We start from the raw sequence: 72,089 nt of genomic DNA, 5'->3' as shown, positions 1-72,089 counted from the left end.
CAACTTCACTCTTACCCCCACCAAGTTCCATGTTCCATAACCCAAATGTGTGATTTTATAAATATTGCTGTCAGGCAAGGAAAACCTTCGGGAGAGAGCGGATAAGAAACCTCGCTTACGCTTGGTTTCTTACTCCCTGTATTCATCGCTTTGAGGAAATCTTGTACTATATAGACAGGCATTTAAGAGTCTCATTTTTTTATTATTTTTTCTCACGCAACATTTATCTTAGTTTTAAATGTTAATCTATTAAAAAACCTCTGTATTTGTTTTTAAGAACAAATTGCATGATGCAATTAAATTTCAGTTTGTTAATATTTGATATGTTACGTTGTAATTGTAGTGCTTTGAAATCGGCGGAAATTTTGCTTAAGTAAACGCCGTTACAGGTCAACCAATTCTAGCCTAAAATAACAGTTAAAGGGAATTCCTATAGTTTTTAATGCGCATCGTTCTGCGCAGCCGACACTTTCTATGGAAAACTGAAGTGAAGTCAACATTTTGTTAAAACATGTGACAGACAATCTTAAATATGAAGAATCTTGAATGAAATTACATTTTTGATAAGTTTTCACAGTAATGAAATGTTGATACTGGATTATGTTGTATTGACAAGTATCAAAAAAACAAAGACAAGTATCAAACAGGGAATGTCACGCACCAAAAACGCAGCCTCCCCAAAACGAAACCCACAGCACGCAAACGAGCACACCACAAACACACACACGCACACCCGCGCGCGCGCACACACACACAAAGCCAACACATGGGGACAAAACCCAGTGGGGCACCGCCTTGGAACGGTCAGTGGCAAAAACACCACTGGGGAGCTTAAACCGGTTTATGGTGCGCACCCTACCTCACTCTTAGCCCCACCATGTTCCAAAGACACGGGACAGTGTAAATAAAAGTAATCCCCTCCGGGTGAATCTCTAACACACGTAATGGAAACAAAAAGGCATGGCATGTAAAACACAAAAATGCCCGTGTATGAATACATAAAAAGCAAACCATAAGAACCAAAAACGTATGTACTCAATGCCTTTTCAGAAGACAGAGCAACAAGAGAAACACCCTTAAGGGCCCGACGAAACAGGCCAGAAGACAGATATCAAAACAGTTCAGTCCTGGTAGGATTTAAAAACTGCTTATCATAGAGTCCCCCCACCCCTCTTCCGTCAGACACAATCAAAGAGGGAAGCGTAGTGTCCAACTGTAAACGGGTTGAACACTAAACATGCGGTATGTCTCAAAACAGTTGGGTCGTAACCTCTTTTAATAAAACGTTTTATATTTTACCAGATACATTTGGAAAATTACCATGACCCAAGATCTTACGAAGTTTGTAAACCACATCCCCATAAAAACGGGTTTAGAAATACCTTATCGCAGAAGTGTCTTTAAATTAATATTGAATTTTAAATCTAAATCAGAATTGCGATAGTAAAATTTAGCAAAATATTTACGCAATTTGTAATAACGGTAGCCTTGCTGAAGAAGTTTACTTGTAATATATTAATATGTCAAGCCTGACAGGTATTTTGCTATTTTTGCGGTTGTGTTTTCACATCGCATTTGAGTACAAATACAGTGTTGTTCATATGTAAGACAATTGACTTAGTACTAATAAGAAAATATCACCTTTCAGATTATGTAGTATTCAGTTATAGAAAGAATTAAGATTTTTTAAAACTTTTTTTTAACTTCTAGCAGATATACATGTAAACAATTTGGTCAAGTTCAGTCCATTTTCTCGTCTAAATGGGTGTTGTGTTCAAGCGGTCGTATCGTAAGATTTAGCCTGGTGACCCATAATTTTTTTGCCATTTTTATTTTCACAATACGATTGTTTATACATAGGGAAAATAGGAAAAAAATCTATGAAACAGTTTTTTCAAAATTTAAAAAAATATTCTTTACTACGAGTATTTTTCATGGAAAAAAGTTCACAAAAACGAACATGAAACCAGATATTTTTCACATTTGTACGCATCATTATAATGATTTGGTATTACAAACATGACTGTTATATGAAATAAGTATATAATAGGGTTATTATAACAGTAGCTTGATCTGGGATGCAGTATTCGGCTCGAATGGATTTTGCCAGATCGGGAAAACCGAAAGTTAAAGTAAATTCTAACTTCTTACCAGTAAATTTGTTATCTGATGATTTCAACATGTAAGAAGAATGTCCTGCTACAGGCAGGACTTTCTGTTCAGGAAGGTATCCTGGACAACGCTGTCGAACTGGAAAAAATAGTTTAAAATAAATTACTGTTAGAGTAACTTCATAGGAGTTTAAAACAATAAATGTTGTACAATTTACAGAGAAAATAACTTGCGTATAAATTTATGTAAAGGAAGTAAAGTGTAAATTTAAAAAAAAAATCTTTAAGCCCATTCCAATATGATTGGGTAATAGACCATGGCTCGCTACTGCAATTCATGGATTAACAAAGCATCTGTCACTCATTTTTGCATAAGCACTGAAAAAAATGAATTTATTTCAAAAGTGATCAAACAAATAAATTAGAACACATGTTTACCTGTCAAATGATAGTTAAATATCAAGAAGCAGGATGATGTATTTGGCAAGTGATATCTCCCTTTGTTGCGACATATAATTGGTATTAAAGTGATTGTGAGCAATATTATGCGAATCAAAAACCATTCAGAACAGCAAAAATCTAATTTTCACAGTATCAAATGTATATTAGACTTAACATTAAATTATTTCTTAACTTTATAATTAAGTGGCAGAGAATTTGAATGAAATACAAATGTTCGTTAGGTTAGCGACTGACATGTCACCCACCTTTGAACGTAAAACAGTATTTTCCAAAGAGCAAGAATGAATATGTAATAGAATTGAAAATGTGCAAAGACTTAATTTGTCATAGTGTTGCAATATAATGAATGTCTGTATGTATATGTATGCGTCAGTGACAATATAAATGTTCATTAGTTAGAGACTGACATGTCACCCACCTTTGAACATAATATTTAATCATCAGCATTTGAATACGTAACCTGCTCACGTCCTGGCGCAAAGTGAAAAGAGAAAAATGAATTGTAACATGGCTCGATTTGATTTCCAGTTAAACAAAGAAGGAGATCAAGCTCTGTATAATTTGCGAAAAACAACGGTTGACGCGCAGACCGGTAAGAGAGCATTATGACGTCAAAGTGCCACATGACGTCCGATAGATTACTCCTCGGGTAGATAAAGTCCAGCATGATATTTATTAAAATACGTCAATCAATGCCTTTTTGTAATTTATCATCTATTCTAACACGATCCGATTCATTTTCCTATTAAACAAAAAAGGCTGAAAACAGTGGATGATTATACAACAATTCACTGTTCTGACGTCACAATCTTTATGTCATGGCGTCAAACGGCATAGCACAGCGCTCAGAAAGAAACCAATTGAAAACGGGCAAATATTTAATGAATGCCGTCAAGGATATATGCTTTAAAGTCGCTGGTAACGAGTAAAAATCGAAATAATATATCTCATTTAGTGATTTGCTCTTATTTGAATAAAATCAATGTTTGTCTTTCAGATGCGTATTATTATCACTCGGGCTGCGCCCTCGTGATATAATTCCTTTGCAACTGAACTCCAAACAATGATTTATCCAGCGACAAATCACTAAATGAGATATATTATTTCTTAAATTTACCACAGTTCATTGTTCAGATGTTCAGTATTAAACCACTCTGGCTAACGCCCTCATGGTTCAATCCGTAAGCATAAGACTGAACTCTGAACTGTGGTAACCACTCGGAGGCCTTAAGGCTTCATTATTTGTTCAATATAAATGATTTCAATTTTATATGATTGCGTGACAATCACGACAACAAATCACTCGAAAGGCTTGATTATTTGTTAAATATAAAATATTTTCGCGACCGAGAAGAAGATAAAATATTCAAAATGTGACTAGATATTAATGTTTCTTATGTTTGTTCCAGGTTTCATTTTCTGATTCTGATTCAGACTCTGATAGGTTTTCATACTGCAGAGAATGTTGTTTTTGCATGGACTTGAAAAGAAATGAGTACCACTTTTGTTTCAGTTGAAAGTTTGGGTGTACACCATCATACAGATTTTTGTAGTCAGTTTTTGTAATTGTAACTTTTCTTTTGTTTGTGCCACGCTTTTTTTGCTTGGAAACAGTCAAGTCACGGTCCCACCTAAGTGAAAGTGTTTTAAAAGTTTCATTTTTCCTTGATATGATTTGATTGATTTCTTGTATGTCTTGCTCTAACCTACTTTGCTGCTGTTTTATTTGTTCTGGGCTATATTTACTCTCTATTAATTTCTGTTTGCTGATGTTAAATTGTTGATATTATAAAAGTGAAACAGGTGGGATATGAGCAATTTTGCCTTTACAGTTGACAGTATTGAAATTGACATAAAACTGATCAATGTCTGACATAAGATTATTTTTATTTGTTTCTGATGTATATGTTACTTCAGTGCCAAATTCATGTTTCTTTTTTGTTGTTAAACTGCATATTCCAGCAGCAGCAATGATGTCAAAATTTGAGTGTTTGTTGTTCTAGTGATGTGTTCAATTTGTTTATGAATTTCACTTTCCAGTATTTTGAGTGTAGCTCCAGGTTTAGTAAGAGTATGGATTTCTTGGTTTGTATATTTCAGATGTTGATGTCTTTCAATATATTGATGTAATCCTGCTCCACGAGAGTCTGTGGCAATAATCATATGGTACATCCTACAATAAAAATATTACACAATTTAAGTGATATTGTGTGTATGTAATAAACAATTAAGTGTACAGTATATACACAGACAGCTAGAATACTCACTTGTGTTGAAAATGAAATTATAATTATTATATTGTCTTATCAAAGACACCAGGGGCATTACTTTTCCCCAAAATTGGAAAATTGTTAAATTGTTTATTAAAACAGTAAAAGTTTTTTTTTATTTTTGTGTTGTTGTTTTTTTAAAGTTTTATTTGTTTGGGTTTTTTTTTCGGAGTAAAATCAGTGATCTCCCTCTACATACAGAAAAGAAGCACGACTTCTGATCAATGAATGTTAAGTAATAACAGTGATAGCACTTTCATAAAGTATGCAGGTATTCACTTATGACTTACATACAATTGAAAATATTATGGGGTGAGGCGTGTAGGGCATTTATTAGGCGAGGGGGAGTGGGGGGGGGGGGGGGGGGGGGGGGGGGGGCATTAAACAGAGAATGTACAGTACATTCTATTTTATAAGAATTTGCACCTAAAAACACTGAATGATTTTTAATATACAGGTATAAAAATGTAACAGATATATCTTTAAGTGATTTTTTTCTTAGTTTTGGAAAAAAATCTTATTTTCATATGAAACTGCTTTATAAAAAATAATTGTTTGTTAGTAGCTGACATGCCACACAACAAGAACAACTTATTCTTCTACAGCAGATGATTTTATAAAAATGGTGTTGATAATGTCTTCAAAAATGGCAGATGGATAGAGGTGACTGAATGTCTGTTCTGTTTTGCTGGCAAGGTAATGAAGCCTTTTAATTTCTTCATTTCTTGCTCTTGTGGAAGGTGTATTAACTTTTAAGCATAATCTATCCTCATTCACTAGCATGTCTAGGTTCCAGGCAAAATCTGGAAGTTCTTTTTCTCCTCCTGCTGTTTTTGCTCTAGACAATGCAACAAACAGGTCTCCAGGATTCTGACTTTCAAATCTGTTTGATCGAGGATGTATGACTATGTATCTATTAAGATGTCCCTTTCCTATGGTCATCCCTTGACAACGATGAATAGTTGTGCCCCATCCTAACCTTCGAGGGACTTGCTTTCGCTTACGTAAAAAGCAGAAACAGTCTATTTTCCTTTCAATTGGTACTACTGGAACAATAGTTGGTTGATCAGGTAAAAATGGTGGCCCATTGTATTTTGAGAATGAGACCATTATAACATTAGACAAGGAGTTTTGGGGACATCGGCCATCTAGATAAATGATGTCTTGGACAACACCCATGGAACCATTGTAAAGGCCATATTGAACACATATGTTGCTTGTTAAAATGACTTTTGAACCCACACATACAAAAAGGGTATCAAGCAATCCTCCGGCCTTCTCTGCTTGTGTAGACTTTGCTTGAGGACCTGTATTGATGGCACAGACTTTGGCAACAGGTGCATATTCATTGGCTTTTAACAGTTGTTTCAAATTATGAGTCATTTCAAGGGTATGGGTAGGAAAAACAAAAAGGCCATTTTCTGCCATTTCTTTAATAAAATTTTCTCCAAACTTTAACTTAATATTATCCCACTGAAATTGCTGAAGCCAAATAGCATTATCGGGTTGAAGTTGATACTGACGAAGTGACATTAAAACATGTTTAAGTCTTTCTTGATCCTTGTTTTAGCGTTCGATTGTTACTAGTTCAACAACATTATTGAATTCTTTCCACACAAGGGCACCATGTATACCAGCTGGACTGCTGGATTTTGGTAGATAAACAGGTGAATCGCAAACAGGTGGCAGCTGAACATCATCTCCAAGAAATATAACAACGGGGAGGCCACCCCAAAATTTATTAAGAAATGTCATGCCTACTTTTGTATGAAATTCCATCCAACCCAAGGTTTTACATCCAACAAGTGACCTTTCATCTATAATAAGTGCTTTGAGTTCACAGCAGTTTTCCTGAAGGGTTTGTGCAATTGTTCCATCTGGCACAACCATTTCCTTTGTTGATTTGCGACCAGTTGGAATTTTCAAAAACTCATGGATGGTTCTTCCTTGGATAAGATTAGCACTGTTGCCAGTTGGACAAAGGACTTGAGCAACATTTGTGTTGTTGTATAATTTTCTAATGGCAAACACAAGGCACTTTATTAGGAAAGACTTTCCAGAACCTGCAGTGCCTGATATATCCAAGCGTAGTGGTTCCATTGAAGAGGGGTCTTCTTGATATTTTATCAATTTTGATAAAACAAGATTAAAAGCAAATCTTTGTTGAGCATTTAAACTTTTCAAGGTATGAACATCAACCTGAGAAACATCACTTTTTTTTCCTTGTGTTCAGATAGTGATTCCAACCATTTAAGACCATACCCTATAGTATACTCTTTGTTGGCCACACTGCAGTAATGGTGAGAACCACCATCATCCAATTGTGGTTCATCAGTATCATCTTTAAAATTTGGACGAGGTTGTATTAGTTCCTTTCTCGTCGGAATCATCTGATTCCTCCCCATTGTTTATTTCAGGATTGATGTTTCTTTTGGCACGTTCAACGTCTGCTTTAACAAAGGTTGGGCACATTTCAGAAGTAACAAATTGCTGAAAAGCCTCAAGCCAAGTTTCATTACCTTTGATGTCTGTAAGACATCTCCAATTAGGCCAGTGTTGTAGTAACATGGACCTACAATATTCTTCATTTAATGGCCAGGTTGCCCTTACACAAGCACCACTGACAACTGGAACTTTGTTTTGATTACAGATATACTGGTACTATGAGCAAACCTGGTCCTTTGGTCTTGACATATATTTTAGATAGTATAAGTGATATATCACCATTGGCACGCCATCCTTGTGTGTAGAATCTTGAGTGTTGGACTAACATTGGATGATCTCGTTCCATTTCAAGTCTTAATGATTGGGTTTTTGTCATGAACAATTGCAGGTGAATCTCTGATTAGTTTTCCAGGGTTTGCTTCAGATCCAAATTCCATGCGGCAGGTTTTTTCCCCTTATTTTATCTCGAGCAGTATGCAGAGCAGCGATGTATATTGATTCTATTTGTAAGGAGAATGTGGTCCTTTAACAAGGTCTCTTGAAGGAGCTTCAGTAAGCAAGCCCCAAAATACATGACTTTTTGTGCAACTGAATTGTCTCCTCTTTAAAGCATATCTTTAAGTTATTTTAAAGTGATTGGTTCTTCACCCAAGTGTTGTTTTACAACATAGGAACTTTGTTCAAGTGTTCGTTTGCGCATAATAATGTCATGGACACTGAATTTAAAATATGGGTGTTGCGCAAATCGACCATCACCGTACCACATTAAATGTTCTGCCCACTCTGTCATAGATGTTATTGTGCGAGGACGATTTATGTGAAAGTCACCTTTACTATATGGAAAAAGCCATGGAAATGCCATAGAGAAAAAATATCTTGTTGTAAATTCAGATAGAGGTGTATCACTTTGAGTTGGCCATGGAATACATACATATTTCCGTCCAACCGTTACTTTACCATGTTCAGTTCCTACAACTTCGTTCACAACCTGTTCAATTTGATGTTTAATGTTAACATTCCGATCAGGTAGGCCAACACAGGAGTTAGTTTCTCCTTGCACCTCACCTGGATCATTTTGCTCTTTAGCTGGACCTTTATCTGATTTTTTAATGTCATGTGTGGTCTCTATAGTCTTTATTTGAATAGGTCCATTCTGTGGGAGTTGTGTAAGTCTGTCTTGACTGATTGTTATGTCTGAAAATGCAGGGTTGTTAGACTTAAGCCAGTGTAATGCGTTTTCAATTTGAGCTCTCCTTACGGTATATTCCTTGAAAGAGTCGTCTGACCCACATTTACGAATACGAATAATTTTGATTTCCTCAAGTAAAAGCAGTAAAATTTGCGCAGGTTCATTGATACATTGGGGAAAAGTAACGCAGTGTGCACTTGCTGCAATTCCGCCATGCTTTAGTAAATGAACATTGATAACTGGTGATATTCGTGATATTAACTGTTGTTCAATTAATGTCAGATTGCGCAACTCTTCAGGTACTTCTAAAGGGTCCATAAAATTTTTGTATGAAAACATTTTTACTGTGCCTTTGTCATTATGACAACGTAGACACTCATTTTCTGATGACATTTTCATTTCAACGCGGCGTTCATTGCATATAAGACAATAACGGATACTGTATGACATTTGCTCCAGTTCAAACGACCAAATACAATCCATAGCGGCATTGAAGTGTATGTCATTAGAAAGTGGAGGTGCAGCAGGAACAAGATCCACATCAACTCTATATTTCCTTTTAGCCGCCTTAATTCTATTTGTGTTTAATTTTTGACGAGCATTTTTATGTTGTACAGATTCACCTGTTTGTGGTAAAAGAAAAAGAATGCCCATTTTTCTACATTTTTGATATGTATCAGCTTCACGATGTATTAAATAAGATTTTTGTTTATGACTGTTTATGTATAAGTGTTTGTAAATAATCTTTTCTTTAGGTTTTGATTGAGAATTAGTCTCATTTTCAAGTTTAGTGGTATGGGATTTTTCTTTCTTTTTTTTTTTTTTTTTTTGTTTGGACTGTTTTGGAGTCACTTTGTTTCTTCCGCTTTAATTGGTTTTGACCTGTTATTTCGTGTTGTGTACCTTGGTCAGTTAAACTGATTTTTTCTTTTAAACGGTATTGACTTGTAATTGTTTCATTTTGTATTATATCCTTTGAAAGAACAGTGAAATGAGAATTTGATAACAGCAAGTCAAATGTTTTGATAGCATTTTGATCACTGTATGTTTGCAAAGTATAGTGATCTTGAAATGTACGAGTACTTTTATTAAATCGTAACCCACGTAGACAAACGGATATGTTTATTTGTAAAACGTACATGCAACTTGTATTTCTGTAGCGGTTGCATAACCATTATTTTTCAGCATGTGAGTGGTATAAGCTGCCCGTGAGTTAATACCTACCTCATGGGTTAGTGAAACTGCATCAGCCCATAATTCCCAATTTTTGTAAGATATAGCCGCAAATGTCTTTCCTGTATTGCGGTCCCTTAGACAAATCACCATTTAGTGATAAACTGAGAGAGTGAAAAAACAAACAATTTCCATCTCCAGGAACAAAGAATGGCTTTTTACGTTCACCGTTAATATTTACCACTGTATATGGATCAACATATGCTTTTTTTTGTCAAAAAGTGAATTCCTTGATAAAACCTCATTATTTGTTTTATAAGATTTGTCATCAGAATGTTCATTTGTTATCAGCTGTTCACTTACTAATGGTTCTGAGATTGAATTTGTACTTCGACAAGAATTTTTGCTTACGGAACATTTTTTACAGCATTTTTCATTTAATTTTAGACAGAAATTGTATGAGTGTTCGCTTACTTCTGCTGATCTTTGTGGAACGCAGTATGAGTGTTCACTTACAAATTCTTCAACATTTGTATTTTTGTCATCATTTTCACTCTTGTGACATGAACTGTTTATTTCATATGATGTGTTATGAAAGTGTTCGTCTGATTTTGGCCGGACACAGTAAGAGTGTTCTAAATCTATGTTTTTGTCTTTGTTTTCTGTCTGACACTGACAAGAATGTTTGGTTACATAAGATGTGTGATGACTTTTTATATCTGATCTTGACCGAATACTATATGAGTGTTCATTTAATAATGCATGTGCGATTGAATTTGTATTTTTGGTTTCATAAGATGTGTGGTGATCTTTTTCATCAGATTTTTGCCGGATACTATAACTGGAGAGTACCCTTTTTTCGGAAAGGTGCGTTGAAGTTAAGTCATTGTAACAAAACCCAATTTCTTTATGTGTTTCAATCAGCCGTGGTTTTTTAATGATTAAATTATCAAGATAGTTTGTCTTAAAAAGAAGTTTTTAAATCAGAAATGGATTTATTTGTGTCGTTTGTGAATATGAATTAAAAACAATTTCGGTTCTTTCAGCGTATGATTCTTTTCGTTTTTTTTTCAGTAAGCGTGACGTCACTTGCCCTAAATTCTAATCTGACCTCGTATTGACAAACTGAGAAACAAAGCAAACAAAGTGACGTTTTTCAATTTTATTTAAAAATGTCTTTTTTGTTAATGGGAAACCAGTGTTGCAAGATTCTTTGTGATAAATTTAACTCAATAGAATGCCGACCGGTACTTCACCGCGGCGCAGCAGGTCCGACAGAATTATGGGATAGAACAACAACAACAAAACCGGTGAAGGTATAGAACATATTCCCAAGTTGAACGGTGTATAGGTTTACTTTTGACATATAATCACGTACACAATATCTATTATTAATGAAAATAGTCCAGCAGCATACAATACGGAAGATACTATACGGAATTTAAAAGGTACAATACGGAATTTTTGTCTGTGTGTTCATATTTTATTGTGAATTCAAGCCGATTTTTTACAGAATTTATATAGGTATATAATAAAATAAAATCTGTAAAAGGAATACACCTTATTGTGCTGTCTTATGCATAACTTTGGTTGGTATTTATAAAAAAGCAGAAAATTTGAAAAATCGGTTTCAGCAACAGTGGGTGTGTTCAAAATAATTTTTCACAAAAACAAGCCTGGTGACCCATTGTTTTGATTTGTTCATTGTTTTCAGAACAAATTTTCCTATCATATATGTGAATTTGAAAAAAATCTATTCAAGGAAAAGAACTATAGGAATTCTCTGTAGTATCACTTCACTGAATGATCTATGATAAGGCAAGTTATTGACTAAAATCCGCCTACTTCAATGGGACAGTGTAGTCTATCTACTATTAAGCACAATTATTACTGCTACGTTATTGATTATGTTTGCTTTTATTAGCTCAACTATGCGAAGAAAAGTAGAGCTATTCTATTCACCCTGGCTTTGGCGTCACACCACCTTGGTTAAAGTTTTGCATGAAAAGCGTATAGATGTCATTTAAAGGCATATAACTTTAAAACTTAATTATTTTCTTTTAAAGGTCAATTATTAATCTCGCTGTATCAAGTCCCATTACATCTGACAGGTTTTTCAGCCAAATTATGCCTCCGTTTGGGCTTATAAAATACTAGATAAAGTTTTGCAAGCAAGTTATTATTTCTAAACCTAATACGGATATTGCTTTTAAACTTCACATGTGTCTTTTGGGATATAAAACTAGGTGATATCAAGTCCCATAAGTTATTTTGACCAAATTATGCCCCCTTTGGAGTTTCAAAATCCTGGTTAACAATAAGTATGAAAGTAATTCAAAAACTAATGCAAATATTGAATTGAAACTTCACACATTTCATCAAGTTTATAAAATCAGGTCATAGCATCAAGTCTCACAGCTATGACATGTGCATTGCAAAGTTTTGTCCCCTTTTGCACTTAAAAACTTCTGGTTATAATTTTTCATACAAGTTACTACCTCCAAAAGTAATGCAGTTACTGTATTGCAACTCTATTTTTGTATTGTTGCCTCTTTTGATAAATTTACTTACCCATTTTACAAATATAATAAGCATAAACATTGTGTTTAATTTTCTGTAATTTATAAACTACATTCCCATAGTAAACGGGGTGTGTAAGAGCAAGTTTTAGAAGGTTTTTATGGTTATATTTTATTATTTAAACATTTGGAAAAGTTTAGTAAAAGACTTGCGTAGTTTATGTTATCGGTTACCGTATTGTAATGACAGTAAGAAGTATGAACATTTCTATGACTGCTCTTACTTTCAAAACGAATCAGTTGCAAAAATAAAGCCATATTGAAGGTATTTAGATTCCATGCCTCTCTGAAAAGAACTCTTTTTGATGATAATGTTTAGTAATACTTACTGATATAAATTAACGAGTTTCTGTTACGCGAATTATAGACAACCACTGTGACAATGCTTAATTACTCTAGAATGAATTATTAGTTTGTACAAAGAGTAAGCTGTTTCCTGTTTAGACAGTTTTAGCTGAGCATGCTGAGTATTCCAAAAGACGCCTTTGTTATAGGAAAGAATATTCCTGACAACCACCATAATCAACACTTCACCAACTTCGGTTCAGCCAGACACCGTCGTTTATATGACTAAAAAACTGTTGAAAAAGACGTTAAACCCGAACACACACGCACGCACGCACACACACACAGACACACTCAGCCAGGTCTTACAACTGTATTTATCTTTACGTAAATATAATCTGAAAAGTCGGAAGCACCGAGAACAAGGCAAACAGTGAAAATTGCAGACTCGGTTTGATTTAGTCTGTTCATGAGCAGTAATGGAAAATGCAACACTTCCCACGCCCCTAGCACCGGCTTAAGCAGTATTCAATCTTCAAACCTAATTGAGTTGAAATCAATGATCCTGAAGGACCAGAAAATATAACCACACTGGGATGAAGCCGGGGCAATTTTTTACGGCCGCCACACAGCACTTAACACCCGCTGTTGTGAAGTAAATATAATACAAAAAGTAGATCCCTCGGAAGCACCGAGAACAAGGCAAACAGTGAAAATTGCAGATATGTTAAATATAAAGAATTAAAGAAGACAAGCCAATGTCAGAAGATGCGAAAGCCCAGTCTAACAAATACACTCACACACGCGTAACAATACATGTAATAGTCCTGGTTCCCGTACCACCGGACTTCAGACACATTAAGGCCAATGTGTTTATAACATTAAGTTAATTCTGCATGTTCGGATCGACGTTTTTGTCTACAATGTAAAATTTGATTAAACTCTGATTGTTTCAAAACTTTAGAATATACTTAGAAAACTCAGCAAATTTAAAAGGGTCGTGTGCTTGATTTTTTGCTAGACGGATTTCAAAACTTTGGACCTCATACAATTTTTCATAATGGGAATATATGGGAAAATCACAACCTTCATAACATTTTCACGGATACAAATTTTTCTACAGCGCAATTTTTAATGAAACTTCTAAGAAATGCAAATAAACATATGGCCTATAATTTGGTGAAATAAAATGGACAGGTCTTTGTGCTTATTTTTGAAATATATGACCATGATTAAAGAAAACCGCACATTTCACGCTAATTTTGAGACATTTTTAGCTTTTGTTATCGCCCTGTGTCCGTCCGTCAGTCGTCAATCGTCAACAATTTGACTGTTAACACTCTAGAGGTCACAATTTTGGCCCAATCTTAATGAGACTTGGTCAGAATGTTACCCTTAATAAAATCTTGGACGAGTTCAATATTGGGTCATCTGGGGTCAAAAACTAGGTCACCAGATCAAATCAAAGAAAAAGCTTGTTAACACTCTAGAGGTTACAATTTTTGCCCAATCTTAATGAAACTTGGTCAGAATGTTACCATCAGTAAATTCTTGGAAGAGATCGATACTGAGTCATCTGGGGTCAAAAACTAGGTCACCAGGTCAAATCAAAGGAAAAGCTTGTTTACATTCTAGAGGTCACAATTTTGGCCCAATCTTAATGAAACTTAGTCAGATGTTACCTTAATAAAATCTTGGACGAGTTTGATATTGGGTCATCTGGGGTCAAAACTAGGTAACCAGGTCAAATCAAAGGAAAAACTTGTTATTAACACTGTAGAGGCCACATTCATGACTGTATCTTCATGAATCTTGGTCAGAATGTTAATCTTGATGGTCTCAAGGTTCATTTTGAATCTGGGTCATGTAGGATAAAAAACTAGGTCACCAGGTCAAATCAAAGGGAAAGCTTGTTAACACTCTAGAGGCCACGTTTATGACTGTATCTTCATGAAACTTAGTCAGAATGTTAATCGTGATGATCTTTAGGTCAAGTTCTAATCTGGGTCAGTTAGGGTCAAAAACTAGGTCACTGGGTCTAATCAAAGGAAAAGCTAGTTAACACTTTAGAGACCACATTTATGACCATATCTTAATGAAACCTGGTCAGAATGTTAATCTTGATGATCTTTAGGTCAATAGGTAAGGTGAGTGATACAGGGCCTTCATGGCCCTCTTGTTTAAAATTAATTTACGTGTCAGCTGTTTTGTTATCATATTTTAACTTTAGAAAGATAGTAACCGTGTCATTGTAAAAATAATAATTTATTCACAGGTTGCCATTAATTCATAAAATGATTTTCATTTCCGTACGCCAGCTTTATTCTACGTTTTCCGGATAAATGACGTTACGCAAACACTTCCGGTTTATCAAACGTACAGAACTACCTTAAATCTAAAAAGAATTCAATAAACGTTAAGAACATGAAATGCAATTTATGTGGATTTATTGTAATTAATTTGTCCCTACACAATTAACGGTACTAACAGCATAGATATAAAAGTAGTGGTCAGAAATATTCAAGAGCTATCATTTCATGTGAAATTTTTTAGAGCGAATGCGAATCGCTTTTGAAAATAATTGTAACTTATGGACTCCGAAAAATTTGCTATTCATTTAATTTGTTATAATCACTGAACATTTCACAGAAACTCTTTGGTAACATTTTAGACCTATTTGTTACTTCATTGCTTTATCTATTTTGTTAACATTAAGGCATGCTATATTTTTATAGTTTTTTTTTCAGTGGTAATAACTCTACACGTGATAGATAGTGTAAAAGTGTTTTACTCCCATGTGGACTGCAATTAAGGATGTCATAAAGTACGATACACCGAGTGTCAATTAAAAAAATGAATTTACCTAAAAGGCATTAAGTATTCCTTTAATATTAATGCTGTTTCGATAATATACAATGATAAATTTAAAACGATCTATTTTTTAAAACAAATAGTTTATTTCAAAAGGATAAAAGATTATACAAGAAAATGTACTCTTTGTATGAAAATGTGCATAAATATCGACAATGTGAACCGCAAAAGAATAAAGAATAAACTTCGGTCACAGAACCAAAAATATTTATGTTATAAGTATCATCTAACATTGAGCCAGAACGACCCTTATGTGGGTTTTGTGTTAAAACCGATGCTTCTATCTCAAAGTACATGAAAAGTTATACAGGAGCATATAACGTCTGTTGAACATTTGCCGTAAATGGTGACTAAAATGGCTTATTAAAACGAATAGATAATAGTTTTGTCTCATGCAGTTTGATTGGTTTTGCATTTAGAATGTAGTCCAGAGAGTGATTCTTAAATTTACACGCTAACCATACAAATGTACAGGCTAAGCAGGTAAAATTCTACCGAAAAAGGCGGTAAGTGCCTTAATTCCCCGTGATTAAATATTTAAACAACTGATCTGAATTACAAAAGCAGGGATAACGGAGACCCAATGTAGCAAGATGGACGTAGATGTTGGGCAAGCATACAGTGCAGATTCATTAATTAATTTTTCACTCGTAACACATTTACCTGCTGCACTTGAAAGTGCCGTGTCAAAACATTTAGCTTCCATAACTGCTTAGTGAGTTGCATTCTTCTGAATAACTTTTATCACATCTGGATTTTCCCATATTACACCATATTTAGAAACAGTGACATAGAAACATTCTTATTGTATCAAAATTCTAAATTTTCTTATGCTCCGGACCCCAAAAATGTAAAATATTCTTTATATTTATTTCATAAAGCAGGACAATTTGATTCCATACAAGTGGCTTTTCCATTAGCAGTGTCCACTTTACTAGATACAGTCAAAATTCAAATTGACATTAATATAACAGTATACGAGGTCAGCCTAGCTGTTAAGTCGACAGTATAATATTATAGTCTGCAACACAACCCTGGACTACCTGTTACAATGTTTATATACAAAAACGAACATTAACATACATACCACTTGCATATTTATAATTGAAGAAAAAGTGATTAAATTAGTATGTCTTGTTTATAGCACAATTAGGAAAAAAGTCTTTACTTTCAAATAAGACACAGCAAGATACCCAATTATGCAGATTTTGATCTGCTTGTACTTTTCAGTGCTTCGGTACTTAAGCGCTGCCGCCACTGAGCTTCTTTGACCGTAATGATTTAAATGTTGCAGATTATCCAACCCTGACTTATTTGAACGCTTGAAGTGCATTTGATAGCCTAGAAGAATATTTTTAACCGGAGAGCATACCCGTTTTTTATGGAATTGCAGTATTGAATGTTCTATGTACACAAACATATGAATCTCTAATTTGTTTTTAACATATGTAATTGTTGATTATTACTCAACCCCCGGGTCTAAATGGCATGGATGGTAACTTGTATTACCACTAACTCCATGAACAGACCCTGCAACAAGTTCATTTATGTTGTGTTGGACGACCTGACGACAGTTTGTTTTCCACATTGTCTATTGTATAACATGTGAAGAGTCCAAGAAAGCTTTGGAGTTTCTTAAACCAAATAAATCTCTAGGTTCAGACTAGAAACTATAGATAGCTTTTCACACCTTTGTGATATTTCAAATGGTATTAAAAATCTGGCGTTTTCCAGAGAAAAGGACAGAAGGTATAAGTGTGCCGGTCTTTAAAAGGGTGATCCCAATTAGCAAAAGGCTAAAGCGGACGCAGTGGTCCAGTGGTAATGGTTCAAGCGGACTCAGTGGTCCAGTGGTAAATGGTTAAAGCGGACGCAGTGGTCCAGTGGTAAATGGCTAAAGCGGGCGCAGTGGTCCAGTGGTAAATGGTTAAAGCGGACGCAGTGGTCCAGTGGTAAATGGCTAAAGCGGACGCAGTGGTCCAGTGGTAAATGGTTAAAGCGGGCGCAGTGGTCCAGTGGTAAATGGTTAAAGCGGGCGCAGTTGTCCAGTGGTAAATGGTTAAAGCGGGCGCAGTGGTCCAGTGGTAAATGGTTAAAGCGGGCGCAGTGGTCCAGTGGTAAATGGCTAAAGCGGACGCAGTGGTCCAGTGGTAAATGGCTAAAGCGGGCGCAGTGGTCCAGTGGTAAATGGTTAAAGCGGACGCAGTGGTCCAGTGGTAAATGGCTAAAGCGGACGCAGTGGTCCAGTGGTAAATGGTTAAAGCGGACGCAGTGGTCCAGTGGTAAATGGCTAAAGCGGACGCAGTGGTCCAGTGGTAAATGGCTAAAGCGGACGCAGTGGTCCAGTGGTAAATGGCTAAAGCGGGCGCAGTGGTCCAGTGGTAAATGGCTAAAGCGGACGCAGTGGTCCAGTGGTAAATGGCTAAAGCGGACGCAGTGGTCCAGTGGTAAATGGTTAAAGCGGGCGCAGTGGTCCAGTGGTAAATGGTTAAAGCGGGCGCAGTGGTCCAGTGGTAAATGGCTAAAGCGGGCGCAGTGGTCCAGTGGTAAATGGCTAAAGCGGGCGCAGTGGTCCAGCGGTAAATGGCTAAAGCGGACGCAGTGGTCCAGTGGTAAATGGCTAAAGCGGGCGCAGTGGTCCAGCGGTAAATGGTTAAAGCGGACGCAGTGGTCCAGTGGTAAATGGCTAAAGCAGACGCAGTGGTCCAGTGGTAAATGGTTAAAGCGGGCGCAGTGGTCCAGTGGTAAATGGCTAAAGCGGACGCAGTGGTCCAGTGGTAAATGGCTAAAGCGGGCGCAGTGGTCCAGTGGTAAATGGTCAAAGCGGGCGCAGTGGTCCAGTGGTAAATGGTTAAAGCGGGCGCAGTGGTCCAGTGGTAAATGGTCAAAGCGGGCGCAGTGGTCCAGTGGTAAATGGTTAAAGCGGACGCAGTGGTCCAGTGGTAAATGGTTAAAGCGGGCGCAGTGGTCCAGTGGTAAATGGTTAAAGCGGACGCAGTGGTCCAGTGGTAAATGGTTAAAACGGACGCAGTGGTACAGTGGTAGCACTGTTTGACTACGAAACAAGGGATCGCCAGTTCGAGCTCCCGCTCCACTATCTAAAAATTACGTACATTGGGATAAGAGTCCCACGTTAAAGAACCAGGAAAGCTTCTGGAATCGTCTTCTGTAGCTTGCACTATCCTCCTACTAACATTACTAACAGTCTTTTGGAGGGATCGCCCATATGGGTAATCGTTGGCAACTATAAATAACATTACACACACAGCAAATGATCAAAGAGGAATAACATGAGTAAGCTATTTATTTAAAAGTTTTGCTACAATATTGAATAAAAGAATTGAAATACTTTGAGACAAATATACAGTAAATAGTGACAGCCAATTTGGTTACAGAAAGTGAAAATTGACCGTGGATGCAATTTGTATTTTACATCTGTAAAACAGCATTACGTCAATAAAAAGAGGCATCTGTATGGCAGATTTATTGACCTGAAGTCCTGGTTTGACAGCATTTGTGGAAATGCATGTATATATGCTGTATCCGAAGTAAATATTACGAATTATAAAGGTTATGTATGAAAACGTAAAATCACGTGTATCACAATGTAATTTATATTCTTATTATTTCTAATTTGATTTTGGACAAGGGAAGATGACATTGCCGATCCTGATTTATCTCTCGTTGAAGATTAAGACTGCATTTACATTTCGATTTCTAGATTTTTCATAGATGTTGCGTTTAGCATCACATAAATGTACGTTAAACGCTAGATGATTTTCAGAACAGCCTCAGTTTATACATACTTTAATTATTGGAAACTTGAAGTAAACACTTTGAAAAAAAAATGGTGTCTTTACGAAAAGAGACCGAACGTTTGCAAGAGAAAGGTGGCTAACTATATACATATTTCAACTATCTTGGCACTGGCAATTGTATAAAAAATATAGTAAATTGGATCAGCAAAGTATAAAAGCTCTAAATGTGTTGACGTGCTTGTGTAAATATTTTGATCTAAAACCAAATATATTGTGTCAGTTGTTAGACTCTTTGTAGCTTCTATTTTGTTATACTTGTTAATAGTATTGGGCCACACACAAGTTTTCAAATATTAAAAGTACGTCCATAAAATCTTATAAACGGAGTTTAGGTGTTAGTACTAATGCAAATAGTGCAAGTATATATTTGGTGAGATGGGCCGATATCTGCTTTACATCATAAGTTATATTCGAATAATAAACTGGTGGGATAAATGGATAAATACAGACAACGTAATTCAAATTTCTAAGAATATGTTAGATAATTATGGTTAGTCAGAATAATTCAATGATTGAGATAAAATAGAATGTAAACAATTTCAAGATTTATGTTATTGATAACTGCATATTAATGTGACATGGGCTAATTGAAAACAGTTAAAACTGTGGCAAACACAGACCACAAAGCCACGAAAGGTATTGTTTATGATGCAGTACATTAGATATTGAAGACGAATACCATTTCATCCTAAAACGCCAGTGTTATGTAGATATCTTAAGAAATTTGATATAATAGGCCATCATAATTACCATTATTGGACTAATAACTACAAATAAAACTAGTCGTAAAGAAATAAGAAATACGACTGTTAACGCAAAAAGTAAAATATAGCTTTGTGCCTAATATATAATTGAATATCAAAATGTACACCAAACCATTTTAAACACCATCTTAATAGCTCCAGATTTAGGCTAGGAACGTTGCATTATATGTAACTAAATTTTCCTTACAAAGAAACGATTATTTGCATAATTGTATGCTTCATAAGACAAACGCAATAAAAATGAAAGCCATGACACAAACAGCGAAAGAATAAGAACTTTCGGCTGAAAGGCTGGTCACATCAAATACATCAAAATGATTTTAGTGTACTCTTTATCGCCTAGTTATTTTTAAGAGTTCCGACAAGCCTGTACTCTTGCTAATTTACTACTTTTCTTGATATGTTTTAGTGGGCACCCCACCCACGCCTGAATTCGCTTGTGTTTCCCATGCCACTGAGTATTTTTGTCAACAACAGAAATATTTTTATCTGCCAACTGTAATTCAAAACAATAACTGAGATGTAGATCTTTTGCTATTTGATAATAAAATCTGGAAAGTAGATCTCTCGGAAGCACCGAGAACAAGGCAAACAGTGAAAATTGCAGACTCGGTTTGATTGAGTCTGTTCATGAGCAGTAATGGAAAATGCAACACTACCCACTCCCACTAGCATCGGCTTAAGCAGTATTCAATCTTCAAATCTAATTGAATTGAAATCGATGATCCCGAAGGACCAGAAAATATAACAACACTGAGACGAAGTCGGGGCGACTTTTTGCGGCCGTCACACAGTACTTAACACCCGCTGCTGTGAAGTAAATAAAAAAGACTTTGTTAAATTGAAAATGACCAAATGTGTAGTTACTTATAGGAATTAATAAACGATTTTACTGAATCTGAACTTGTGTTTAATTATACACACGGTAAAGCAATAAAAGAAAAAAGCAGTTGAAAAGATGCAATATGTCAAGGGATTAATCTTCATGAAAAAGCCGTAAGCAAACCACTTTTGTTAAAATAAAATGCAATAACGTCATTCAATTTTCGTACATATTCGACTGTATTATCGAATGACTTAAATTTATATACCGTTTTTATTATGTAAAGACACTGTAATAGTATGAAAATCATGTTGTTTTAGCGGATAATAATGCTTATTTTCAACAATTATATACATCAAAATGTGTTATTTTCTTAATAGTTTTATAATTTGCATTGCTAATATTCTGTAAATGAGCGACAAATCAGCTTATCTCTAAATATATATCAAAATGACTGGCCCAAATATATGTGTTGTCTACAGAATTACAAAATAATTCAGTTGCGAAGAATATGCAATCCTCAGTTCAGCAATGAGCAACAATCTCTGTATATATTATGTAGCTCTTGTTTTGTAAGCAAACCAGATATCAAATGTTAACTTCTCCTTCAGAGTATTTACTACCATCGGCTCTAGTACTCTCTGTGGATGGCTCTAGTACTCTCTGCTTTCTGGTGATGGACTGCCTATTGCACAATTCGCTGTTCCTTAATCTGAATCTATGAACTAAAAGTTCTATGATAAAGGCAACAGATCCAAGAAAAACCCCAATCAAACAGACGTAGAAAGCACTTTGCACATCCATCAATGAAATCGGTTTGGCCTCAGTAACCGTATTGCCCGCGCAGAAGTTTGCTGTTGGCCACCATTTTCTCTTCCAAATTTGAAACAGCCCACCTTCATGTAATTTGATAGTTCTGAAAAAATGTTAACGAGACAGATAATAAAATCTTAGGCAGTGTTTGTTAATCTGTTGCTTCTTGAAATATATAGCAGATTGTTTAGATGTGTGTATATTGTTGTCGACTTTAATGTTATTAACACGCAAATGCTTGTAAAACTGATCATGATGTCCTCATGCTTATGCATGTATAGTTTTGTCAACGGGCATATACTTGTATAATGGTGTCGATTTTAATTTTGTCGATATGCAGAAATTTGTATATTGAGGCCGACATGAATAAAATCTGGAAATTAGATCCCTCGGAAGCACCGAGAACAAGGCAAACAGTGAAAATTGCAGACTCGGTTTGATTGAGTCTGTTTTCGAGGTGCAAATGTTTGTTTTCTGTTTATAAATTATTTCAAATCTAATATGCCTTTTATCTCAAGCTGTAGATAAAATATGGTAGCGCTCTTTCTTGGTCGCAACAAAAACTTTGACGTCATTGCATGTTAACGTTACGTCATTCTAGCGTAAGCGTATTTTAACAGAGACAAGCATATTAGAATGAACCATAACGCATTTATGGATGAGAATATAAAAAGGAGTCGTGAGTTCGATTCTAGGACGGGGAGTATGTTCTCCGTGACTATTTGATAAACGACATTGTGTCTGAAATCATTAGTCCTCCACCTCTGATTCATGTGGGGAAGTTGGCAGTTACTTGCGGAGAACAAGTTTGTACTGGTAAAGAATCCAGGAACACTGTTTAGGTTAACTACCCGCCGTTACATGACTGAAATACTGAAAAACGGCTTTAAACCAAAACAATAAAAATAAAAAGGGCGAAATTTATCATTTAAATTATTAACTTACTGTTTTGTGAAGATAGCAGTATGTGGCGAGTTTTTCACGAAACCTAATCCATACTTAAGCGGTAGAAATTCTTCGTTGATTGATGTTAAGCTACATTCCTTCGACATTGCTATTTCTATATACGTCTTATCACCTGTAAACAGTAACAAGACAATATAGAAACACATTAAATACAACCAATATATTGATTTCTAAGTCCATAAGATAAACAAAACCTATTTGACAAATGTTAATTCTATGAAAGTTCTATTTATATCAATAGCCGAAATTTTGATATTTATTTTATAGCTGTGATGGCAAGGAATGATAACTTACAATTATATTAGTTTACTCTCACATTTCACTTATACAATGGAATGGAAAATAAAAATGATTTTAGGCACACTTTTTCACTAGAAAGACAATTTTGAACGAATTCGTATAGGTACGATATACCATTGCTTCACTGCTTCAGATGTTTTTTATCATAAAAATAGTTTTTAACAATCTGATAATAAAATGAAGCATCACTAAGTATTTTGTAGCGAAGATACTAAAGTTTAGTTTTGCTTTGTTTGTTTTATTTTGGGTTTAACGCCGTTTTTTCAACAGAACAGTATTTCAGTCATGTAACGGCGGGCAGTTAACCTAACCAGTGTTCCTGGATTCTGTACTAGTACTAAAAACAAAGACAAATATCAAACGGAATGCCATGCACCAAAAACGCAGCCCCACCAAAACGAAACCCACAGCACGCAGACGCGCGCACCACACACAGCCAACACATTAGGACAAAACGAACAAACAAAGGAACACACACACACACACACACACACACACACACACACAAAGCCAACACATAGGACAAAACGAACAAACAAAGGAACACATTTGGGCACCGCCTTGGAACGGTCAGTGGCAAAAACACCACTGGGGAGCTTAAACCGGTTTATGGTGCGCACCCGACCTCACTCTTACCCCCACCATGTTCCAAAGGCACAGGACAGTGTAAATAAAAGTAATCCCCTCCAGGTGAATCGCTTACACACATAATGGAAACAAAAAGGCATGGCATGTAAAACACAAAAATGCTCGTGTATAAATATATAAAAAGCAAACCTTAAGAACCAAAAACGTATGTACTCAATGCCTTTTCAGAAGACAGAGCAACAAGAGAAACACCCTTAAGGGCCCGACGAAACAGGCCAGAAGACAAATATCAAAACAGTTCAGTCCTGGCAGGATTTATAAACTGCTTATCATAGAGTCCTCCCCCTCTCCCGTCAGACACAATCAAAAAGGGAAGCGTAGTGTCCAACTGTAAACGGGTTGAACACTAAACATGCGGTATGTCTCAAAACAGTTGGGTCGTAACCTCTTTTAATAAAACGTTTTATATTTTACCAAATACATTTGGAAAATTACCATGACCAAATATCTTACGAAGTTTGTAAACCACATCCCCATAAAAAACGGGTTTAGAAATACCTTCTCGCAGAAGTGTCTTTAAATTACTATTGAATTTTAAAACTAAAGCAGAATTACGATAGTAAAATTTAGCAAAATATTTACGCAATTTGTAATAACGGTAGCCTTGCTGAAGAAGTTTACTTGTAATATATTAATTACGTTCATTGAAATGCTTGACATGACTACACGCTCTGGCAAACCGAATTAATTGAGAAATATATACCCCATAAGATGTAGCCTGAGGTACATCCCCATCCAAATGGGGAAAATTTACAATACTAAAATTAAAATCATCCCTCTTGTCATAAATTTTGGTATGTATAATATTGTCATAAATAGAGAAATGTAAATCTAAAAATGAAGCATCAGTATCGAATTGTTAGTTTTAATTAACTGAAGCTCCCTAGGATAAATAGTACCCACCAAATAAACAAAAAACGGATTATCCATATTAAAAATATCATCCAGATAGCGTGATGTATTATTAAATGCAGTTATAATATCTGCCAGCGTATCTGGAGAAAGGCTCAACATAAAGTCTCTTTCATAACAATACAAAAACAAATCTGCGACAAGGGGTGCACAATTTGTTCCCATGGGAATACCAACAACTAGTCTAAAAACTGCATTCCCAAACCTGATGTAAATGTTGTTCAATAAAAAGGAAAGGGCTTTACAAATTTCGTCATAGGTCCACATTGTATAATGTTTAATAGTATTGCTAGTAAAAAAAAGCTTTATCAAAATTGCAAGCGAGAAATGTAGCATTCTCTCTGGCAAAAGTCTTTTGAATTAGGGCAGTTAATGTTATGTGGTAAAGTGGTATACAAAGTAGAAAAATCGTATGTACTGACTGTAGAAACCTTGTAATTATTAATTTTAAACTTATCCAAGATTTTGCCAGAATTTTTAATCGACCAAAATAAGTGTTTACCAGAGTTTTCGTATACTTTATCGCAGTATCTTTCCACGTGGGCTTTCACAGCAGTTAGACATGATGTTAATAGTTTTGAAATATTTGTAGTTGTACAAGAGCTTGAATTAGCGATGAAGCGAGCTTTATATGGTTGTTTATGCAATTTAGGAATCCAGTACATTGTCGGTAGTTTAATTTGTTGATCGTCTATACGAACTTTTAAATTAGAAACTTCAGTGATGTGATCAGTGACCAACTTATTTTCAACAGAAGGACTCAGTGTATAAGTTTTAGTGCTATTTAGTTCGTTTTGTAAAACATTAATATAATGTAGGCGTCAAATGATGATAATATTGTTGGCCGCCTTGTCTGCTGGAACTAAGACATACTTAGAATGAAATTCTTGGATTTCTTTTTTCAAATGTCTTAAAGTAAACTTGGATTTTGGTGGAAGTAGGTGTTCATTAGTTTGATAAAATTTTATTCGAGAATCAACAATGTTAAAAATATTTCGTTTCCAAGACGTTAATGCATTGGGATCAGCGTTCTCACGACGGCGCCACTTAACACAGAAGGTTTCGATGGATTCCGCAATCTGACCACGACAAGCATTAAAATCAATAGTTGAAGAAATTCTATATTTAGGTCCTTTAAAGAATAAATTACGAATACGTTTGTCTTTAATAATATCAAAATTACCATTGATGATATGACCTGCATCTGAATAGCAAACTTTTGAGTTTTTACATTCGCAGTAAGAAGGGGTATTTGTTTGAACATCTAAGTCGGAAACAATTTTATTGTAATTGAATATAACATTTCTTACAGGTGTTTTATATTTATAACAAATAATAGGAACTTCGGAGTTTCTGAAATATTTAGGCACAGAATCAATGACACGTTAATCACGAAATATACTGGGTACATCGATGAAGTCAATACCTTTATTCATGAAATAAATTTTAAGAAAATGTCTCTCATACCTGTTCTCCGCAAGTAACTGCCAACTTCCCCACATGAATTATCAGAGGTGGAGGACGAATGATTTTAGACACAATGTCTTTCATCAAATCGTCACGGAGAACATACGCCCCGCCCGAGGATCGAACTCGCGACACCGCGATCCGTAGACCAACGCTCTCCATACTGAGCTAAGCGGTTGCATGTATCAAAATGTCACATTTATGAACAGGTGTAATACACGTCAGATAAGGTTAGTAAAGATGACATCATATTGGTCTATATTACCTGTGCCTATAATCAATATACACGGGGGAGGAAGTGTCACACGAAGGATGGAGTTCTTCTGATAACCTGTCATGTTTTCTTCTGATAACTGTTACGGAGTTCCTGGAAAACGTTACAGAGTTCGTCTGATTTCTGAATGACGTGCCAAGGAATCGTAGGAAAAAATGGTAATTATTTATCTTTAAATAGAGAGAATGGGGTGTGAAACTAAAGTTTGATGATCAAGGTTGCCTGATGTCTTGTGCTATGCGTCAGAAAAAACTGTTTAGTCTAATAATCAGCGCCACTACTTTGAAAAGAAGACATTTTGAGTAAAATATCGAAATCGTTTGCTCATTCATACATATTATTCTTCTTATTAACGTTCTTCATCCGCAGCACATGCAATAGAATAATTTTAGTGCAAAGTTGCAAACATATACCACTTTCTAACAATTTTATGCCCGATTTTTCAAATGTTACGGAATTCCGGTGATAACTCTGAAGATGTCACAGAGTTCTTATGATAACTTTTATTACTGCCTTGGTGTTTCTTGAGCTATGTTAAGATACTTTTTAGCTAATTTTATTATTTAAAAAGGGTGTTAACGATGTTCTAACGCAATACGAGGGGTGTTCCAAAAGTAATGTCACTTGCATCGGTTCTCCTATACTGCAAATGTTCTGATCATTTTAACTTGCTCTGCCCTTCAAAATACTCTCCGTCAGCCTGAATACACCTTTCGAGCCGGTCAATCCTCTTTTGGAAGCATTGTTCATATTCTTCTATGGGAACACCCATCAGATACTGATAAACTGCAGATCCAAGGGCATTTCTCGATTTGTATCTCTTTCCAGATAGATGATATTTAAGTTTGGCAAACAGAAAATAGTCGCAGGGGGGCCAGGTCTGGCGAAAACGGAGGGTGTGGAAGGACGGTAACCTCTGACTCCAAAAACTCGGTCACAATGCGTGCCTTGTGAGCGGGTGCATTATCATGCAAAAGTCGGAGGTACTTAAGTCCTGTTTTGGGGCGGCGACTTTTGTAGTAGTTCTTCAATTTTCTTAGAACAACATTTTTTATAGAATATTTCTATGACCATACTGCCTTTTGGTACCGGAATTTGAATGATTGGACCCTTATGAGTGAAAAAATACATACAAAACCTTCTTCGCAGTTCGTATTCGTTTGGCAATACTTGGGCGTCTCGCATTTTTGGTGACCCAAATTTGGTTGGAATACTTCCGCTTTGGTTCAAAATAATAAACCCAGGTTCCATTACCAGTAACTATATTATCAAAAACCTTTTTGCTGTATTTTAGGTACATGTTCAGAAGTTTTTTTGCCATTGTTACACGGGTCCTCTTTTGTTCATCTGTTAACAAATGGGGTATCCATCTTGCATTTTATTTTCTAAGTTTTAGGTGTTTCTTCAAAATTCCATGAACTCGTGCTAACGACAAGTTTGTCAGTCGGGCCAATTGCCTTACGGGCATCCTTTTTTAGCAAATTGAGGATTTTTTCGATGTTACCTTTCGACGTAGTTGTTGCAGGACGATTTGTGCGAGCAGCATCTTTGAGTTGCTGCTGTCCGGTCCTAAATTTAGCTACCCACCTACAAATAGTCCTATGAGACATTTGACCTTCCCCATAAATGTCGCACACCTCACGGTGAATATCTACAAGCTTCATGCCGAGTAGCGACCTACCTTTTATGTAGGCCCTAATTTCAAGCACATTTTCAGCTCTTTTCCCAGTCATTTTGTGTAAAGTGTAATGAATACGCTATAAAGCAATGTACACTGTACCAAAGTCAGTGAACGTGTGAGCGCGATATTTACCTATGTTACGATTCAGTGATCGTTCTATCGACAGGAGGTGGTTTTGTGTACACATGACACGATTTCCGCGAAATAAAACACAAATGACGTTATTTTTGGAACACCCCTCGAATATATTTATCCAAGGCACAGTATTGTGGTTATATAATGTACGGTATGTGTGTTTTTGAGTTTCCAATGATAAGTTTTTAGTGTTATATTTGTTATTCTGACTATATGTTACTTTTAAAGGGACTGTGTACGCTAATAATGATGATCTGGCTAACTATGGTTAATTTTTTAAATACAAATTGCACATAAATGATGTAAAGTGTACAGAAATATACTCTTATTTTCATTTAATTGGCTTGGAAATTACATTGTGGATTCTATTGTAAGAAAGTGCAGAATCCTCTTACTTTATAATATTTCCAGCTAAACTCTAAAATGCCATTCTATTTATCTTATAGCATTTAGATAACACTTTAAAATTCACATTATTCACTCATTATGATATTCTATATGACAAATAGTATATGCACGTATGAGGATAGACTGGCTTCCGTCCCTATGTTTGTTCTTATCTACATATATCAGTTTTCTTCATTAAGAGGGAAGTAACTCCTGAAGGTTGTTTCTACATTGACATTTTTTATTGCCCCTGACTCCAAACATAGGTATGGTTCAGCTGTCAGATAAAACTGTGCTGTTTTAGAGGCTTAAAAGTTTCTTATAAAATGTTTCCAGTATTAATATAAAAAAATAACCATGCAGCCAGGGAGTCAGGCTAGTATGAGGATGACAACTCCCTATTTGGTACGCAGTATTCAGCGCATCGAAAATTATATGCATTCTGTAAGATGTAATGACAATACTGCAGTATTAACGCCAGTCACATTACGAACATGTCGGTTATCTGCCTCGAATCTGTGGTAAATATGCTATAGCATCATATGACTCATGTCAATTGATTACACATGAAGCGGTAGCTCGCTCTCTGTGTTGTGTAGTGTTGCATTGTGACTGTAATTTTCAGTGTCAACTATATGAAGGATTAAAAAAAATATGATGGTAAAGTTTTAATTATCATGGTAAATCATACTATATAGCATTATTTTTTATCATTAATCCGATCAACCACTTCAGAAAAAGACAGCCTCTGCAAATGCAGCAAATAGATATACCCTAAATTAAAGATAACGGATTTGATTTCAATTCAGTGATCAATCAAAACGGAAACCAATAAATCGTTGTTCACGAACATTAGCACATCCATTGATAGAACGAAAAAATACAATTTACTGCATTTATTATCTATTCGTATTTTACTATATATATCATTATACTGCATATAGTTTTAAACTTTACAAAAGACTCATACCGTACATTATATAACCACATAACCGTGCCTTGGATAAATATATTACGTTAGAACATCGTTAACACCCTTTTTAAATAATAAAATTAGCTAAAAAGTATCTTAACATAGCTCAAGAAACACCCTGGCAGTAATAAAAGTTATCATAAGAACTCTGTGACATCTTCAGAGTTATCACCGGAATTCCGTAACATTTGAAAAATCGGGCATAAAATTGTTAGAAAGTGATATATGTTTGCAACTTTGCACTAAAATTATTCTGTTGCATGTGCTGCGGATGAAGAACGTGAAGAAGAAGAATAATATGTATAAATAAGCAAACGATTTCGATATTTTACTCAAAATGTCTTCTTTTCAAAGTAGTGGCGCTGATTATTAGACTAAACAGTTTTTTCTGACGCATAGCACAAGACATCAGGCAACCTTGATCATCAAACTTTAGTTTTACACCACATTCTCTCTATTTAAAGATAAATAATTACCATTTTTTCCTACGAATCCTTGGCACGTCATTCAGAAATCAGACGAACTCTGTAACGTTTTCCAGGAACTCCGTAACAGTTATCAGAAGAAAACATGACAGGTTATCAGAAGAACTCCATCCTTCGTGTGACACTTCCTCCCCCGTGTTAAGTAGCTTCAGCACATACCTGTACACGTTATGAAAGAGTAATTCTAGCGATCCTTTGTTTTTGCTTCCAACATAATATGCATATATCTCAGAAAAGAAAAGCACGTTCTCGAAGACACAGCTCTATTATTTGATTATTATATTTGAATGTAATGTAATTTAGGAAAGTAGGTAAAACATAATTGTATTTAAATACTATATATACACTACCTATCCAGGCGTATTTGCCTTCTTTAACTTTTCTGATGTGCACTTCTGGGTCTGTACTCAATACGTCAGGATCCGTCTTGTTAAAGTCACGAATACCATCTCCAATAGGTTTATACGTTGGATTATCAGAATTCTGCAAAGTTATTGATAAATGTGGTATATTACAAATACCTTTTCCGTAGTGTTTATTTTAACAATTTGGCATTTGACGGTTCGACAAGGTGCCGATTTCACAAGACGTTTGCTAAAAAAAATTGTAAAAACTTCTCACGCATAAAAAGCAAATAACAGAGTTTATGTGAAAATCATGTTTAGATGTGTGATGGTATAATTCCCTGTGTGAACTTTATCCTTAGGACAATGAGGTCTTGCGTATATTACAATATCTTTATTCCGGTCATGCATTTCCACTACCCTCAAAGAACAGGCTCAAATCAAACCGAGCCTGCAACATTTTCATGTTGAGCGACCTGTGGATTTTCCACTTTTTTATTTGAAGAAATACAGATTAACTATAAACTGAATCCCTTCCAATGAATGGAAGAAAATAAGTATACTATATATACACAGTGCGAATTAATATTCTGGTAAGGCTAGTGCTGTTATCACTAAAACCTTGGACAATTTTATAGAATAAAGCCTTATTCTAACGCATTCAAAATGATTATTGTTTGTTTGTTTTGGGCTTAACGCCGTTTTTCAACAGTATTTCAGTCATGTAACGGCGGGCAGTTAACCTAACCAGTGTTCCTGAATTCTGTATCAGTACAAACCTGTTATCCACAAGTAACTGCCAACTTCCCCACATGAATTATCAGAGATGGAGGACGCATGAGTTCAGATACAATGTCTAATCAAATCGTCACGGAGAACATACGCCCCGCCCGGGGATCGAATTGGCGACCCCGCGATCCGTAGATCCTACTGAGCTAAGCGATCGGGCTTAAAGCGATTTATTGAGAAGTACCTTTATATCTTTTTGACTTCCTGTTTCCGTTGTGTGTGGGTCATAAAGATTGTTTAAAGGTGTACAATTTGTAAAACAAATGAAAAAAATGTCAGAATAACTATCTAAAAGTATAACTAGAAAAACGATATATTTATTCTAAATCTAAGCAAAAACGATTTTTTCAAGCTTTAATTGACATTATTTAAGGCAGAATTTGTTCTACGGAAAACTACGGTAACAAAGTTTGGCTATGAAAAAAAAATGAAAGATATTTTTGAAAATCAGTATGGGGATTTTATACGACTGCCTGTGTAAGGCGGGACTTTCCGAAACCCAAGGGACTGCGCGGAATGGAAAATCGAGGACAGACTTGATAGGCCATTTTCCTTGCCTATTGTAAATATTATTGTAACTATTGAAAACTGAAGTCACACATACTCTATGACGTTATAATATGATATTAACTATGCCAATATGCACACGCGAAGCTTGTTGTCTTTTTATTAAACTTTTTATTAGTGAAAAGATACCCGGATAACATTGCTAGGTAGAGAAATATATCAAACCACTGTAATGATCAGTTCTGTTTAAGTGTATACATATTAACTGATGACGAGAAATCTGGTGACGTGTTCTTTCAAAAACGGAGATAAAAAAAGTGCAATCTCGTTTTACTGATTAGTTACTACTTTGTGTTATCGTAATTCATTTTAATGTTTATTTTATTATTAAAAGATGTGTATATGATGAAATCACTAATTGCAGTTAAAGATTTCATTAAACTCAGTTATGTCCTAGATTGATTTAAAGATACCAAATGTATCATGAAAAATAAGGTATCAACCATCTATAAACATAGTATTTTTTAACTTAATTCGATTTAAGGATATTTATAATTCTTTTACGATATTCATCATAAATTTATGATTTCACTGAAAAATGTAAGGAAATCTAAATTATGCCTAACTGTTTTGAAATCCTAAATTTGATTTACGGTATAATACTTTTATGATACGATTTGTACTTTTCAACGGTATCATTAAATGGATTGAAAAATACAGAAACATTAGTTTTGTCTAGATATCAATGACCCATTTAATGATACCAAGCTTGAATTATCGATATCGCAAATTCAATTTATTTGATGGTATCATTTATTCATTTTAATGACATCTAAAATGATTAATGACATCATAAAACGAATTTGTGATTTCCATAAATTAATTTAGGATATCACAAACTGAATTGATGATAACGCAAATAGTTTATAAATAGCTGATCGACACCCGAAATAAAAATTTATGATTATTCGACAAACTATTTACCAAAAACACTGCTGCGAAATGGGTATCTGATAGTGTGCCCCATCTGTATGAGCCTTTTAACTTTATCATCTCGGAAAGTGTGTTGAATGGAGGTTTTTCTTTTGTTACTGTGAGAAAGGCAATGAGGTTGCCAGAATATATACCAACAATGATTATACAAAACAACCACCATGAGCTCACTAAAGTTCGACCGGCTGTTGAATCTGGCAAATGAACGCCGCCTGAAAATCGCATAAATACTCTCTTTCGTGAAACTGAATTACCAGTCCTCAACTCCAGGAAAAGTAAAATGTGCCATGCCAACAAAGCTTTGGCCTCGTCAATAAACAAAACTGCTTTACTGTTTTTGCACTGCTCATTTGCACGGCCATAATAAGCCGGTAATAAGTCAACCCTGCCTCATATTAGAGATCGTAGAAATCCACTGTTCTATCATGGAAGCTAGGAGTTACTAGAGTTACGCTTATTTATTAATCAATATTATTTCGAACAGAACACGCAATTAAATCCAACATACTTATCTATGTAAATTACATATATACATAACATCTATTATGTATGTTACACAACTATCCATTGACTACAATGAAATTAAATGTTGTCTAACAATAATCCGCCAAATATTGCAAATACAATTTGCAATTACCGCCAACAAAAACGACAACAAATACTGAACAGTTGAGTCGTGATTATCTTAGCGTTGATATATGTTTCAGTTTTAAACTTTTCTGTAAATTATAAGCTACACTTTACCTTGGCATAACAATGCCCCGTACATATACCATACAGAGTTATGCCACATATGGAGTCCTCCATTACGTTCTCTTTCATCGGAATGTTCTGACTTCCCATAAAATGGATTATATTTCTCAATTAGGAATGCCAACATGGTCATTACTGGCAGAGCAAGCCCTGCAAGAAATGGACAAATACGTAAGTTTCCCTTAGTATTACATAAATTAACTTAAAACTACTTTGGCCGCCAGATTATTATTTATAAAGACCACACCTGAACTTGTAAGTACTAGTATTTGTACAACATTTTTGGAAATAAAATTATATATGTAGCTGTCTAAATGAAACTGATTCATAGGTTGTTTTTTTTCCTTAAATTTCCGGAGTTACTAAATGAAGTACTCCCTAGAACAAACGTACCTATGGAAACAAGAACCTCCCATTTGAATGGATCAATCAGTGTTCTCCATTTTGTAGCATTAACATCAGGCTTTTTCAGTATGACAGTCGTATATTCATAATAGAATGGATAACTGAAGTCCATAACCTGAGTCCTGTCAGCTGTTGTTGATAACGGTGCTGCAACCATGTCAACTTCCTGAAAATACAATTAAAAGGGAAGGACAAGTGTACTAGGAAAGGAAATCGATAAGTAAGAAAAATAAAGTTATGGTTCTTTTAAACCTTTTGTCTGTAAGCTGGAAACACAGTGATGAGATAACATGCATTGTACATGTTGCATAACTCTACTTTGCATATTTACAAAATTGTGCCCTTTTTCAGCTTTATATCATCCAACTGACAAGGATTTTGAATAGGTAAGCGTTGTTGTCCTCCGACAGCTCTTGTTATTGTTATAATTTTATCATTGAATGTTTGCATGCTTTTCAATCTTACACACAGTAGAATGTAAAAGGTCTAGACGTATTAGGTAAACAAGTACGAAAGTTGCTGCAAGATGCAGCAAAAGGAAACCCCGCACCATACAAAGCAGTGTACGTAGTACTGATAGAACAGGAGATGATATAACAATACTAGTGTCTTTGTTGTATACCCTAGGCAAACAGACAGTCAGACGGGGTTTCGTGAATGTTGGAAAAACATTGCCTTTGTAGTGTGAGCAGGATTTTAATTGTTGTATTCAGTGTCCTCATTATTGATTTTCAAACTAAGTTCAGATGTTATCAAGACCATTTTTCTGATAAATGTCTAATCAGGAATGTGGGCTCTGTATGATACTTTCAAGTAAAATGATGAGGAAGGACTAAGATGCACAATGAATGAAACACAACAAACATCATTTTATCCCGCCTATGGGGCGTGAAACAGTTTGAAAGGAACAAGAAAATTTAAACCCAAGTGTTATATGTTGATGATTACGTTGTACGGTGTATTTACTTAGAAGGTTTTGTCGTTGTTTTCTTCACCTCCTCCTTAGGAGAACAGCTTATGAATACGCAGCAATGAATAGTGACGTAATAGACCACTACTATTAACACTATATACAGTCACATACTGATCAACTGGTATTTTGGAAGGCCAAACAGTCAATGTTGTGCAATCAGCCACCTCTCAAGAAAAACCATTGTTCTGATAATGCTAATTAAAAGGTCAGGCTGTAAGAAATCTACATTGAGATAATAGAGCAAGAATACTTTAAAATGCAAGTCACCTTGGTTCAAAGGCCAGTTTTTGCCTTATTGTTAAGTGACAAAGGTTTGATTATAATTATGCATATCAAACATTAAACACATATATAATTAACTTAAAAAAAGGAAATAATCAAAGTATAAAACTCAAAATAAAAGACATTGTTTATGGATGTTTGTTCTAGACGTACGTGCTGTGTAATAAGTTTGTGTTGATTACCGAAAGAGGAATGGGCAAAGCCAGCCATGCCTACAGATGACGGAGCCTTGTACCTTTTAGGAGTGAGTTACAAACTTGATACATTGAAACGACGACATATTATCATCACGATACACAACATACAACAGTCCTTAACAAATGCACAACAAACCTTAACAAATTCTTATATAGAAGTAGTAGTATAAAACTTACTAATATAGATAGCAACAAAAGTTACACAACAAAGTGGGTTTAAAAATTAGCATAAATTAACTTTACATGCATGTACAAAGCAGTATACGGAATTTTGGTTGGAATAAAAGACCTATACCCCCTACCATAAGAAAGAAAGGTGGTAAATCGCAATTCCTATAATATGATTAATCAAAATCTAAAATAAAATAAAACGTAAAATTATTACACACGAAAAAGGCATTCATCAAACTGAAAAAACGAAATGATTTTTTCTCGTGATGTCCAACACAAATTGCTTTCTTTTCTGCTCTTTGATTTCTTTTCTGCTTCTTTTTTTTTATTCGTGAAACTTATTTTTCTCGTTTATGTTGTTAAATCTGATGCCATTATTATAGGCCTGATCAGACATTCAAAATAAAAATTTGAAATTTTGCTTATCGAATGGAAATGACCGTCGTTTACGACGTATACTGCACTCACAAAAAGCCATCACAAATACCCAGCGCCTGTGGGAGCGGAGAATTAAGACATTTTCAGCAAAAACATTAAATGAACAGGGTAACACTGATGAATCTTTAAAAATGCTGAAAGAGAATTATATAGGTACGGATTATTAGTAATCACCTATTTGGTATAGAATATAAACAGAAAGATACCGTCTTTAGGAATATCCAATTTTTAATGACTTTCAATTAGATATATAAAAGTTTCATCGAAATATTTGACAATTTGTATTCGTCCTCCACCTCTGATTCATGTGGGGAAGTTGGCACTTTGTACTCGTACAGATACCAGGAACGCTAGTAAGGTTAACTGCCCGCCGTTACATAGTTGAAATACTTCATACGAGGAAGCCATCCAGCTGGATTATGGAAGGTCGATTGTTATACAAAAGTGACCACCAGTACATGAACAATGCCTGGAGGGTCGATTAGAGTCTTCTTTTACCGTCAAAAGCTGGCAAAACACCATATAAGCTATACCCATCATATCAAAGTTTAGTTCTATCAATTTTTAACAGTTTTATAACATATCAATATGGGAAATGCATATGTAGTAATTTTATACAATTTTCACTGACATAGAATGTATCAAATGCACAATAGTTTACTTATCTCAAAACCTGTCTTTTCGTTTGATGGTTGTTTCTAAACAACTGTAACAAAAGGGACAAACAAACCTCTCTCTGAAGCTGGCCAACCAGTCCATTAAAGGTTTTATTACTATCTTCATAATCTCCCCATTTACCATCAACAGGCTCTGTTATTGTGTAACTGAAAGGATATAAAAGAACTTGTGCTGTTACTAAAGATCGAAATGATTAAACAAAAACTAATCCTACCGGTGACGGAATAGAGCATCTGTACAGAAATGAGCTGTGCCATGAGAAAACCAACATAGTGGCTTTGCGACCAGCATGGATCCAGACCAGCCTGCGCATCCGCGCAGTCTGGCCAGGATCCATGCTGTTCGCTTTCAAAGCCTATTATAATTAGAGAAACTGTTAGCGAACAGCATGGATCCTGACCAGACTGCGCGGATGCGCAGGCTGGTCTGGATCCATGCTGGTCGCAAAGCCACTATGTTGGTTTTCTCATGGCGCGGCTCAAATGTTGACGCAGGTTCAAAGCAACATCGTAACTGAAAACGTGATTTTACTCGAAGTTCTCTTCTGCAGTAATTATAACACAATGATAGCGCACAGGTCAGCGTTCATTTGACTTGTGTTTCTTTCATCTGTTTTTGATTTGGGTAGAAAATTAAAAAGATGCTTAGAAATCCTAATCATTTTGTATACATGTTTAGATTCTTGGTGGTATTTACTGCTCTAGAAAACTTTGTCAATTGTTTTATCCATTAAGTTTATGACTAAATGACACTATGTACTGTACTGTAATAACTGAAATTCATTTCATTGACCTTAATATTTTATTATCATTTTCGATGGAATTTTTATCACTTGCTCAGGAATGTTTATTTACCTGGTCAGAAAAACTGTTGTAAATACTTTAGCAAAGTGAAACGCAGTAGAATGTTTGTCTATTATATGTTAGATATGACCTTAATTCTTTTGTTTCAAGTCATTACTTCTAGTCATTTATTTATGAAAATACTCAATAGTTACTGCTTCTGCATCCGTTGTTTTCGGTTACATGTGTACCAAATGGAGGTTTTGATTGACATGTTTTGTAATTTCTATGAATATTTTGAAAAAACTTTTAAACATTATCGTGGTACTATTCTTAAAAAATATATAAACACTTAGGAAAAATGGAAAGGACAAAGAAGGTAGAAGAGAAAGCGATTTGAAGAGAAGGAGTTGGAAGGTTATGCAGTACGGAAGATTTAGAGAGGCGTGGTTAGGGTAATGTAACTTGCAGCTTATTAATAAAAGAATAAATAATTCAGAACATTTGCATGGACAAAATCGTTTTAGACGCTGAAGTATTAATACCTGAACTGGTTCTTAGTACAATTTATTTTCTAAATTAACCTCTGTGTGTTATTAACAAAAGCTGCTGACTTTCTCAATCTACTCAACGTGCAAAGAGGCATGTGGTGTTACAATAATCTCACCGAAAATCTGTCATATTCACGTACGTGTTACCAACACACAGATGAACAAACCGTCGTGAACATTTACCAAAACTGTCATTAAAAGATAGTTTCCCTACTTATAGTATAGAGTATAGACTTAAAGATAAAAGAATCATTGATAAGGAAGAATTATTGTTATTAACATTTACAGATATAGCAATAATATCAAAAGTTCTTTGTTCATAAGAATAAAAACAGTACAGATGTTAATTAGACAAGTATTACATTTTTCTCGTGTTTTCCTAACGTTGAAAATGTGATGCTCTCTCGAGATTATCACACTAGCACACTCATCCATTTCTTAAACTTCTAATAAAATAAACATCACAACTGAATCTCCTCCGAAAACAGTTTAAAATATATACAAGTAATCATATCATATGATCAAATAGGAATTGTAGTGCATAAGTTCGTGATATAGGTCCTAATGTAGACCAGTCACAAAAGGGGAACAATTTATTATATTCATGTCATCTGGTCCTTAAACGATTGCCTAACATTCAACAGCAATTCCGCTTATTCAGTAAGTCAGTATATCGAAAGTACTTACGTGAAGTTAAGTTTATTAGCAAGTTCTCTTAACAAATCCATACAAAATCCTTTATATTCAGTGGTACCGTTGACGTCTTTCTTTATGACAAACAGTGGATACTGCGTAAGAAATTTTACATCTTAAGAAGAATTAATTTGAAATTGTTTGGTAATTTTCTAAATTTGTTTTATTTATGGCAATATATTACTCTTAATGTTTTTCTCTGTTTCAGCTTAGATGTTACAACAATATTTAGATATCGCTTGTGTACTTCAAAACAATGGCTAGTAGTTACAGTACACTCATTGTTATGGCAGCTCGTTTGCATGACTTCACGATTGCCGAGATAGATATCTATCAGCTTTTCCATGAAAAAGTTCATATTTTAGATGCAAATTTTAATTATACAGAGTCCTACCATTTCAAATCATATATTATCTAGCAAAGTAGAAAACCGTCAAGGTTACCTTCAAGGTGGAGACATTGAAATGTCTCTTGTTGTATCCATACTTTGTGTTTGGGAAGATATCCGAGGTCACGACGACGTTACCGTTAATTTCAATGTAGCCAACGGAACTAAACATTCTATTAGATTTTGTATGAAGTAATGTGTCGATATTGTAGGCTAGACATTGACCGGTAGGACTCCATGTTGCTGCAGTCTGAAGACGAAGTAAATAAATCGGTTGTAGACGTGTGAAGCATAAAAAATGGACATACATCTGTTAACCTTTCATGATATAAACTGTATTAATAATGTAAAGATTGATTAACTAGTTATAGACCACACAATTGTAATGCTACTTGTGATGTTTCATTTTCAATAGTTTATGTGAAACATTTTCAATTTGATATCTTAAATGAGCTTTTCTGAGCAACTTAAATAAAGACAGCTGTTTGTTACGGAATCTAAACACGAAATACTTTCATTTACATGTTTGCGATATTGCTAATATCAGGTTATATTTGTTACGGTATATGTATACGTTTCTTATAAAAGACATTTAGCGATATTTATGATTTAATTTCACTTTCTCTTGGCTATGTATGACTGTTTGCGACGTTTTGCTTTAAATCCATCTCACACACTCCCTCTGTGCTACTACATACAGCTTCCACTTGTTCAGTGATTCTTACTTTCTCCAGTTTATCTATTATAGCCGTCTTAAAGTCGCGACGACTTCCCAGTAGTTCTTCCTTAAGTATCTCTAAGGCCATTGATTCAAGACCTTTTTTGAATGCCTTAAAATAAACATATCTACAAGTTAAAAAAACATTCAAAAACAAATATAGAAAATAAGATATTGAAGTGTTATAGTTGATATATATTTTTAAAAGCCGGATAAAACACTTATTTCTTGGTTTAATAATTATAGGCATGTCAAATATGATTGATTAAATCCGCTAAGCAGCTCTTCTTTCAAATGCTTTTATTAGTCACGATATTGAAACATAGTTCAGTCAAATATACATTTTGATTTAGGCGGTTAATAGCTGACTTTGAAGTTGTTGTCAAATACGTGAATAAATGTTTGACTTAAGAAAATGTTCTACGATCTGAACAAATGAATCCACTACCAATAAAAAGGGCAATATGATATTGTGATATTAATTTTGAAAATGATACTTTGCCGTTCTCACTTATGTGTACTACTGATATCAAAACACTGGCTAAAATGTGGAAATCTGTTTCATAATTAGTAACATCAATACCTCAAGGCCGTTTCCACTGACTCCTGGAAAGGCGACAATAGCGACATTATCAAGATCGTTTGCGCATGCTTTGAGAGTATGTGGCACACCATGACTTTGTCCATACACAACAACCAGCCATCTCGAGAACATTTTAAGGAGAGTCTTCTGTGAACGGTTTAATGCGTCAAATGTGTTTGCCTGTGGTATATACATTTAATAACAACATTATTATTTTTGCAATTGCAATGGTATATCGATAGATAGGTGCTTACTGGAATCGAATCACACTCGAGAAAAGCCAGAACTTGGGTCATATGAAAATTAGTGGCCAAAGCCCTAGCGCAGCGGGGCTTGAATGCTCCAGTCCGGAGAACTTGAAAAAAACAGTTAACTGTGTGTTGTTTTCAAACCTTTTGAAAATACAGGACTTCTCAAAACACAATAACCTGACAGTTATTCCCGTTTTCAATAATGTATTGTTTATTTCATTTGTTTAGCTAGACATATAGTCACACCTGTACAATTTTAAGTCACATGATATTCCAAGCTTGAAAGACTGAAGAATCTGGGTGCTGCTCCTCACAGACATGATTTCATACATGAACAAATTTCTGTAAGGAAGCTTGATGACGACTTTGAAATCTTAGTGAAAATTTACCAGAAAGTAATTTTTGTTGGGTTTAACGTCGCACCGACACAATTATATATCATATGGCGACTTTGATTGTGGAGGAAGACCCCAGGTGCCCCTCCGTGCATTATTTCATCACGAGCGGGCACCTTGGTATAACCACCGACCTTCCGTAAGCCAGCTGGATGGCTTCCTCACATGAAGATTTCAACGCCCCAAATGAGGCTCGAACCCACACCGGTGTGGGGCAAGTGATTTGAAGTCAGCGACCTTAACCACGCGGCCACGGAGGCCCCCTAGAAAGTAATAGTTCGAAGACAATGTTTATTTAGAAAAACACGAGATCTGAGCAAAGAAATATCATTTCCGTACTGTGACAACTATTCGTCACAAAATGTCTGCTATTGTTGAAATATGTCATTTCAGATAATTTACAAAATATGTGAATTATAAGTTATTACCGTTCTTAGTGTTGTCCGAGCGCAGTAGAACTGACAAAGTACTATGAAATTAATTTCTTGATTTTGATATTTTTTAGCTTCAAATTCATAAATCCTCTGCAGGAGATTGTGTAGAGATCTCTCGTGGTCAATGTTAAACAAGGAAAGCAGAACCCCTTCTTTGGATAGAGCGTCAACAAGGTCGGAAGCCTCTACCTCTGGAAATAACAGATCATTCATTCCATTATTTTTTTTCTATTTTAATTATATACGTACTGTGTAAATTTGTAGCAGTAAATCTATTACAATTGTCATTAGATTTTATATGATGTTATTGCTTTTTATATGTATATAAGATAATGTTTATAAGTTTATATGATGTGTCGTTCTTCAACTTGATACAGTTATGGTGTAAACAAATGTAAAATTATCATACCTGTGGATGTCTCGTAGAAAATAAATACACATCTCCACGCTGACTGTTTCACTATAATCGTCAGTGCCGTGGGAGCAAGTAACGTTAACAGACTGTCTTCACTGAAAAATGAATACTTCTGTTTTCCTTGGTTAAATGTTGAAAAGATTCAAAATACCAATAAATGTAAAATGTTTTATTCCTGTAAAGCCGTGATTATAGTAATAAGTTCACATTTTGAATACATATACTAGCGTTCAACATACATTTTCCAGTCAATTCTAGGTTTAATCTAATAATATTAAAATTTCTACGTAACCACTCCCGTATATATATGCTTTAGGTAGTTCTTCCCAACTGAAATAATAAGAAAATCTACAATGTAGATTGATTCATCTTCAGTTTTTAACAGTTCATGAACTTCTGCGAAATGTGGTGAGATCTTAAATTGCGTATGGTTTATAGCTAGACTGATTTCAAAAATACGTATGAACCTGAAGCAAGTTTTTTAAATGCAATGGCTCAAACGATTGATGATATTTACACACAGAGAACGTTTTCTAAAATATAGATATTCATGAAACTTCGTACAATTGTAAATAAACATAATATATATTATATGGTTAAATAAAGTGAACATATCTGGGTACTTAGTTTTGTACTGTGGTATGTTTAGGACATGCACATTTTTTTTAAATTAAATTATCTCGTGCGAACGACATCTTATTAAGAGCGATCAACATCTTATCTCGAGCGGACGACATCTTATCTTGAGCGACCAACATTTTATCTCGTGCGCACGACATCTTATCTTGAGCGATCAACTTCTTATCTCGTGCGCACGACATCTTATCTCGAGAGATCAACATCTTATCTCGTGCGCACGACATCTTATCTATATATGTTAAGGCCCTTTGTGTGTATTTAGGTCATCAGTAAAACATACGGACAAGTTGATAATTAGGGTCCCGCCTATTCCGACGTTATTTAAACTTCCCGCAAGTACATGTACAAGTTTATCACATCATTTGTGAGAGCAGTGCACATAATTGGTTATCCTGTCTTCAAAATTAAATGAACATAACCAATGATGCTTTCTGCTTGTTAGAATAGCAACAAATTGCAGTTCGACTGATAAATTCGCGCAGAAAAGTTATAAAATTGCATGCTTGAATTAAGGGAAAACAAGGGAATTCATTAATATATGGGCGAAGCCTACATACTGAATCTTTATTTTTTTTTTTTGTTAAGGACTTAAATTTATTTCTTGGCGTAATCACTGATTTTTTGCTGCCTTTTTTATCAGTTTGCGTATTTAAATTATAACCCTGCAAACACGTGAAACGGTTATAGGTACATGTATAATCGAAACAAAAGCAAAGACGGAGACAGTCGTATGTTTTTACTGATGATCTGAATTCACACAAAGGGCCTTAATATATATTGATAAGATGTCATGCGCTCGAGATAAGATGTCGTGCGCACGAGATAAGATGTTGATCGCTCAAGATAAGATGTCGTGCGCACGAGATAAGATGTTGATCGCTCGAGATAAGATGTCGTGCGCTCGAGATAAGATGTTGATCGCTCGAGATAAGATGTCGTGCGCACGAGATAAGATGTTGATCGCTCGAGATAAGATGTCGTGCGCACGAGATAAGATGTTGATCGCTCAAGAAAAGATCTCGTGCGCTCGAGATAAGATGTAGTTCGCAATAGATAATTTAATCTTAAAAAAGTAAATGCATGTCCTAAACATACCACTGTAGTTTAAGATATTTGCCCACAAGGAAAAAGATCTGAGTTAAAGACACTAACTGAAATTATTTCACGTGCTAACATTTGTATTATTTTATATTATTTTATAATGTCAATGATATTGACGTCATATGAATTGCCAATAATTCAAAGACATTTTTTCGATTCCGCGTGCCGGGTGCTGGCTTTTTTGTAGGGATAATGCACGTTTTTTATTCGTTTTAGCATCAACAGAAGACCACGAAAATGTATTTGACCGACACCGAAGGTGGAGGTCACAAACATATCCCAAGGGCTTCTGCAGACGTTAATACACAAAACAAACGTGTATTGTCGCTATTCTTGCATAGGAATATTACACGAAGACTAAATGTATATTTTTCATATGTGATGACTTTACGATTATGGTACATTTTTAATTACCATTCTGTTGTTCGTGGAAACGGTAAACATGTTTTAAATATCCATAACCATGGCTCAGAAATCAACAACACTACAAAAAGCATGTACTGAAGGTTTTTAAACGATTTTTTTTATCTCTCGTTATTACAAACATGACATTACCAATAATTTTTTTATTTAAAAATTTGGTAAACAGGAACGCAATTTCAAGAATAATAACTTTACGTTCAAGTTATTTGAGTATGAACACATTTTGAGTACGATTTAGTACTTTTTAATTGAATTCTTGGAGAAATTACATTAAAACATGCCGACTGATACTTACCAAAATCATTAATATGATTCCTAAAAACAAACAATCGCACAAGTTACACGCGATTCTTAAAAATTCACGGTTATCTACAAAAACTGAATCGACGCTGAATTCTAAAACGGGAGTAAACAAGGGGAGAAGCGAGTACGAACATTGTTGGGGGCAATCGTTTTGGCGTTGGTAACTGTTACAGCAAAACATACTATTAATTAAATTGCATCTTTTATGCTACAGGGAAGAGGTTATTACGGAAGAAACAAGACGTACATGTAGATACCAGATTTCAATCTGCGCAGAAATACATATACGTCCCTGGGAAAACAATCATGTATTAACAACACGTGAATTGCATTGTTTGCACACGATTTTTCTCCCGTTAATACACGGGCGGATCCAGTGAAAAGAGTATTTTTTTACGCAACAATAATGTAAACATAATAAATAACGTAACGCCATTTCTTCCAGTTTATCAAACGTGCAAAACTACTTTAACTATATAACTTAACTCTCTATCTGCCTCTTGTTAGTATGACCTCATTATGGACGACCATGTAAAATCGACGCATCCCTTCACTGAGAATCTTAGAAGAGCTAAATCAATACACAATCAAACAAACAGGAAACATAGATTCCCTCTTCAGTGTACAAACTGTACTTATCTTGAAAAAAGGACATTTACATAATTTTATTTCAGGTTTATATAAGATCTGAAGAACATGTTATTATTGTTAAACAGTTTGTGCATCGTGTGCAGTAATAAGTAAATTATTGAAGCGAATTTAAGAGCACTTCTCCTGCATTTAAAGTTAAACTTTAAAAATTTACAAACCATATAAGGTGTTTTATGTATCTATATTAGAAGGAAACAATACTAGTTACCGTTGTTCAAATGTCGCATTTAGATCTTTTATACAATATGGGTCCTCACTGGTGAGATTGGGCAAATCTTCTTTACCACAAATTTCATCAGGGTCTATGTAACGTGTTCCATTGTTATCCTTCAAAAATATATTTTCAAAATTCAATCACCGTTTGTCTGACATGACAACTAAAAATATTGCTGCAAGCTATAACTAACTGCTCGTCTAAATGCAAAACATTGATACTTTGACATTAACGCTGCACCATCATAGAGCAGATTAATATTACCAGACAACATCTATTAAAAATATGGATCATATTTAAAAAAAAAAACAACATGTAGATAAAATGCATTTTTTATGAAATAGTCAATTAAATGAATTATATAAATTATGAGATGATAACTACCATTGAGATATGTCTGCACGACTTGATCAATTTTTTGTCTACAATATAGAATTTGATTAAACCCTGATTTTTCAAAACTTCAGAATATATATAGAAAAAGGACAGGGTCGTATGGAACGCCTAAACTGCCTTTGCGTGATAATTATTAGTTCGTCATGTGCCATTTCCAATATATTCTGTACAAATCATAATTTGTTAGGTAGATAAAGCAGTTTGTTATGTACATTTGCTAGTTTGTCCTGTACATATTTTAGTTTGTGCTGTGCATTCACTAGTTTGTGCTGTACAATTAATAGTTCCGTCATGTGCATTTTCCAATATATTCGGTATAAATCATAATTTGTTATGTAGATAAAAGTGTACCAGACGAACTAGTAAATGTATATAACAAACTACTTTATCTGCATAACAAATTATGATTTGCACCGAATATATTGGTAAATGCATTGGTAAATGCACATGACGAACAATTAATTGTACAGAACAAACTATTAAATGCACCGGACAAACGAGTTAATGTAAATAACAAACTGCTTTATCTACATAACAAATTATGATTTGTACCGAATATATTGTAAAATGCACATGACGAACTATTAATTGTACAGCACAAACTAGTGAATGCACAGCACAAACTAAATTATGTACAGGACAAACTAGTAAATATACATAACAAACCGCTTTATCTACATAACAAATTATGATTTGTACCGAATACATTGGAAAATGCACATGACGAACTATTAACTGTACAGCACAAACTAGTGAATGCATAGCACAAACTAGCAAATGTACATAACAAACTGCTTTATCTACTTAACAAATTATAGTTTGTACCGAATACGAGTATATTGGAAATGGCACATGACGAACTATTAATTGTACAGAACAATCTAGTGAATGCACAGCACAAACTAAAATATGTACAGGACAAACTAGCAAATGTACATAACAAACTGCTTTATCTACATAACAAATTATGATTTGTACAGAATATATTGGAAATGGCACCTCACGAACTAATAGTTATCACGCAAAGGCAGTTGAGGCGTTCCATAGGGTCGTGTGCTTAATTTTTTCGCTAGACTGATTTGAAAAAGTTTGACCTCACGCAAAATTTCGTAATGGGAGTCTATAAGAAAATCATAACTCTCATAATATTTTCGCTAATAGAAATACATGTATTTCTGCAATGTAGATTTTTATGAAACGTGGTCGTAAATAAACATATGGCCTATAATGTAGTGAAATAAAATGTATAGGCCCGTGTGCTTATTTCTGAGATATTGGACCATTAGTTAAGTGAACCGCACGTTTCAAGCTCATTTTTAGACATTATTTTGAATGATATAACATGTCAGATGTGTTAATGTTATATCTTAACTTTTGAAAGATGGTAACAGTGCCATTGTAAAATATTTACTGACGGGTTGCCATTAATTCATAAAGTGATTTTCATTATCGTCTCCGATTCCAGGCTTTATTCTACGTTTTCCGGATATTTAACGTTACGCAATCACTTCCGGTTTATCAAACGTGCAGAATACCTTAACTAATTATGCATGGAATTAAATACAATAATCGCATCTAGTGCAGTAGTTTAAATACTCACACTATCTTTTCAAGATTGCATTCAAACATAATGGTATCTTTTTACAAATATATTTTTCTTCTTTCATGATTTTTAAAATCAAAATTATTCATAAAACATCATAACTATCTCTCTATCAGGACAGCTTTACAAACAAACTGGATGTTACAGAAATCAATGAAACAGGAGAACATAATGTTTCAAGTTAATCGCGTAATGTTTTTGTACTTTACGCTTTTGAAATATCATAGAAGCAGCCTGATTAATTCATTTGAATCTTTTCTAATACATGAAGTATGATCAAGTGTCTGTAGTTCAGTGAAATGAGATATACATTTCTGAAGATTTTGTTGTAATGAACACATATAAAACTAGGTGACTTTCATGAGTGAATGTTTATTCTTTAGGTTTTGTTAAAATGTTCAATGATGTAAATCAACCTGAACTTGGTCTAAAAGGTGACACATGATTTCGCAGTATTTGCAGCTGTAGTTTGTATTGAAAAATAATTGTATATTATTTAAAGACAAATGAAAAGCTGTTACCATAACACAAAACAACATGACGTCAACCATTATTTAAACAGTTACTGTATTGCATTCGAACTTCCAAAATCGGTTTATGTCATGCAAACGTCACACATACTCTAACTTTATCCTCAATTCAATTCAATTCAAATTTATTCAGGCATAAGATCATGAAACATTATATATAACTTATACAGTTAAAATACATGTATACAATAATCAATATATTTAAAATGTTTTGATTAGAATTTTATAAAAATCTTAAAAAAGATATGCGAATTGATACATGAAAGATTAAGTCAAGTATATTTTATAATATTTTGACATAGGAAAAAGATATGATCTTATCATTTGGGATGACCCATTAAAGTAAAGCTAATCACTTATTTCCAATGGGGTCCCTAAATTTCTATTTAAACTTTGCCAATACTGAACTTATATTTCTCTATTGTAATGAAGACTTAGTGACCAGTTTTCAAAAAAAGGACAAATGTAAAATCATTGAGTCAGGACTGTTAAAGTAAATTAACCCAAAAATTATGTGCAACTTAGTGTAGTCCCGTGCTATCTGCTGGATGAAACCGTTTTACTGCTCAGCTTATATTCGTCTCCTTTTTTTCTGACACCTGATACTATTCCATATGTTTACTGTACAGTAACTGGTTATCAGATTTATGTTTAGAAAAATTCATTAGTTGTGCAGGTGGTATATTGAACGATATTTAAGGTCCATAATGCCTTTGTATACAATGTGGCTGCCACATTTTCCATTTTAAATAGAAAATGTATTAATGTCTAAATCCTATTTCTGGTTATTGTTTTCTCTGATATTTGTCTGGGGTTTTAATATTAATTAACATACATGTAGTAGAACACGTTTTAATGAATTCATTGCTTTCCTGTATGACGCTGACTGTAAAAGTTCAAGTGCAGTATTAAAAGTAGCATTTTTTAAAATATGTAATTATGCATAACATCTATTTGGACAGTGTATCATCTGTTTTAAACATAAGATTTATGGAACTTAAACTACCGTATTGTTCTTTGCAAAGCAAACGCCCTTTTTGTGGAATGTTCAGTTTAACTTTTGATTTTGTGCAAGCTTGGCTGAGTAAAATTCAAAATATTGACGCATTACATCAATTATACACGTTTTAAGTGTACGCCGTCTCTGTGGATTTACCGATTGATAAATGATTTTTGATTTCATGATAACCTTATTGCATTTTTTATGGTTTAATTTATCGTTGTTATATTCCATTTAAATAAACTGATCAATACCAATCGTATCCATTGAACCTAGTCAATATTTGGCAGTGATAGAACAAGAAAAGAAGTATTGAGTTAGAAGATATTGATGTATATACTCATAATTGAAGTTACGCCTCTAACAGTAGACAACCGTTGTTTTCTAAAATCGTTTAGCTGATTTAACGCACGTTTTATTATCATTTAGGTCTTGTTGAAATGTGATGCTATGTAACTGATTCCACTTTCATCATTTTCTAGTAAAGACTAAAAAATGTACTCTTAAGCTTTACGATAGAGAAGGCGATTGCCTAGATAAGGTACTGCCTAACATTGTATTTCTTTTATAATAAGATCAAACATCAGTACGTCATTATACTGAATTTAATAACGTTCCGTACAATGATCACTGGATCACTGGACGCGTGTGTAATTAACTGCTATATTGTTCTTAATTAGTAAGTTAAAACTTGTTACCATGCATTTGCTTTGACTGTGTGCAAATAAAATGTAACATCATGTAGCGTATCAAGTCTCTTATATTAAGTTAGGTATTGAAAAGGGTAAGTTATGTGACATTAAAAAGCAGTAGTTGTTTGTACCAATGCGACATGAAGTAGATTAGTTTAAACGATATTTATTTCGCGACAACATACACATAACATATACAACAAATTTTCAGAGCTCAAAAACATGGACTGGGAAACAAGCTAGTAGCTTATACAAATTCCTATGCCAAGTACAAAACTGGATCATGTGGGATCAAAAACTAGGTCTCCGCTCAAATCAAAGGAAAAACTTGTTAACACTCTCGAGGCTACATTTATAACCCTATCTTCATGAAACTTGGTAAGAATGTTTATCTTGATGATTCCTAGGCCACGTTCGAAACTGGGTCATGTGGGTTTAAAAGCAAGGTCACCATTTATATCAAATGTAAAGCTTGTTAACACTGTAGAGATCGCATTTATGACCTTATATTCATGAAGCTTGGTCAGAATATTTATCTTGATGATTTCAAGGCCAATTTTGAATCTGGGTGATGTGGATTTAAAAACTAGATCACTCGCTCAGATCAAAGGAGAAGCTTGTTAATACTCTAGAGGCCACTTTTATAACCCTATCTTCATGGGACTTGGTGAGCAATATAGGGTCACCATGACCCTCTTGTTATTATTGTGTCCATTTCATAATCATAATCACAAGTGAAAACATATTTCCTAGTATTATTGCGTTTGGTCAAACATAAATAATTTGAAATCAATGACAAAATCTATGAGAAAATAAAAGCTGAACTATTTGTGTTTTAATATGTTGATTATGCATGTTATATTGATTAATCATATCATTCATACCTGAAAACTGTTGATATCATACTGTTCTATATTGCACTATTGCATGTAAATATATAAACGTTCATTAATCATTCTGCAATGAGCTTACATATGTTTATATTGGCGATACTGGACTTGACTTGATTTGACTATAACAGGAATTACCCATACACTGTTTCCGAATCACGATATGCTTACGTAAAGCATATTTTATGTTTTCCTTCACAGGCATTAAATTTGTTTAAAACTACGCTATAATTCATAGTCTTTCATACGAAGTCTTATATTATTGTTGCTGTTTCCCCAATAACGGAGTTGTGTAATACTTTCCTATATTTAGGTACACTGTATAAACTTAAAATCCTGTTTCATATACGATTGTTGATGATGTTGCATCATTTATTTTCATTATATGAACACAATTTGAAAATGGTTAAATAGTAATTTTTGCCGTGATCTTCTTAAAACATATTTCAAAGGTAGCTAACTAACTCACATATATATAGGAAAAGAGCATATGATAGGTGCTGTTCCTGATTTTTAATGATGATGTTTAAAAGTGCCTTACATTGGAATGTGGATTGTCTCTTCGCCTTTCTCCCCACATGATCAGCTTTTTGTTGCTTGTATTCAAGAGTTGGGGCATCCGAAGAATAGAAGCATCGTAGTCAAAAAGTGTTATGGCGTCAACATCGTCGTCAGCGTCCAATTGTTTAACTGTTTCAAGAACAAACGCATCGTTAGTAGATTTTCTAATGTTATTTGTGATATTCATCTTAATAAAGGCTAACTGGTGGGTACATAAGAAATGTATATGAAACTTGTGTACAAGACTAAACCGTCTATTTATGACAATATTATCTTTCTGGTTTCGTCATGATGTACATTCTGTTCAAATTATTAAAATAATATATTATAAATAATTTTGTAAATATGCAGGCAGAATAAGCATACAGTGGCTTTATTATTCAAGAATACAAGCTGACAAATAGACACAAATAAAACTTTATTAAATCTGCAAATTGTTTTCCATTTATAAAACTACGAAACTGCCCAAAATACTTAATACAGATAGGTCAGATTTTGTAATGGAAAGCTTTTCCTTACCCGATCGAAATATATGGTAAACCTCTGATGTATCAATCTGATATTTTACAAGAGATATGTTAAGCCCGAAATAAAATATGTTCTCGGTTGAAATATTCTCTGTTCCATTGGAAACAACCCCTGAAAAATAAAACAATAATTAGAATATCATTTAGTAAATATGTTACATGACTCACTGGTTTCAAATTATTTTCTAATTCTCATCGCTTCTAGTTCATGTGCCGGGTTTTACAATTTCAGCTCCCCAAGTCATGATTCTTTACAGGGGTGCACCAGTAGTCTTCTTGTACCGTAAAAGCAGGAAAGTCGGAATATTAACCATACAGTGATGGTTTGGCTGAACACTTTAGTAAATTATATGCTAACTATAGAAATCCAAAGGTCTCGAATAAAGCTGTATCTTTTATTTTAATGAATAAAGCGACGGTTTTTGCACGGATGGCCTATCAGAACTAATGTAATTGGTTTGTTTAATGGCATTAAGAAATAAAACACTTATGACTTGTGTCAATTATATATGATTTATTCTATGCTCAATTATTTAGAAGCGATGCTTTTGTCAATATGCCATATGTAATTTTAACACAGTATGCGAACGTGCAATTTCTTTGCTATTTTGTATTGTACATTGACAGCCGTACAAAATTAATTCAGCTCGCCGTTCTGCTAGTAGTCTTGCACGAGTTATGACGCGCACGTGAACTTGTATTAGCTCTAAGAGTAATTAGGCGTTTCAGAATGTCGGAGGCGTAGCACAGTTAAAATATTAACTAAAACAAAGCGTTATTTATATACTCCTATATCCTTAAATGTTAGGCTTAGATATGTGCACAACAGGTGGCAGCAGTGGATTGAATGAAGCACTAAGACGATCTATATTAAAAATATTTTACTAGTCAAATGCTTAGAAAAGGGCATACTTGCATTGGCACTTACAACAGTCGTAAACAAGGCAGCACCCTCTATACAATTACACTTTGAAAGTCGTTTGAAAATAAACTTATATAAATAGGAATGAAGTAGATATTTCGTGCGAAAAAAATGAGACTTTTATAATGTCCATGTTTTCAAATACTTTCAATAGTTTTCATACATACCTGAATTTGTGAATTTGATTATAAGAAAATCAAAGTAAAATATATCTTGCATTTTCAAAGTACACATCATTCTTTGAATCGACGCCTAAAAACAGTGTGAATGATAAAATCTGTTACAAGATCTGTTTTCCTGTTAAAAATTCAAATTACTGAACAAAGTCACTGTGTTATACACGTTTTGTTACTTTTTGTATTTATTTTATTTTTCAAATATGTCAAAAAACAAAAAAAAAAAAAAAAAAAAAAAACAAAAAAAAAAACAAAGAACAGTCAAATTCTAGACGGAATGACTTTTCGACATATAAAAAGGATATTTTTCAATAACATCTTTAACATGTAAATATGTCCGACATGTTAGAGTAATAAGAAGCATACCACTGGTTAGGTATTTTCATAACATAAAAGTATTCTGATTTCACCTCTGGTTACGCAAGACATTTCTTCAAGGAAAAATTACAAATTGTACCCAAAGAATTTATTCACGTCATAACAAATCTGTTTTCTAAATTTTATAAGTTTATAAAATATAGACACGTAGAGGAATTAGAATGTGTGATAATTAAATCACAAGTGTGTAGCACGACTTATTTAATTATTCGCATCCGAACGACTACCCATATTTTTTCAACTAATGAAACTATCGGAAATTATTGGAACAAATATATTATTTCGATTCTAACAACGCAAATAATTTGCATTTGACAGACGATCTACTACATTTTCAACTCTGTTAGAAAGTGTTGCATCGCCAAAGGAAGTTTTTGATACTTGTTTTTAACGGACTTTTGAGAAGTTCTAAACCTGTAATCTAACGGCCGGAAAACTATGGACAAAATTCAAATAAAGAATCCACAGAATGGAACAGAAGAAGAATCTCTTATGATATGTACAGTCTAGGCGATAAAATATATCAGTCAGTCATATTCTATTGAAGATTCATATATAGGCTGTTTTCCACATGTTTACAGAGATATTAAAACCGATCGTATTAGAATAACTTTTAATAAAACATTTGAATATTTCTCTGGGATACAGGGTAGAAAAGATCAAAGTACGCAGGAACATTAAGTGGTAAGTATAGTGTATATGGCTGAATGAGGTCAGAGAGATTCGGGAGATACCGAGTTGGACAGATCAGATACATTACTTTACTACAAGAATGTATTATGTAATTACTTTTAATTACGGTACTCAGTTTTGCTATATATTCATGACCTTGTTCTCAAATATATATATATTTAATAGAGTTCCGCCTAAGCAGGTGCTAAGGGGCGTGAGGGGTATTGCAAATTTAGTTACCTGCATGAGCATATTCATTCAACCCTATTCTGTTATTATTTTTTCTTGTTTACGTTCTAAGAAAGATGCAGTCAAAAGGCGTCGACTATTGTCCTAAAAGCTGCATTCGTTGCTTCCAAAGGCTCCTTTTGTAGATTTATTCCAATATGTCGATCCTATATGATTACTAATATATTTGCAGCAAGAATTATGTATATTTGTTTTGTTTATTCAAGTCTCCCTAACAAATTTAGACCGTATGGCGACTTCCACAAGCTTGTATAGTTAGCAGAGGCCTAATGTACCCTTCCTGAATTTTCTTCTCGCTGGAGATGTGAAACATAGTGTATTCATCGACTGTCTTAAAATAGCCATGTATTCCACACAAATCTATATTAAGTTTTACATGCAAAGGGAAGAAGATACACCTGTGATACTTAAGTGATCGCTGCAACTTTTCTCCGTTCATTTAAAAAAATAATACAGTTTTATTATTTTGACGAATATAGAAAATTTTAACTGGAACATACCTATCTTTATACAGTTGCCTTCACATGTCAATACTGGCTGTACCACAGCTGTTATGAATAGTCCGTGCAGTAATATCATTGTTCACATAAAATGTAACGAGATATAAAATATAAATGCAAAAAGTTCGTTCATCTTATTTATCTTACATCTGTATATATTTCCAGGAAGTTTCAAGTTTAAAGTATAAATTTCTAATGCCATCAACGTAAATTATTGGCATTTATAGCTAGAATATCAGACACCCTCAATCGATATTAGAAAATCAAACTATTTCTACAACAAGTATCACCAGGGAGTGCTATTGAATGCATTCCTAGAAATATGTTTAAACCAGGGAATCCAATAAAATAAAAATGTCAATTAGTTTCCGTTCTACTCATAATGCAAATGTACTTAAGCTCTAAACCCATTAAATTAAAGGTAGTTTACAGCAATAATAGAATTGTAGTAATAATGTCTCCTCATATGTGGGGATATATTGCGTTTGTCTTATCAGTCCATTTGTCTGTCATAAAAGTTTGTCCAGACTAAATTTGAGGACTATTGGCGGGATTTCATCCAAACAGGTAGCAATTTTAAGTGCCATGGCTAGTTTTTGCGTATCGTTGGCATAGTCGGGTTGAAATGCATTTTGGTTAAGTTATAGTCGTTTAGTGTCAGTTTTGCTACTAGCTATCTGTTTTGATTAGCAGGCATTTCTGTCATTAAATTAACAGCATGATATATTCAAACTTACAACACTTTAATAAAGGATGGTAATGTTATTACAAAATTACTATTGAATAACAATAAGTGATTTGTGAATCAGATTGAAAGTTCATAAATATAAGCAGTAACAGACTGAAGTAAATCCTGTAGCATAAATGGAAGTTAATATTTTGTATAATGTAATCTAGTTTAAATTGTTCATGATGTTTTGTTAGTCTATTTGTCTTTATTCTAAAAGGAAACTTACTATAACTGCTGCAGAAGGACATTGTTTGGATATTATTAAATGTCAGTCTGGATTACTGTAGTTGTTTTGAGGCTTTTCTGTCCTATAAACAACCAATTTCCATAGACATTTGTAGTACCGAGGCACGTTTTGCATATGTATCAGTATTTTACTATTAAATGATTCTGTCTTAAGATCAAAGTCAATGTGATGGCATACTTAATATATTGTCTCCTTTGAGAAGCCATCATATGGGGTACAGGTGTTTTACAAACAGTGATTGTTTAATGTTTGTTGAATAGTTATGGAAACATACAAAATTATTGTTATTTATATTTCTATTGTCGAAAAAAAACATAAACTTGTATAATAAAATGTGTTTGTGATAAGGTGTAGGATATTGCATATGGACTCGCCTTTCTGTTTAAATATAGCTATGTGGGGAGACATGTGGTTTACCTAAAGGCACTCCTTAGTTGCATATTTGAATAGATGAAAGTTGGTTCTTTAACTGATATTGCTCATATCTCCATTTATAATCATTGACAAATTACAACTATGAAGTAGTAGGCACAAGTGTTTTATCTAATTACAAATCCGTGTGTAAAGCGTAACCGCAATGGTACTTTAATTTATCGGAGCTGGATCCAGTATCATCCAACTGCGCACAGATGATCTGGTGCAACCTATATAGCCAGCGTTATCCAAGTTAGTCAACACTTCAAATGGAAAACAATATGTTTCGAGGACACAGGTATTTTTACAGCTGTCCCTATTTTCATTTTCGATATTTTGTGCTAGATCATTCAAGTTTTTAGAGATATGTTTTGTAACCTTATCAAATTCATCTGACATGGACTAGCAAACTGAGATATATAAAAAATGTGGTAATGAGATGCAATCGGATGCTTATGGAAATAAATACTAAGTTTGCAAGTTACGTAATTACGCAACTGCAACGATATATATATATATATATATATATACAAGTACATTTTGTTACATTGCAACTGGTTATTTTTCCATGGAGAACCGTAGGCTACTTTTAGAACGTGAAATTTAAACTAAAGTACGTCCGTCGGTTTCCCCATACGTCAAAAACATTCTCCGGATGTAACAACCAACAATGGCGACTACAAGCAGTAGTCCAGAGATTTGAGTAAATGAATTTGACTGTAACTTGCACGTTTTGGTTAATGAAGTGTTGATTATTTTTTTCACATAATTGCCAATCGTTTCTGTCTCGATTTTTTTCGACCCGAGACCATGACATTGTTAATATCCGGAAAAGATATATGCGCATGCGCCGAGGTAAACTATGATTTTTTGTATTATGGTTTGGTGTCGTGAAGGAATGTAAGTTGTTTCGCAGTATTTCCCATCGAAATTTTTGAAAGTACGCCAATGTTAACAACTTTCGCTGCTTCAATATTGAAAACAAAATTATTTGACCACGTGCAAGTAGAACATTTTTTTGCTGTGCGAAATTTAATAGTTTTGTGGAAAGTAGCTTAAAGAAGGCTCGGCATACGTTCCACAATTTTAGTCTAAACATGTAAACGCTAGTACAAGCTTTTTGTAAGATTGTAAAGAAATTGAAACCAGTTCAAGTTATTAGATATTTCTGGATGTAAAAATGAAATAACTCACTTAAAGCTGTAACGGTGTTCGAAAGTCATGCTATTTAGCATACAATTACAGCGTCTAAGACAAAGTGCAATCAAGGACGTAAATGGACTGTATCAGATCATCGATTTACTGATAAACGAGTTTGATTTCTTTAAGTTCCTATTTGCATATTTGCTGTTTGCTACAATATTCGATAACAATCGTAGCTCTTCGTTGAGCATCTAACCAGTAATGGAATAACCAGTTAGCGATCGGCAATGTTTACCTTCCTCCATCCCCTTCCAACACACTGAACGTCAATTTCAAAAAAAGTAGAAGAAGAAGAAATGCGGACAAAAGCTGTAAGAGTTCAACTATTCAATAGATATATTAATAATTCTTGCCCGACACATTCTATGTATATGTATAGAGGGGAAATGATGTGCCAAATGCAACTGTCTACTTATTCAGTTGGCAGTGTTCGTCTTCGCACAACATAAAACGAGCTTGCACAACGTAAACGTTGATATTAAGGAGAGTGCATTGTCAGGCATAAACTATGAAACCGATCTATGTTAATGACACAAAGGATTATCAAATGTGAATTTCCAATGATTACTTGAGGTGCAGTGTTTGGGTATGACGAATTCAGACATATTTCAGGGTGTAAAGATTGTCAATTGGTGTGAAGCTGGCAATATATTACACATATCGTTTCCTTTTTCAATACAGTCAGTTCTGCTTTCCGTATATCAGGGTATATGAATCTTGCATATAAAGCTACCACTACACGGAATTAAATTATATCAATTCCTCTTCGATACTAGAATCTAAATGGCACTGTATTGCGCCAGTACTTTCAGTAGGAATCGAACAAGTCCTCGACCTGTGTTGAATGTCATTGCCACAACTTAAGGTACAGGGGCTCCAGTCCTTTCACGAAGCCCTAATATGATTAACTTAAAAAGTCATAATTAATAGTAGATATAGGATATCAGACATTATGCTCAAATATATGTATATGTCAATTAAATATATTTTAATTGGCTAATGTTTTAATGCATAATAAGAAATGGAGTGTAAATTCATCCTGTACAACGCTTTTATTTCTGATCTACGCAAAAACGTTCAAACAGTTTCGTTAATCTCTAGAATTTATAACCGTCTAAATGTACAAAACTAACCTTACTTTCAGCACTTGCATTCCACGTTCCCGTATAAAGACATTCAGCAGGTGCACGTTTGATATTCTTGTCTTTGTATTCTATATCACATCTAACTTTCCAATATTGCACAAGCTTCAGGAATATTCACATTGGCACATTCTTTAGATACCAAAATGATCAAAAAGTAGATTCATGTACACCTAAATCCCTGTGTTCAGTGTTATTTTATTTTCTGGTCCTTTGGGATAATGGATTCAATCTAATATTTGTGTAAAAGAATTCCTCTTAAGCCGATGCTAGAGGGGCGTGAGGGGTGTTCCACTTTTTATTACCCTCTCCTGAACCGAGTCTGCTATTATTAGTCCCTTACTCGTTGAAAACCAGTTTCGGGGACTATAGGAATGCACCTTTCCGTCCGTTATTCAGTCATTCCGTCCGTCTTTCCGTCCGTCCGTCCGCAATTTCGTGCCCGGTCCATAACTCTTGTCATTCCTGAACGGATTTTAATATTACTTGGCACAAATGTTCTCCATGATAAGTCTACGTGTCATGCGCAAGACCCGGACCCATGGCTCAAAGGTCAAGGTCACAATTGGAGGCCAAATATCAACAGGGCCTTTTTTGCTGTCCGGTCAAAAACTCTGCCATCCATGAAAGGATTTTGATATTTTTTGACACAATTATACTTCATATTAAGACAATTTGTCATGTACAAATTTTAGACCCCTAGCTCAAAGGTCAGGGTCACACTTGGCAGTCAAATGTTTACATTGCATGAACAGGGACTGTTTCGAGTCCGGTCCATAACTCTGTCATTCATTAAGGGATTTTAATATAACTTGCTACAAATATTTCCCATGATGTAACGACGTGTCATGCGCAAAACATGTACCCCTAGCTTAAGGGTCAAGATCACAATTGGAGGTCAAATGTCAACAGGCTGTTTTCCTGCCCGGTCAATAACTCTGTCATCCATCAAGGGATTACAATATTACTTGGCATAAATGTCCCCCATGATGAGATGACGTGTCACCCTAGCTTAAAGATAAAGGTCACACTTGAAGATCAAAGGTCAATAGGAATTTTTTCTTGTCCGGTCTATAACTTTGTTATGCAAATCAGGATTTAAATATCAGTTGACACAAATACTCCCCTGGATGAGACAACGTGTCACGCGTAAAATCCGGGTCCATAGCTGGAAGGTCAAGGTCACACTTGGAAGTCAAATGCCAAAAAGGCTTTTTTCCTGTCCAGTCTGTAACTCAATAATCATGAAAGGGATTTTAATATTACTTTGCACAAATGTTCACCACCATGAGACGAAGTGTTTTACGCAAAAACCAGGTCCCTAGATCTAAGGTCAAAGTCACACTTAGAGACCAAATGTCAGATACAAGAATGACTTTGTCCGGAGCATTTCTTCTTCATGCATGGAGAGATTTTGATATACCTTGGCGCAAATGTTCGCCACCATGAGAGGGATTGTTTTGCGCGAGAACCATGTCCCTAGGTCTAAGGTCAAGGTCAAACTTAGAGGTCAGAGGTCAAATTCAAGAATGTCTTTATCTGGAGCATTTCTTCTTCATGCATGGAGGGATTTTGATGTAACTTGGCACAAATGTTCACCACCATGATGCACCCTTGTTTTTAGAATTACTTCTCTGTGTTATTACTATCAATGGCTTATATTGTAACTTTTTTATTACTGGCTGAAGGGAAAAATCGAGACCACTTTTCTTTGGTATAACATGCGTGTTATATCCAATTTTTATGTGTATTTTGACCTATCTCTACCTGGTAAAGAGTTATGTGTGGACTTACATTATGTAGATTTTTTTTTCTTTTTCTTTTTTTACGATTTACTTCCCGTTGTTGTTACTATAAATAACAATAGAGAAAATTAGGTGCCTTCCAGTAGGGGACTTTGTATTGCATGGCAATACTTTATTCACTTGTTTTACTTGGGTTCATTCTGTGTTTTCAAATGATCGTTTTATAAATTTTATATTATTACGTCTAAGGGTAACAATTGCTTGTTACTTAAAGTACTTCAGGTAACAGTACAACAAACCAACAACTATTAACAATAACAAAATTTATCTTGAAAAATCACAATTCAGATACCTTAAAATGTTAACTAGCCGTAAAATTCAATTATAATATACAAGAATAGTCCAAGTACTGTCCTGGTCAAGTTTAAATTCAATCAGTAATAATTCCAAATAATTAACAAAATCCAAACTGAATTTAGTATATCCAAAAAATATAAAACTTTATGTCGTTTCTTACAAATACAAACAAGTGTTCGATATCCAATACTCATTGTTTTCTCCCCTCTGTTTATAAACCTTCAAAAGTGCTTCGGTAAACAAACATCTAAAACAGGAGAAAGTATACTACGATTATATATGTATTATAAGTGTACCAGATAATCTAATTCAATAATAAAATACATGCAACAAGATACAGATATGTTCATGGAATATTTTTATTTAGCGTATAATCAACCGAAAAAAAATCGCGAAGAATATATGGGCCGTTCAATGAGAAAGCCTGTATTAGTGACAAAGTATCAAAGCTGAGATAACGCAGTATTCACAAAGAATTTTCTTTCCCTTTTCAAATCTGAAAATTTGAAGTAATTATCTTCACAATTTCAATAGTTACAATGATTTTAAATATGTCACCGAAAGCATTTTGAGACGTGATCTGGCGTAGACGTGATCTGACGTGTATGTTTCAAGTCATTATTGCAACAAAGTTTGCATTATCACTTAACTAAACATCATACGTACATAGTAAAATGTACAAAATAACTTATTATCACGGGCCTTTTATCTACATACCTCTGTGTTTTCATGATGCATGGGTGCTTTTGAATTTCGGTTGCCTTGACAACACAGCCGACATTTATTTGTAAAATGTGGTAGAATTTGGTTTCCCTTAGATAAAGAAGGCTGAAAATTGTGCGTTATTGTACAATTCATTTTTCTGACGTCAGTGTGTCAAAAGGCATAGCTGCACGCTGGAAAAAAATCAACAGAACACAGGCAAATATTTGATGGATGTCGTCATGGATGTACTTTGAAATTCTTACAATGACAAATCACAAACTGAGATATGTATTTTTTTTTTAATTTGAAATTGCATTATGGTTATAAAACACAAAGAGTTTTAAAATAAAGGTAAGCTGTTTAAACTCCCAATTACAACAATAACAACCACAACAACAACAACAAGCGAAATATACACAAAGTATAAACTATTAAATCACAATTGAAAATATTTTTTATATTATTTTGTCGCACTTCATTTCTTGACTGGCCGACCAAGCACCTGGATTAATTCACCAGTTAATAAGTGAAATTAGTCCCCATAGACAGAGTTGTATGAAATAATACATCTTTCAATTAGCGCTTTTTTGCAAGGTCTTACCATTTCCTATGCCAGATGAGAGGGCATTTCATAACCGCGCAGCTGCTGTATGAAATCTCCTGTCAGCATATCACACTGTCCGACATTTGGGCATCACTATTGTTAATGACTTATTTTGGGATCTCAAATTTCTGGATGGCGTATATATGACTAACATGTTCACTACAATAACACAAATGTCTTCAAGATTCAATCATAATGAAAATTTATCGACCTAGGTAAAGTGCTATCCTAAAAAAGGCAAAAATCGTATATGCATGTATATATGCCACTAGATTTTATATTTGATACGCCTTCATAGTAAACCTGATGAACAAAAATATGAAAGAGAAACAAACAAATGAAATCAAGAGAGTAAGACATAATAAACGGACGAATAATGGAAAGAGTAACCACGGTTCAAAAACGCTACCTATATTATCTAAATACGTGCAAACTGAGGTACGTTACGTTAACTTTCTCTTTATTAAGTGTGTTTTAAACATTTTATTGTTCTTAAACTTAATGATTTGTTTGGTAATTGTCAACTATTGTAAAATTCGAGATAAAGCGAGTCATCAAGCATGAACACTAACTTCATATTAAATATTTTGGTGACAATTTTGGTGTCCCCAACCTGTAAGTGCGGCAAGTCAAGCACAAGAATATGAATCGAGGGGTCGAGTGTTTGATCCCCGGGGGGTGGGGGGGGGGAAGCTTATATGACAATTTGATAACAGAAAGTTTTGTAAATCAAGTGTGGATTCTTAAAATTAATCAACTGTAGTTTCGTCAAAAAAATAAAATAAACGGTGACTACAATAGACTGACGGCAATAAAAATGGATTAGTCGGTGTTAGGCAGTATGATGGTGTTGCATATTTGACATATAGACTCATTGACAGTCAAAAAGAGTCTGCTATCACATTGCTTGGTTGCACAATTTTCCAAAGAATCGATTGTTAGTAAATTATCATGGCATTCAAAGTAATTATAAGATTACTGATATATATGGTTACATTTCATACATGTTTAGAGTGCGTATTCCATTTTTGATGAAATGTCATTTTTCAGTTTCATATGTTTTTATAATCGTGCTTCTACATTAGAAGTTAATAATAAACTCAATGGCACATTCCCTATGTATTGTAAATAGCCTTTACCAAATTATTGGATCCTTACCTCAGGATTAAACCAAATCCTCATGTATTACATAGTGAAACGCTACACTGTAAACTAAGACAGCCTACGATTTCTGTTTCTCTTTGAATGTTTGCAACTGCTTCAGGTAGTTCTGCACGTTTGATAAACCGGAAGTGATTGCGTAACGTCTTTTATCCGGATAACGTAGAATAAAGCCTGAATTCGGCGTACGGAAATGAAAATCATTTTACGAATTAATGGCAACCCGTGAGTAAATTTATTACCATTGCAAAGTTACTATGTTTCAAAAGTAAAAATAATATGAAATAAGGCACTGCCTCAATCGGGAATCGATCAGACTTCAACTCATCCCTTTAACATTTAAAAAAACTGTCTACTAGGGTGTTTAATAACAGGCAAATTGTTGAGAAGCACAATGACAGACTTAAGGTGATCACAACAGCTCACACTGTGCTCAGGTGAGCTAAAAATCATACAAACTTAAAACTTACTAGATTGCAACTCACTGTTAACAAGACTTAACAGACACACATTAACAATCTATTTGCACCACGCCAGGTTAAGAGCTCAGTCTAGGGAGACATATTAGCCTTCTTGTGCAGGCTTGGTTTTTTCTATTTGTGTTAATTGTAATTCTGAAATTACTCGTAAAAAAAATCCTAATTTTGCTTTTATATACACATCACAAAGATTTGCATTACACTTTATTTATTGAAAAAAACTGTTCACATGTTTAAGTTTTATCTGTAAAACACATTTATAATAATCACAGATCACATAATTTGTTTTATCCATACATGAAATATAGCTGAACTGTGAATAACAACTTTTAATAACAGTACGGATGCTTTGTCAGGCTTTGAAATAAGTATTGTCAAAAAAAGAAAATGTGACTTGCTGTAATCTGTATTCTAAAATGTACAATTTCTCTTACAACAAGAACAAATAAACAAGAGGGCCATAATGGCCATGTAATCGCTCACATGACATATTGACAAAAGATCATCAAGATCAACATTCTGACCAAGTTACATTAAGATATGATCATAAATGTTGCTCTAAAGAGTTAACTAGCTTTCCTTTGATTTGATTTTGGTGACCTAGTTTTTGAACCCCACATGACCCGATTCAAACTTGACGAAAGATCATCAAGATTAACATTCTGATTAAGTTTCACGAAATGCAGTCATAAATGTGGCCTCTGGAGTGTTAACAAGCTGTTCCTTTGATTTAAACCTAGCGACCTAGTCTTTAATCCCACCTGACCTAAATTTAACTTGGCCTATAGATCATCAAGATTAAAATTCGAAAAAGTTTCATTAAGAATGGTCACAAAGTGGCCACTACAGTGTTAACAAGCTTTTCCTTTGATTTTTACCTGGTTACATGTACTTAGTTTTTGACCCTAGACGACCCATAATCAAACTTTGTCCCAATATTTATTGAGGTAAAAAATTTAAACCAAGTTTCATTAAGACGGGCCAAAATTGTGACCTCTAGGGTGTTACAACTTTTCCCTTGATTTGACCTGGTACCTAGTTTTTTGACCCCACTTGACCCAGATTTGAAACTGATCTATGGATCATAAATATTAACATTCTGACCAAGTTTCATGAAAAATATAGTCTTAAAAATGTGACCTCTACAATGTTAACAAGCTTTTCCTTTGATTTGATTTGGTGACCTAGTTTTTGATTCAAGTGATCCAACATCAAATGTGTCCAAGATTTTATTGAGGGTAACATTTTGCCCAAGTTTCATAAAAAATTAAGCAAAATTGTGACTCTAGACTGTTAACAGTCAAATTGTTGATACGGACGGACACAGGGCGATCACAAAAGCTCACCTTGAGCACTTTGTGCTCAGGTGAGCTAAATGCTAGAGCTGTCACAGGAGTGACGAATTATACCCCCACAATATGGCCTTATTAAAGAACAAAAGCCAAAAACAAAGCATCATTTTCTTGAGCTATTACCTAATGACCTCAAATTCAATCTCCATATTTTCATGATCCTCCGCCCAAGTGTTCTCAAGTTGTAGTAGGGAAAAAGGGTTTAAAATGTTCCGGGTCATCCTAAACCTTGGAAACTCTAAATCAAATACAGGTAATCTGCTGGTCAAGACCAACCTTGTACTAAATTTTGTGTTTCTCACCCCAAAAACCTGAAGTTATTGTTCAAAAACCGTTTTAAAAAAACCATTATTTATTTTGTTGAAATTAACATCACACCCCGACACAGGATAGGTCATATGGCGACTTTCCAGTTTTAATGGGGAGGAAGACCCCAGGTGCCCCTCCGTGCATCATTTAAAGAACCGGGCATGTGCCTTGACCTGTGACCTACTGACCTCAAAAACATTAGGGGTCACCTCTGGTCATAATCAACCCCCCTAACAATTTTCATGATCCTAGGCTAAAGCATCCTCAATTTATAATCTGAAAAACATTCACTGTTTTGCCTTATTGTGACCTTGCCCCTACTGACCTCGAAGTAAAACTTGACCTGTATTTCATGATGTGACACCTGTGTACCAAACTTTATCATCCTAGGCTCAAGGTCTCAAGTTACTTCGGAAACGGTTCAACGTTCAAAATCACTGTGACCTTGACCTTTGATCTAATTGACCTAAAAATTCAAACAACCTGTATTTTATCATTTTACACCTGTGTTACAAAAGCTATGATCCCAGGCCAAACGTTTGCAAGTTATCTTGACCTTTGACCTACTGACCCCAAAGTCGAACTTGACCTGTAACTATGTACCAAAAAATTTTTGAAAATCGGTCAAGCTTTTCAGAGTTATCATCTGAAGCCATGAAAACAACTGACGAAAGACAAAACAAGCTTACTACATGGGGTAATAACAAACATTCTCTTTAAAATCTCATAAAAAAATATGAAACTAGATGCCCACGGGCATATGTCAAGCCCGCCAGCTGTCAAAAGGACTGGAGTTGTGCATGACACTCCTTGTCTCATTGAGGCAAACATTTATGCCAATAAAAGAGATTGCAAAAAGTACAAATAAGTTATTTACAGTAACAACAAAGAAACGTAAAATTTAAAAAAAAAAATTAAAAAAATTCACACAAAAATCCGCACCAGCAAGATAGGTCAAAATACACCTGAAAATGGATGTAAACATGCATGTTGTACTACAGAAAAGTGGTCTTGATTTTTCCCTATGACCAGTAATAAACAAGTTACAAATGTAAGCTATTATAGTAACAACAAAGGGAAGTAATTCAGGATCTTAAGCATAACACTCCGCACATAGATGAAAAATTTGTGCCAAGTTACATCAAAATCCCCCTATGCATCAAAAAGAAATGCTCCAGACAAAGTCATTCTTGTATTCTGACTTTTGACCTCTAATGTGACCTTGCCCCTAGACCTGGTTCTTCCGCATGACACTCCGTCTCATGGTGGTGAAATTTGTGCCAAGTTACATCAAAGTCCCTCCATGCGTGAAGAAGAAATGCTCCAGACAAAGTTGTCATTCTTGTACCCTTTTGACCTCTAAGTGTGACCTTGCCCTTTAGACCTGGGGACCTGGTTCTTGCGCAAGACACTCCATCTCATGATGGTGAAATTGTGCCAAGTAACAACAAAATCCCTCCATGCATGAAGAAGAAATGCTCCGGACGAAGTCATTTTTGAATTTGACCTTTGACCTGAAAGTGTGATCTTGACCTTTGAATAGGAACCTGGGGCTTGCGCATGACCCCCTCCGTCTCACGAGGTTAACATTCAACCATATATAACCAAGATTGCTCCATGCATGTCAAATTTAAAGGTCCGGACAAACAAATCCGATGGACGCACGCACGCACATACACCGAATAGACATTTGGACAACTATGTCTTCGCTTCCGCAAGCGGGCTCGACAATAACAAAACCAATGTGATAATCACATATCTCTTAAAGTAACAGAGCTTAGTCAACACTGCTGTTCTCAAAGTATATTTTGTTTTCAAATAAACCCTGAATTCCTATCCTTAAAAGTTTTTTTTTTTTAAAGTTCCCTTGTTCTTCTGTCTTTTTATATTTTCGGGTGTTTTCTTCTGCTTTTCAAGTATACTGGATTTGTTGACCTTCCATTTTGTAGCTGCCTGCTCTCAAGAAGTGAACCTGTAAAACAGAAATCAAATATTGTAAATCGATGAAAAGAGACCCCAACCAACTTTCTAAAGACCCATGAAAAATGTGACCTATAGAGTGGTCACAAGCAAAATTTACCGACGCACGGACGACGACGGAATGCCGCGCTATCACAAAAGCTCACCTTGTCACTTGTGACAGGTGAGCTAAAAATCAATATCTGAGAACGCTTCCCTGGGGTTTAACACTAAAAATGTAGATAAAATTAAAAACCATTTGTTGATGTGATTTTTGGGAAATGTTCCCTTTGCTTTTTGGGGATGTTGGGGAAAAAATGTAATATTTTGGACTGGGAAGTGGCCGAATATAGGCCTCTGTCATATAAGGATGAAAAGCCCTGCCGGCTAACAATTCTGACAAGAAATCATTTCAAAAATTTTTCTTTCGGTGAGTCTATAGGAATTAAAATCTTTGGGAAATTTTGAAAGAGGACCACCCCATGATCATTCTGTGAAGTTTGGTGTAATCGCCCAGTGGTTCTGAAGAAAATTTTACAAATTGTTGCCACAGACGGACATCAACTCATGTTTCACCCTGTGACAGGGGATCGAGCTAATAAAATTTCAGTTTTAAATTGCATACAGTATTAAATTTATGGTTTTGTCCAGAAATGCTTTAAACATCAAGAAAATGAAATGGAGTCTTTACTAAGGCTAAAAAAAAAAAATTTTGTTTCCGGTAACATGCTAAAAAAAATTAGGGTAGTTAGGTCGGAAAAAACTTTTCTTTGGATTTTTTAAAATTAATTTTAGGGAGACTTTTGGAAATTATTTTTGTGTCAAAAAATGAATACAATAGGGGGTTATGCCTCTAGAGCATCAGTAAGTTGATTTATAACCACTGTCCATGTTTAAAGCATAAAAAAGTGCAGTTTTGCAACTTTTGTCAAAAAGTTGAAAAAAATGTTCTCAAAGAACCCAAAAAGGCGGACGGGCCGTCCATTTAGGGTCGGCCCAAAATTTTATGGTAGGTCAGGATACAGGGAAAAAGACAATTTTTTTTTACGCCTAATGTTCCTTGGTATTTGATTTTATGCACTGACTCAATCGCAAAAATCGTTCACACAAATACTATTGTATACAGTATATCATGCCTTTTGAATGAATAAAAATGCTTCCCATGGTCACAGCTGCAACAATAAAAAAGAAACAGAAAGATAGAAATACCTTACGACCGCAAGCCCAAATGGTTTCAGTCTGTCAACAAGCACTTTGGAGCGTACAAAAATACTCTGTATAATAGACCCAAAATGCCTGAAAATAGTGAAAGGTGAGCAAATTAAGAAAACATGGACAATCAGCTGTTTTGAAATTTCAAAGGTCAAGAGCTAATATCCTTTTTGCAGTTTATCAATTTTCATGCCAATAAATGACCCCAATTAATCATTGGCGTTTGGGGGGAGAAATTTGTTAATAAAAACTTCTTTTAAAAGAAAATAAAACAGTGTAAATTTTGTCAAAATGTATAATGAAACGAAGTAAATGGGTTAAAAATTTCAGTTTTGAAAAAAAAAAAGTCACTGTACGAGTAGGTTTGTTTACACGACTGACCAGCCAGAACAGCCCAAACATTCATAGCTGTCAAGGCTCCACAAAGGCCACGAGTGTGATCAAAAGTTCGAAGGGAAGGTTTCCCTCGTGAGGGTCTGGGGCGATGAAATCCTTAAAACCGGAAAACCGCCCTACATAGAAAATTTAGACTTTAACACACAATAGATCTGGTTTTGAATAGTCTCCCTCCATGTTTAATTTTTGTGTTTTATTCATGCGGTAGAAATAACATGTTGCAACCCGGGGAATGAAAAGCTGTATTAACGGTATAAAAACACTGTGTAACGTCACCTTGCATGTTTGATTCAATAATTTTCTAAAGAAAAAAAAACAATTGATTGCTTTATTTCTTTAAAAATGCGTGTGACCTTTAATAGTAGGCGTGTGAGCGTGATCTAAGGCCGAAATGCGTGTGTCTTGACAGGTATGAAAAAATACTTTTAAACCCCGTGAATTCCAGGGACCTTTTTTACTTGGTGGTCTATGACCTTCACTTGCTCGGTATCATGAAAAGGCAAAAACAGACTGGTAAAGCAGCTAGAAGAAACTGTTCTTGCCTTCCTCAGTTTTTGTATGAACACAAGGGGCCGACAAAATGCTACAATTGTTTATTGGTTCTGACGGTATGAATTTATAAACGATAACTTTTAAAAGTATTTGATATGTTGCAGTGTTAAAATTCAGATTTCAACTAACCAAGGGCAACCCGATAGAAAATTTTCCAAGCCTGACACCAATTTCACATGCCCGAACTTAAAGCTGAATTTTGAACCATAAAACAACTGGGCTAGCTCATACCCCCAAAATACTTCATCATATTTTTTGGGACATGCCCCGACTGGGGATTCCTAGGAGAACAGGAACTGAATGCCCTCGGACCAAAAAGTAATGTGAGCGGCTTCAGTTTGCATTGCAGAGCTCAAATTTAACTTTTTTGACCAACGTACTGCAAATTTTAGGGATGTAGCTTTTTTTCTTGTTGCTTAATCTGAAATCTTCTTGCAAATTTAGACTTTCAATTAAGAATGTTAGAATACCTAAAAAATCATGCTAGAACATCAATATTGTTTGCACGGTTTTCCTTGGTGTACAATTTGTGCGTTATAACTCAAAATGACCTTCCAAAGTTAATTTCGGAACGCATCATTGATGGCGTAACTTAACTAGATCTACCGGCTGAAACTACGGCAAGGCAAATTTTCGTACCCAATATTATAAATAGCGATTCAAAATGTATACATGTACAATTAGTAAGATAGCCTGCTTCTAGATTAATTATAAGATAGACCTCTACAAATTCTTTATAATCAGTTAATCCATTCCAAAAAAAAAATGGCTAACCAAAAAAAATATTGGATTTATGTTATCCCAAATGAAAGCGAATCTACAAACATTAAAAAAAAACCGCAACAATTTGACTATTATTTGTATTTACAAAATAAATTGTGGAAATTTTTTATCTTAACTTGCATTCCATGAAATTTACTTGCATTTAGCGAGTCAAAATTTGAGCCCTGTGATTTGGAAAGTAATTACATCTTCGCATGATTATGGTTCTGACTAACTCTTAAACTCTTGCATTTAAAGGAACAGTTGAATTCAATTCCTTCATAAGTCTGACCAACTAATCAAGCATGCTTCAGAACTCCAGATAAGGGCTGTATTTTTGTAATTACGAACTTGTTAGGGATCAGATATGACTTTATTTTAAAATGTGGATGTATCAATACGAATTTAAATTTTAAAAAAGTGGTTGTATCAGTACGACATTAAACAGTATTACTATATTCCAAAGAAAGATCGAGCCGAATTGCATGTATGCGCGCGTCTGCGCCAAGTTGCGCTTATCAACGCTATCTCGACAAATGCTCGACTGTTGACAATTTGCACGGTGTCAAATGACTGTGGAATATACGAAACAAACACCCAAAAGCATAACGTAATGCATTAACACATAATTTTTTGGACTTCAAAAATTTTTGCGTCATAAAAATCTGAAAAGGGGAAATAATTCTACCAAAACTGAAGGCACCAAGTTATTTTTATTTTAATTTGTGTCATAAGAACAGATGAACCAAGTTTTGAAAGAAGTATCTTTACCATTTTCAAAAAATGTTAGTTTTTATGTCGAAAGCCCGATCGGGGAATGTTAACCCGCCTTTTAAAATCATATTTTTTCTATAAGCCGAAACCGATTCCCTAAAAGCTATATTTAGGCCGAGCACAGCTTATCGGCAGAAAACATAAGCTCAACTATACATGACATGCAGTGAGCCTTAAGAAATAATAACTAAAAGGCTCATTCAAATTGATGAATAAATAAAAATGTAAAAAATAAGGAATTTCTATGCTTTTTATGGGTGGGGGGGTTTGTTTACATTATTATAAACAATGGAAAGTTTGTTACTCCGTTTCTAAAAATGTCAACAGGTCCAACCCCTTTCCCCATGCTGAATGGAGTGCCGTCCATATTTTATAATAAAAGAAAAATAATTCCATTAATCAGTCAGCCTGCAAGTAAAATCACGGGTTTTTTTAATTTTAAAATTCAATATTTGGGTTTGTAACAAAGAAGTTCAAAGAAACTAAGTACCGGAAAGTAATTAAATACGATCTGAAAAGTACACAAAGGTAATCAAATTTTCTCATTCCCCGAGCTGAAAACTCGTTGGAGAATGTTTTTGTTTCCTCAAATTTTCAAAATGTCGGCGTCAGTGTAACGTGTATCCACACTCTCACTCTAAAAATGTTCAAAATGTCGCCGTTTAAAAATGCTACTCAGTATGGAAGTAAAGCAGTTTGTATCACAAATATATCAGTGAATCACGTTACCGCTGATTAGCTTCTGACGCAACAAAAAATTTAAAAGTTTTACTTTTTAATATTACTTTGACGCAGACATCTTATTGTGCGGATATTGCGTTTCGCCTACTGATCTGACGGACGCTTATTAACATTAACGAAGACCGTGATATCCCGAATTTCATCCGGGTCGTCGCACGCCCATGGTCTAAACCGGAACTCCATATTTTTTTATTTGGATAGTATGTTTTGTTTGGATACCCTCGTATGTTACCGTAGTGGGATTCGATCCCGATTTTCGTCGCTTCGCGACGAAAATCGGTAAGATCGATTCCCTATTAAAGCATCTGACATGTTAAATAATTCAAAACCATGTCTTAAAACCAGCTTGAAATGTGCGGATCACTTTAATCATGGGCAAATACCTCCAAAACAAGTGCACGAACATATACATTTTATTTCACAATATAACAGGCCATATGTTTATGTACAACTGTGAGAAATGTCATTAAAATTTACATAGTAGAAAAATTTCTATTCGAGAAAATGTCATGAAAATTGTGATTTCTCCATAATTAGACTCCCATTATGAGTGAGGTCCAACTGTTTACGAAAAATAAAGCACACGACCATATCTTTTTTATTTGCTGAATTTTCTAAGTATATTCTGAAGTTTTGAAAAATCATGGTTTAATCAAATTCTACATTGTAGAACAAAATGCTGATCCAAACGTGCAGAACTACCTTAATATACATTTAAAGCACAAAGTGTTGACATTTTTATTCCTTCATTTATTCCAAATAATATAAAAACTGTGTTGAGCTTTGCTTCAACTGTACATAGAGTGTATAAGGAAAAATACTTCTTTTATAATGGAAACCGTCGTCTCGATTACAGAAATTGTAAATTAGATCAAATACAAAATCATAATATTTGGACTTTGTGACATTACAGGATTGTTTTGCTAATTACATTTCCTCGTATAAAGGTCAATGCCAGATAAATCGGAAAGTTTCTCGGGATAAGCATCTTCTATCATCTCATATGTAACCGATCCTGTCGTGCATCCAACCTGGTCACCTTCCTGCCTTCCATCGACATCGAATGAGAGACATTCCGTATTATCTCTACATGCACTTTCACAATCTTCTATCGTGTTTTCTCTCCTACCATCAGCGCCACTGTTAAAGCCAGGGATGTGCTTATTGTTACATTTTATAAATTCATTTGACATAGACTGGCACACTGAAATAAAACACAATTATTTATGTTTGTTTCATCAACAAAG

The 72,089-nt window shown here is 34.6% G+C and overlaps 2 protein-coding genes across 2 annotated transcripts; both read right to left on the bottom strand.

Annotated features, from left to right (window-relative positions):
• Positions 1 to 19,984: 19,984 nt before the first annotated feature.
• On the bottom strand, positions 19,985 to 39,581 carry LOC123555398 (probable glutamate receptor). The gene is made up of 10 exons (XM_045346038.2): positions 39,474 to 39,581; positions 38,831 to 39,025; positions 38,382 to 38,482; positions 36,414 to 36,507; positions 33,611 to 33,788; positions 33,209 to 33,367; positions 32,456 to 32,676; positions 30,182 to 30,314; positions 22,549 to 22,681; positions 19,985 to 21,706 (listed from the first exon to the last, which is right to left on the bottom strand). The coding sequence occupies exons 1-10, from the start codon at positions 39,579 to 39,581 to the stop codon at positions 21,379 to 21,381; spliced, it is 1,650 nt and encodes a 549-aa protein (XP_045201973.2). The 3' UTR covers positions 19,985 to 21,378.
• A 216-nt stretch (positions 39,582 to 39,797) lies between these two features.
• Positions 39,798 to 54,176, bottom strand: LOC123555399 (uncharacterized). The gene is made up of 6 exons (XM_053547177.1): positions 53,999 to 54,176; positions 51,094 to 51,213; positions 50,555 to 50,703; positions 41,566 to 41,683; positions 41,151 to 41,347; positions 39,798 to 40,256 (listed from the first exon to the last, which is right to left on the bottom strand). Exons 1-6 carry the CDS (start codon positions 54,075 to 54,077, stop codon positions 40,035 to 40,037), a joined length of 885 nt encoding a protein of 294 aa, XP_053403152.1. The 5' UTR covers positions 54,078 to 54,176; the 3' UTR covers positions 39,798 to 40,034.
• Positions 54,177 to 72,089: the final 17,913 nt, after the last annotated feature.

This window comes from Mercenaria mercenaria, chromosome 7, assembly GCF_021730395.1.
Source record: "Mercenaria mercenaria strain notata chromosome 7, MADL_Memer_1, whole genome shotgun sequence".
Taxonomy (NCBI): Eukaryota; Metazoa; Mollusca; class Bivalvia; order Venerida; family Veneridae; genus Mercenaria; species Mercenaria mercenaria.
This window is presented reverse-complemented; position numbering and strand designations above follow the sequence as displayed.

What these genes read in the sequence shown, in the direction of transcription:
- LOC123555399 (XM_053547177.1), bottom strand. Translation starts at nt 54,077, where the DNA reads ATGATATTACTGCACGGACTATTCATAACAGCTGTGGTACAGCCAGTA. An exon ending in GAGACAATCCACATTCCAAT is followed by an intron (nt 41,684 to 50,554) that starts GTAAGGCACTTT and finishes CAAGGAAAACAG; the next exon opens with AAGTATTCATTTTTCAGTGA. An exon ending in TTTCTACGAGACATCCACAG is followed by an intron (nt 41,348 to 41,565) that starts GTATGATAATTT and finishes TGTTATTTCCAG; the next exon opens with AGGTAGAGGCTTCCGACCTT.
- LOC123555398 (XM_045346038.2), bottom strand. Translation starts at nt 39,581, where the DNA reads ATGGCCTTAGAGATACTTAAGGAAGAACTACTGGGAAGTCGTCGCGAC. An exon ending in GCTAATAAACTTAACTTCAC is followed by an intron (nt 36,508 to 38,381) that starts GTAAGTACTTTC and finishes ATATCCTTTCAG; the next exon opens with TTACACAATAACAGAGCCTG. An exon ending in AGGCAAATACGCCTGGATAG is followed by an intron (nt 22,682 to 30,181) that starts GTAGTGTATATA and finishes TACTGTTTACAG; the next exon opens with GTGATAAGACGTATATAGAA.